The sequence below is a fragment of the Ananas comosus genome, linkage group 15, assembly GCF_001540865.1.
Source record: "Ananas comosus cultivar F153 linkage group 15, ASM154086v1, whole genome shotgun sequence".
Classification (NCBI taxonomy): domain Eukaryota; kingdom Viridiplantae; phylum Streptophyta; class Magnoliopsida; order Poales; family Bromeliaceae; genus Ananas; species Ananas comosus.
The window spans coordinates 3,446,744-3,516,432 of record NC_033635.1 but is presented as its reverse complement, the minus strand read 5'-3'; the positions used below and the strand labels follow the sequence as shown (position 1 = coordinate 3,516,432).

Below are 69,689 nucleotides of genomic sequence, written 5' to 3'. Positions count from 1 at the left end.
CAAAGTAATATATTTTTAAAAAAGATGGACTGATATATAGAATTGTTTTTTTTATTATTTCTACCTCATTATATTATTTTTTACTGAGTAAAAGTTATAAGATATTAAAAAAATAAAAGGGGCTAAACATTTGATTTTACCCCGGGTTAAATAAAATATCTTTGCATGATTGCATCCATCGATGTTGTTTTTTTTTTTTTTTTGAGAAATAGGTAGCAAGCTACCTGCTTCATTCATTAAGTCTAATGAACTGGGCATACAAGTTGTAGGCAGCTTAGGCCTTCGAGTAAGCGGCAAAAAGGTGAAAAAAGAAACTGCAAAAGAAAAAAAAGGGGAGGTATGTGAGGGCGTCAAAGCAATGTACTCCAAGTGCTTATCAGAGCTTTGAGGCGTTCAAGAGACCCAGAAACCGTGGGCGGCTTTCCATTGAAAATAGAGTTGTTTCTATCTGTCCAGATTACCCACCAAGTCGCAGCCAAGAGGATCAAGCTTTGGTTTCGCGACGTGGCGACAGGAATTTCAGTACCTTCAGTCCAGAGAGCTTTAGCATCTCGAGTGCTGCCTACGTTTGCATCCGTTAGTCCTCCCATACTGAGAAGAAGATATCGGACGTAAACACAGTCGTTGAAAAGGTGGTCGCAGCTTTCCGTAAGGACTGCGCAAAAAAGCACAGTTCTGGTCTACGTGCATGCCTCGGGTGAGCAGTCTGTCAGAGGTGGGTAGTCTATTTCTAAGGAGTAGCCAAATGAAAATTTTAATTTTAATCGAAATTTTGAGCTTCCAGATGTGCTGATTCGTCGGGACACAAAGTCCAACATCCGTGATGAACTGGTAGAGGGATTTAACTGTGAATAGTTGCTTGGAGGTCCATCGCCATTTCACCAAGTTCGGTCTGTCACTAGGGCGGAGGCCTTGGAGCATGTCTTTAAGCATCGATACTTGTCTTCGGCTTTCGATAGAAAGGGTTGCCGTGGAACCGCGACAGATAAAGCGCCATCTCCAGCCGCCCTGATTCCAGCGCTGAGAAATCCGGATTTTCTTATTCCTAATGTTTTGAAAGTTGATCGGGAATAGAGTACGAAGAGGGATTCCTCTAATCCAGATGTCGGACCCCATCCGGATATTTCTTTCGTCGCCAAGCTCATAGGTTCCTCTACAGGAAAACACATCTGGACAACAGTTTGGTATTTAGCTATGTTTTAGTTCACATGCAAAGAGCAAGGTNTCTCAACAGTAGAGCACGCTCTTCCACCACTGTGAATAGGGGGCAAAGGATCTGCCCTCAAGCAGCGGCTTACGTCTAACGTAGTAGAGGGATGAAATCAATTTACACCAAAGGAGGTCACGGTTGTTAAAATAGCGCCACCACCATTTGGTTATAAGTGCCAGATTCATAGATTTTAGATCTAAGATTCCAAGACCACCGTCTCTTTTACTTTCGCATACTGAATTCCAGTTGACAAGGCAAGCACCACCGGTAATTTTGGAGCCCCCTTTCCAGAAGAAAGCTCTTCTGAGTCCCTCTATCCGATTTAACACCCACTTTGGCGCCTTAAAGATGAAAAAGTAGAATAGTGGTAGGTTGGTGAGAACCGAGTTAACGAGCGTGAGTCTTCCCCTGAGCGAGAGAAGTTTGGCTTTCCAGCCTTCTATTCGTGCTTCAACTCGATTGATGACCACAGCCCAGTCTTCCTTGCGAAGTTGCTTGTTGTGTAGTGGTAGGCCCAGATAGCGGAATGGTAATCGTCCGACTTGACATCCTAAGATGTTCGCAAGTCTGGCTGCCTTACGAGGGTTGGGGCCCAAGTAGAACAGTTCCGATTTCTCTTTGTTGATGCTAAGGCCAGAGGCCCATTCGAACATGTTCCAGAGAAACAGCAAGTTGTGCATAAAACGTTTTCTCGGTTCACAGAAAAAGATTGTGCCGTCGGCGTATTGTAAAAGCACCGTTTGGCAATCGTCGGATGGACCAATGCCTTGTAACTGATTGTTTCTCCTCGCGGTTTCAGTGAGTCTGGCTAAGCAGTTAGCTAGTAGTAAGAAGAGGTACGGGGAAAGGGGGTCTCCCTGCCGAAGCCCCTTCCGAGTTTTCAACCACTGGGTCGGGATGTCGTTTACTATAACAACTACTTTGGCGTTACAGATGCATTGCTCGATCCACGCCCACCATTTATCGTTAAAACCTAGCCACTGCAGTATCTGTTTTAGAAAGGACCATCTCACGTTGTCGAACGCTTTCTCGAAGTCAGCCTTGATGCCAGTGCATTCCTTCCCGGATTTCGAACACCAGTATATAAGTCATCCATCGATGTTGTTACAATACAATTGTGAAGGCACACGCAATGTTTGAAAAAATATTGTAAAATTTAGAATTATTGCCGTATCTTTCTTTTAAGGCTAAAATACAAAAAAAAAAAAAAAAAAAAAAAAATCCACTGTAAATACCACCCCTTTTATTTTTTCCTGACTTTTTTAAACATCTATATTTTATTTTTCAAATTTTCAAGTTGATATATTCAATACCCCTCTATCAGAATTATATTACTATTTTGCCAATTTCTTATAACTTATATAAAAAGTGCTCTTGAAAATTAAAAAAAAAATACTAATCTTTTTCTTATAGAATAAGTGAGGGCAATTTGATCATTACATTCACTCCATTAATGCTGTAATTTGCTAAAAATAATTATAAAATTTTAAGATGACAAAACACAGATTTTTGAAAGTTACCAAAAAAAAAAAAAGATGAAAAATAAATATTTACAAAAGTACTTAATATATTTTTAGCCTACTTTAACCTCAAGTTACAGGTTAGGAGGAAAAGGATTTGATTAAGCCCTTCGGCTTTTTGGGAACAAATGTTTTACTTGGTGTTAGTTTAAAAACAATCCGATCCATCAAGCCATTAAACTCTATCCGATCCAATTGATCTAATCTATCAACATGTCGACCCGATTCAATCCTATTCATCAATCCGACCCATTTCATCTAAACTAATACAATCCAATCAAAGGCGTCTGTGTGTGTATATATATATATATATAGAGAGAGAGAGAGAGAGAGGGTCACGTCGATATATTATCGGTAACACGGAGCCTTCATGCTATCAAGTTGTTTTTGATAATGCAACTTTCAAATCGACGATCGGCTATGTTAAACTTAATCTACACTATTGAAAATATTAGAAAACTAAATTTCATAAATTTTTGACATCATTATCTATCAAACGAGCCTTCATGTTATCAAGTTGTTTTTGATAATGCAACTTTCAAATCGACGATCGGCTATGTTAAACTTAATCTACACTATTGAAAGTATTAGAAAACTAAATTTCATAAATTTTTGACATCATTATCTATCAAACGAATAGTGTAAAAATAAACTTCTGAAAATAAAAATTTCATAACAAATTATGATAAAAGATTTGAATTTAAGATAAGAGATACTGATCTTACTTTAAATAGTGAAGAGAATTTTCTATAAAAATTTTATCAGATTTTGATTGTTTACACCGTTAAATTCACAAACAAATCATATCGCCCATTAAAATTATCAATTTTGAGATATTTTGATCACTAGTCAAATAATATCGAAAAAAATATAAAATTTGATTTCTAAATACTTTTAATAGTATAGATCAAATTTAACGGAGCCGATAGTCGATTTAGAAACAGTATTATTAAAAACAACTTAGTAGTGCAAAGGCCATCGTGCTATCAATAATATAGTAGCCTGACTCTCTCTCTCTCTCTATATATACGAGGCCAGCTATTATACTCTTATGAGTATGATCGCTCTCGTACTCATAAGTCGTTTTTGATGATAGAACTTTCGAATCGACGATCCATACACTTAAATATTATCCAGAGTATTTAAAACTTCTAAAAATCAAATTTCATAATTTTTTGACATCATTTACCTTACGATTAAAAGCTCACAAAATTGACAATTTTTAACTGTCAGTATGAGATACTTGCTAGTTTAACAGTGTAAAAAATTTAAATATGTTGAATTTTTGCTAAAAAATTCTATTCACTACCTAGATAAAGATCAATAACTCCGATTTTAAATTAAAGAATCCGATCATCCATTTTTAGAACGTCGTTTAATTTTGACCATCATTTTACGCCCGTTTGATGGAATTTATTATGATTTCGAAAAATTACTAAATTTATTTTTTAGAAGTTTCAAATACTTAAAAATTAAAAAATTAATATAATAAAAAAATATTAGTAGATAAAAATAGAAATAATATATAAATATTTATCATAAAAGAAAAGATATTGACTTATAAAAAATTTAATAAAAAATAAATATTAATAGTTGGAGAAAAAAAAAAAGTTTCGTTATGTTATTTATTTTGCATACGAAAAAGGATAAATTCTGAAATAGGCCTGTCGATAGACTAAAATTTAAAATACGTGCTTTTATATATAGTATAGATATAGATATAGATATATATATTTTGAATTAAACAACTTTCAACCAAAAGCGGATTATTCAAAATCAACCAATACTGATCTAATTCGGTTCGAATCTGATTGACTCAATTGGTTTGGATCAAAATTTCTATCCCCAGCATTATTATTATTATTATTATTATTATCTAAAATCGTCGCAATGGATCAAATTCCAACATTACTAATTTGTAAACTCAACAACGAAAAAGATAAAAAGAGAACAAAAATATCCAAATACGAACCCTTTTCTACACAGAAAAAGAAGGGAAAAACAAATTTTGAAAAAGTCGAAATCAAAAATAAATTCCGCCCAAAAAAGTGACCAATCGAATCGAATCTCAAATTTTTTAGGTTAAAATCATAAAATGTATAAGACACCCGCCTAAACTTTAATACGTTTTGAAATTGACCCTCTAATTTTTTGTTTGTTTGATTTATATCTATTCTACTTATTAATTATTGGGTAAACTTCAAATATCACCTCTATGGTTTCGTACTTTCTCACTTTAATATTATGTGATTTAAAATGTATCAATTAAGTATCACGTGGTTTTATTTTTTTCTTTCTATCAGCTCCTCCGTTAACATTTCGTTAAATTATATATAAAAAATTTTAGATATTTCATCTAGATTTATTGAGTATTTACTTTAATATCTTTTAGTTTTAATTTTTTCACTGCTTTAACTAAAAAAATTAGTGGGGGATAATAAAAAGAGAAAAATAAAACCATGGGACACGAAATTGATATATTTTAAACCACATGTACTAAAATAAAAAAGTGAGAAATTACAGGGATGGTATTTGATGTTTTTCTTTAATTATTTGAGTATCTTAATTTTGATGATTCGGTTAGAAATCAGAATAAATTTTCATAAGAGATGCACATGATTAAAAATTATTTTAGTCAAATTGCTAATGAAATGAGCTAAATTAGATGGTAAGTAGAGAGATGTAAATCAAATAAAAAAAAATTAAGGGCTGAATTTCAAAATAATTAAAGGTTACGGGGTGTGTATACAATTTAACCAAAATTTTAGTTTCTTTTAAGCGCTCAAAACAAACAGCACTTTCGAATTTGTAAAAATGGCGCTTTCCCTCCTCCCCCACTCCCTCCTCCTCTCATTCTTTCCCCTCAAATCCAAATTCCAAAACCCTAACCCTCTCGTTTCTCCTCTCTCTCTAACCCTAACCCTAGTTTTTCCCCATTTCGAACCATCGCAGTGTCCATAGAAGAAGAGAACGAAGAAGCAGAGAAGGGGCGACCATGGCGAACAAGGAGAACAACTGCGCCCGCCTCACCCGCTCCGCTGCCTCGGCAGCGGCGGCGGCGGCGAAGACGCATGCCACCACCTCCACCTACGCCCCCGCCGCCGCTGCGGCGCCACCACCTCGTCGCCTCCACACCCCGGCCAAGAGAAAGCGCAAGGCGCTGGCCGAGCTCCCGAACCTATCCAATGTCGCCCCCGCTCCCAATCCCCCTCCTTTTTCCAAACCAAGAACGAGATCGAAGGCAAGGGAAGAGGCTGCAGCGGTGACAGCGGAGGCGATGGAGGCAGCGGCAGCGCAAAAGGAAGCTCCTTTACCTCTCACTTCCTCTAACTCTCCTTCCACTCAATCTAATGAGAAGGATCCCCAAATATGTTCTTATTACGCTGGTGATATATATCACTACCTTCGATCCTTGGAGGTGAGGTCTGGTTCTAAAAAATTGGACTTTTTAGGCTCAATTCCATGTGGGTTTTGTCTAATTCGAATTGGGTCCTCGTAATTTTGATGAATCTTTTAGGCAGAGCCGAAGAGAAGGCCCATTGCTAACTTTATTGAGACAATTCAGAAAGATATTACGGAAAATATGCGGGGGATGCTGGTGGATTGGTTGGTCGCCGTTGCGGAGGAGTATAAACTTCTCCCTGATACCCTTTTTCTCACAATCTCATATGTCGATAGGTTTCTTTCAATGCATGCTGTCGCTCGGAAGAAGCTGCAGCTTCTCGGAGTTTCTTGCATGCTCGTAGCTTCGTAGGTGTCAAAGCTCTCGTTTTTTTCTTGGTATTCATCTAGGGTTTTTTTTGAGCGGTCGATTAGTTATTGATAGCGCCTTCTTTTCTTTTTCGGTGCAGGAAGTATGAAGAGATTAGCCCTCCTCATGTCGAAGATTTTTGTTACATAACCGACAATAGCTACACGAAGCAGGAGGTATGATTTCTCTTAGCTATCTTCGCCGAATGTTATTTTTGGGTTTTTCCTATGCGAGTAAACAACATGTTCCATTTGTGATTTTAGGTTGTGAAGATGGAGGCAATGGTTCTAAAATTTCTCAACTTTGAAATGGGAGACCCCACCGTAAAGACTTTTTTGAGGTATAGAATTCGAATTCAATATCAATTATGCTGGAGAGAACTTTGCTTATTGTGGCAATTTATCTCAAATATCCTGTGTAGTGGCAAAAAGGCGAAACCTGTCGTTTACTCTAATAGGCCTGATTATGTTTTATTTGTTTGTCATGCTATGTGATTGTTTTTAGGACCATCAATTGCATAACATGAAACTTAATGAGGTTGTTATGTTTGCGTTCCTTTTATAGGAGATTCACAAAGGCTGGTCAAGGTTGCAAAGTAAGTTGGTCTACTTCTTTTATCTACATTGTTTGTTTTTTTGGGCAACTGTTCCTGGACTTGAAGTTTTATCCTGAATTTTGCTTTTGTAATGGATGATTCAATTATTTGCAGTACCCAAACCTGTTGTTGGAGTTCTTGGGCAATTACCTTGCTGAATTAAGTTTGGTGGATTATGGCTGTGTTCGGTTCTTACCATCGGTTATTGCGGCTTCTTCTGTGTTCCTGGCGAGATTCACCATTAATCCAAGGTCCCAACCTTGGGTAAGAGTGCTTCTGATGGTAAAATTCTCATCTAATTTGTATACTGCGGCATGTTTGGTAATAGTTGGTAATTTTGCTTGTGTAGAGTCTATCACTCCAAAGTAACACAGGGTATAGTGCCTCTGAGCTAAGGGATTGCATTGCCGCAATCCATGATTTGCAATTGAACAGGAAATGTTCTGCCTTGAAAGCCATCAAAGACAAATACAAGCAGCATAAGGTAAGACTAAGCACTTTTGTGTAGTATCTTGTCTATTTCAGTTTGGCCCTCAACCTGTAGTTTTGTTGGGTCTTGTTTGGTTTAATTTCATTTTCACTAATTTTGAACAGTTCAAATCTGTGTCAACCTTGGTTCCTCGCTCAGAGATTCCTCCATCCTTCTTCAAAGACTATAGAAGATAAAGGCATGGAGAGTTTTGCGACTTTTTGCAGACAATGTCTGGTTGATAGCTTTTTAGGAGTTATTATCACTTTATAGAAGTGATCTTTGAACAATCTCTGATGGCGAAAAGCTTTTTCTGGTTTCCACCACCAAAGCAGCTGTCAGGCAACTAATGCTAAGTGCGGAAAAGGAGAGGTATGTTGATGTAGATGATCTGGACTTGTGAGTAGATTCTGCAGAATTTTGGGCTTCAGAAAAATTTTGTAGTTCAACTTTTCAAATTGACAAGTGAAAGCTACTCTAATTTCTATTTGTATATATCTATCTATTTTGAAGGAAAGAAAATCCATATCTACTATATGGTTGCATACATTGTGGAAGTTGCATGTTATGTATCTCTGAATATGTGATGTATACAATGTGGCAATTGCATGCTTTGATGAAGTTATTAAGTTCTGATTCATTTCTTGAGGCTTGATGATCTGGGGAGGTGGAGTTTTACTTTCAAAAGAAAATTATTTGGCCAGTTGGAATTTGAATTACGGTCTAATTGATGCTATTAGAATAATGCAAGTATCTCACGAAGAAAAGTTATTATGGAAGATTGTAAGCCACAATATGGTTGAGGCACCTCTGCACTGGCAGTAATTCTCAGGTTGCAGTTGATCTTTATCAATCACCAAGCAATTGGTTTGGCCAGCAGTGTATAAGATTTTTTTTTTTTGCTCAGAAGAAAACGAATATAGAGATATCGGGTTGTCTTAAATATCAAGGTTAAGATCTGAACTATTTATGAGTTGCTTTGTAATTTCTATTGCTTTCAGATTCTGTACAACTTTATTTTGGCAATGATATTTTGGGAGGTTTTCCTCTTTTAACTCGGAGAAAAAAAAAAAAAACATGCATTAACATGCTATTTGAAGAAGTGGATAACCAGTTGCAGCAGAAGCTATTCCACTCCTTCATTATAGCCATATTGTAATATGCTTATAACTAAAGTAGATAGAGGTATCTATTGGATGTTTCTAGAATTGATGCAATTGTAACTAACGTAGTGGAATGTTTGTCAAGCCAATCATATGTTCATTTCGAGTGCAAAGGGAACAAAATTTTGTTTATGTGTAAAGGGCATGTTTGGCAGGGATGGACTCGCTTTCTGAAGTCTTGAGCACGTGAAAGTCTGAAGATCGATGATTTTGAGGTGCACCTGAAATGTATTTCAGCACAGATCGATTTCTTGCTGGGACCCTCATAAGAATTGTCTCAGAAACCGCCCCTTTCGTGCACGGCGCGTGCTCATGACTTCATGCATAGACTGCGTGATGTCGAGCTCAATGAACTTGCCAGTACGATGAGTTGGAGCCCGATACTACCAAAAACGCCCGAAATGTGTGGATAGTTCCTGTAGTTAACTGATATTCTGGCTTTTAGTCCATTGACAAATCACCTGCCAATCACTTAAGTTTACCTCATTTTTCATTGATTCATGGTTTCAGCATGTGGCCCGTCTATCAAATGACCATTTTGCCCCCTTTTTTTGTATAAATTTGCGGCAGGAAATGTCATTTTACAATTGAAGGGTAAAATTATCTTTTTGAAGGAAAAAAAAATAACATGTTGAGCTCGCGACTTAACAGAAGTTACATGAATTAAGGAAGGAGTTTCATGAGAAATCTCAAAACAAAGCTGCTTTCTGGTACAAGCTCCAAAACTGTCAGTTTACATATCTTTTATGTTGTTTAAAAATAGTAGATATCATTATAATGTTTTGATGGTGCGATATTTGAATTAAATAAGCTTCCTGAACTATATCTTACAGCGGTATCTTACAGCGGTAAACAGAGCCTTCGAAATTAAGCGAGATTGGGGACCAGGTGATCCTGCAATATCAAATTTGTTTATAAACCATTGATGCACATGGCTAGTATTGAATCACAACTACATGTTGTCATATTTGCTAGAAGCACCTGCAAACTTTCGATTTGCTATTCATTTGACATAATTGTGCACAATTAGCAACCAGCCTTCTAATGGTTGACTGAAGATCATATTCTGTTAGTCTCTAAAAACGTAAAATGCACGAGTAGTCTCTAAACTTTTGATGAATTGCAAGTATGCCCCAGATCTTTCAGACAGTACTGAACTACCCAATTGCTTGCAGTGCCATCCCCAGGTGAATTTTTCTCCAAAATCTCTAGCTAGGAGCTGAACAACATAAGATTTTTTTTTTTTTTTTATGACATCGCAAGAAATTCGGTAAGTTTAGACACTAACATGTAGAAGTAAAAGATCAGAAACCAAACTGCGATTCGCTGAAAAGGCCCTTTCATCTTGCCGTTTCTAAAGCCGGTCGGCGAGCAATTCTCACCTGTCAAAAGTATATGCTAAAGCCGAAGACTCAAATCAAGCTTTTGCTGCTCTGTTTGGTTCTTCAGCTGCTGAGAATCTGTTAAAAAGCTCCCTGGCCACATCAAACCTGTTTCTTCTTCAAAGGGGGCCCATCCGATCCTCGTGTCCGGCGCGATCGCGCCGAATCTCGCCACCATGACTGCACTGCTTTCTCTAGGCGCCTTCTGCACCATCGAATGAGAATGCACTCTTAGAGACTGAAGGATTGGAGTGCTGGCGGGCAAATTTGCAATCGTCCTATGCGACAGCTGGTGAGACTTCCTCGCGGCACCCCTCTCCTTCTTGTGCGCATTCTGGTGCCCTCCGAGGGCCTGCGAACTGAAGAACTTCCTCATGCAGAAGTTGCATGAGAATGTCTTGTGAGGAGCTGTTTTAGCTGGTGGAGGGTCAGAAGTGCTTTTCTGATTAAGCCCACCAAGGCTTAAATCCAACCATTCTCCATCGAAATTGTTGCCGAGTTCTCCACTACTGCTTCCTTCTGTCTCCCCCACTTCTTCATTTTCCATTTGGGGTAACACAAACTATGTTAAGTTGAGCTTTTAGAGGAAGCAGAATGGAAAGTCTACTTGAGCCTTTTGGTTGTGAAGTGTTTCACTTAAAAAGATGCAGTAGAGGAGGTTAAGAAGTGTTGGGAATAATTGAGAGGAGAGCAACTAGTCAAGGGAGAATGGAAGTGGCATGGATTTTTCTTTCCAGTTCAGTGCCTATCTTGTTCCTATTAGTGGCCCACATTGTTGGTGCTTGTTATTCCATAAACAATGCCTCTTTCATGTTTACTGTTGCCAATTCCAAATTGGAGATTCCTCACTTTCATTTCCTATTCATTCAGTCACACCCACTTATTTCTATGGATCAAAATTACAAGGTTCGCAATCTAAGGGCAATACTATCAAGTGTCATATCTTAGCTTTTCCTTCTTTCCTCACCTCAATTATGAGACTCATATTTTAACTATTCCCATGCTTATAATAACATACTTTACAATTTTGACGGTTTTCAGTAATTCTACAGACCTCCCAAAATGCTATCTTTAAATATTGTCGATGCGTCGACAAACATATAATGTAAAAGCTATTAATAGATTCATACATTCAAAAATAACATATAAGTTTGCCAACACATTAACGGTATAGAAGAAGCCCAATATAGAAGCCCAAAATACTTTTCCTTCTTGGTGTCCTTTTCATGAGTAGGTTGCTTTCAACAGTTGGAGAATAACATGAAGTTCACATTGGAGGAACTTCAGTCCTTGCCATGGTAAGAATTTTCCTTGATTCTTGTTTTTCCGGTCTATACTGTTCACACCAAACCTTGCACTTGTTGAGGATATCAGATTACTACTATGTAATCTGACGATTTCGCTTCTTAGGTAGATCACTGCTACAGGTTTTCTACCTCCAAACCTTTCCCAGGTCCTTAGACTTAAGTACACGAATCTGGCTAGCAAATTTGATCAGATTCAACATTCTCGTCAAGAAATAATAAGTATTGCTATGTCAATAACATCATCCTTATATAATTGCTTCCGGTATCATCTTTTCTCGCGACAATCAAGATGCTTTGAAAACTAAGCTCAACATGTACAATAACTAATTTGGAAAGATGGGGATTATTCTTTATTATAACACATTGGTTGGTTGCTCCTTTTTGGGAGCTCTCAACAAAGTCATCATACACCCTTTCCCCCTAAATTTATTAATAAAGGATTTACCATGTAATGGATGCCCAACATTAGGCCATTACACCATTCTGATTACATTGCAAGGTATAAATCAAAGCACAAAGGTGAGTGGATATGCCATTACCAAATTACACATGCATAATATATTAATAATGGGTGTAAAGCTTAGGAGAAGGTGGGTGTTGCACTTATACTTGCTTAATACATGCTAATATTCCAGTGGAATATCTGATTGGAGATGTGCTCTTTTATGGAGCTTTGAGCATCATGTTGTAGTGGAGGATGTTTCAGAAGCTGCTGCTTTTTGGAGAAGCACTTGTACTTAGCAAGTAGCTTATGGGGTGGAACTATGGAGAAGATATAGTTGGATAGCTCTTTAAGTCCCACCCCCCTGGCCCCTGCAAAAAGCCCAGCAATTTTTATTTTTTTTATTTTTTGGTTACTTTTTCTACTTGCTGGTGATGCCAAATTTGATGGTGATATTTTTGCTAGTGGATTGATGATCAGGAAAACAGATCTAGATAAAGAACATGGATTCTCATCCACATCTTCTTTTTCTCCACAACAAATGGAGACACCGCTGTCCCTAAAGCAAGTGGCAAAAGACTTGATGGTTGGTATCCGAGACCCAAGTTCGAATCCTAGTTGATTCATATTTCCAGCTAAGTTTATTTTTAAATGAAGTAAACGAAACGGGTAGCGTGCTATCTATCTCTCAAAAAAAAAAAAAAAAAAAACAAATGGAGAAGACGAGGAATAAATATATGTTAGGTATAATTTGTTTTCTTTGGATTAAATGTTTGGATAGTACTTGAGACTTGGTTTCAGTCCCTGGACTTTCTCATATAGTTGGTTTATGGGACAAGATCACTTGCTGACTTTTTTTTTAAAAAAATTGAGCAAAGGATGAATGCAACGTAAGAAAATATAAACACTAAGGGTGTGTTTGGTTTCACGTAAAATTGTGAAAAAAAATTTCGGTGTAAAAAATTTTCAGTGAAAAAAAAAAGTTTTAGGTTGTTTAGTGTTTGGTTCATAGAAAAAAAAAAAGATTTTCATAACGGTTGTCTGGTTGAAAAAAAAAATAAAAAATTATTTAATATATTTTTTATTATATATATTATTAATATATAATAATTATCATAATATATTTAATTATTATAATTTATATTAAAATATTACATATATATATATATATATAGAGAGAGAGAGAGAATCTGGCTACGGTGCTTGTAAAAGCATCAAGCTCTTGATACTTGTAAGTTTTTAACGTTAGATACGTCTTTTGATCATTTTCAATCATTAGATTACACTATTCAACTAACCACTCACTACCTTAAAGGACCCAATCATTCTAATCTACATTCTTTTAATTCAATGGCCAAAAATTACAAGCAATATAACATATATTTAAAAATATAAGCTCAATTTTTATATATATATATATATATATATATATTAATCAAAGAGGAGGAGAGAGAGCACTGTTCTCTCTCTCTCTTCAGGTTGGTCTGAGGACCGCTCATCTCTCTCTCTCTCTCTCTCTCTCTCTCTCTCTCTCTCAGGTGGTCCTGAGGACCGCATGCAAAAAGGCATGAGCCCTGCTATTTTTTTCCTGTAGCTTTCCGTTTTCTGCTCGAATAGAGGGGCAAGCGAAAACTCTAATTTTTCAGCGGATTCGTAAAAGAAAATTTTTGAGAAAATTTTTTTACAGAGAATCGAACATCAACAAAATATATTTCAACTGAAAATTATTTTTCAGAGTCTTTTTGCATATAACCAAACACCCGCTAAGGGCTTGTTTGGATATACAGTAAAAAATATCCACGGAATTTATAAACTTTGCTTTTGGTCTAGATGAAATAGGAAATCATGTAACTCTAAAAAATTCTACGGATTCAATTTTTAAACTATTTAAATGCGCGTCATGCAATTCCACGAAATTTCTCTAAATTTTAAAATGAAAATTTAAAATTTCAATTAAAATTTAAAATTTAAAATTTGAAATGTGAAATTTGAAATTTAAAAATTAAAATTTGAAAGTTTAAAATCTCAAATTTGAAATAGAAAAATCTAAATTTAAAATTTAAATTTTGAAATAAAAAATTTAAAATTTAAAATTTAAAATATAAATTTAAAATTTAAAATTTGAAATTTGAAATTTGAAACTTGAGATTTGAGATTTGAAATTTCAAATTTGAAACTTTGAGATTTGAAATTTGAAATTTGAAGTTTGAAATTTATAATTTAAAATTTAAAATTTCAAATTCAAAATTTAAAATTTGAAATTTGAAATTTAAAATTTAAAATTTAAAATTCAAAATTTAAAATTTAAAATTTGAAACATTAATTTTTGAAATTTGAAATTTGAAATTTAGATTTTAAAAATTTAAATTTAAAATAAAATTTGAAATTTGAAATTAAAATTTGAAATTTGAAACATGAAAATTAAAATATGAAATTCGAAACTTGAAAATTAAAATTTGAAAATTGGAATTTGAAAATTAAAATTTGAAATTATAATATTAGAAAATTTGAAATTTAAAATTTAAAATTTGAAATTTATTCTTTGAAAACTAAAATTTAAAATTTAATATTCAAAATTTTAAATTTGAAAATTTGAAATTTGACATTTAAATTTTGAAATTATAAAATTTAAATATTTTATATTTAAAATTTAAAATTCAAAATTAAAAATTTGAATATAAATTCAAACTATAAATTTAAAATTTAGAATTGAAATTAAAATTTAATTTTAAAATTTAAAATTTAAATCTAGGTTGAAATTTAAAATTTATGTTGGAATTTATAATTTAGAGCTTGATATATTTTTGGAATAAGGAAGCTTAAAAATGGTGGAATTCTTTTCTTTGGTTAGAATGGATTATAATTTTACTTCATTTTTTGAAGTTTAATTTAACTATACTTGAAAAATTACATTATTTTTTTTTCTTCCAAAAAATTACGTTATTTTTTTTTCCAAGGGATAATTTTTCTGCATAGCATAGTTTAACTATGCTTTATTTTTAGGAGTATCTAAACAGGCCTAAGTGAAAACTTTTGAGGGAATAAATTGCAACCACAAGACAGCAGTGAGAATATCCATAACTTTTTCATGTTTCTTTTCTTTTGCTAGATATTGTTTGATTCGCTGGTACAATCATCTCCAACCCCAATCATGATCTTCGTTGAACTTCACCACACAATGTTGGAGAGATATCTTCTTCTGCACCATGTGTGTGTCTTTCCCCAATCAACATTTTCATTTCATTTTATAGTTAAAATCCAATTATTAGCTTTTACAAAGTCAATAAGCTGCAACTTACAAGATTTGAAATATAAAATGAGATGAAAAGACCGATAAAAGTACGGTCCACAAATGTAAAACTGCACCAATCACAAGCATTAATATCTCAAATGTTTGAATTTTCTTTGTGCGGTTATGTGTGTGTGTGTGCGCGCGCGCGCGCGAGAGCGCGCGGGCGTTGTATTCCATCACATCATCAAAGGGCCAACCCTACAGGGTGTTGAAGGGTCGGCATAGAAGAATTTGAAATCTAAATCCTTTTTCTCTTTTGGGTGTGAAATAAAAAAAAAGAAACACTACAAGCATATGATCATGTTTGAGGAGATTCAGGTTTAAATCCAATAAGCTACAGGATCTATTTTGGAATTGAAAATAGACAGTAAATTAGGTTTGATTCTTACACTAATTAGACCACTAAAAAGCAACTTATTCTAGGTACCTCCACATTATTTGCTTCCTGGGAATGGTGGTCACAGTATCAGTATTCACCTAGAGGAGTCAGGAAGGTAGTTTATGAACATTCATATGGATTTTTCCTGCTCCCAACTAACCATTCATGTGAAGAGCAGGTGAAATAATTCTCTACTACTAGATTTGCAGCAAAAAAAAAAAAAAGAAGTTTATGTCACCTAGTTTTTTACTCAACCTGGTAAGATTAGACCTTTAAGCTCCTCCCCCCCCCCAAAATAAATAGTATAGAACAAGAAGGAAAACGAAAGCATAAATTAACATGAACTTCTCTTGAGTTTTATAAAAATATATTGAAAAAAAAGGGAAACAAAAGAAAAGTTCAAAGAGAAGGAGACAACAAGATCTTAAATCCAACACATATCCAACACTGATGCTTATTATTCATTCACTTACATGTCTAAACAAAATGCTACAAGACTACAATTCCGATAATCTAATCATAAAATAGGTTGGAGAAAAATATAGCCTTTGTGTTGGCGGGTAGCAACCTCTAGAGAAGTAACAACAGCAGCTCTAAAACTTCAAGAAAAGGAAATACAAAAGTTCGGAAGATGTATAGTGATAAATGAACAAAAATGAAAACCATAAGCTGTTCTATGAGATTTTGTTTGGGAGTCACTTCACTGTTACAGGATGATCTCCTCTTGCACGCTGACATTTAGGGTCTTGTTCGGGAGGACGATGCTATTAATCACCACCACTTCATCTTCAACCGTCACAGCTTCACCTGCAATTGAAGCAAAAGGATTAATTGTTTGAATAGACTAAAGTCCTTCATTTGCGTTCCACTTCATACACAACAGTTGAAGATAAGAGAAGAGAAATCAAGCATTACCAAGGATAGTAATCCCGAGTTTGGCATTGTAGTCTCCCTCTCCCTGCAATTTATAGCGGGATCTTTAAAAACAACAGAAAAATGATGAGAAGTATTGGTAACCTTATGCTACGTTTTTGTCTGGCAATTGACAAAGTGTTTACAAATTCAAATGCATGGCGCTAGTAAGCACAAATTAACATAAGCTGGCAAAAAAAATGGTAATTTTAATCAAAGCATCAACATCAGAAACCACTGCAATAGGGCAGTGAGAACTTTTGCGAATTTATTACACGCAGAATTACTTGTGTATGTAATCAATCAAACAGTTTCATGAGGGAGGAGTCAGAATCTAGAGGAGGGATCATCGTCACGCCTTTCTTGAATTGGAACCTCTTGACTAACTACATCCAGACTATAACAGGAAGTTAATCCCTTTCTGCAATATATCCAACTAAATGGATCCAAAACAAACAAAGGACTCTCTTTACCAAGAGGCAGTAGTAGAAAACTCATAAGTATTCGTATGCATCACAGAATCTATACTAATGTTTAACTATTTTTACTGAAGACATAATTCATAATTTAATATGTATATTATTGATAATAATGGCCTAAATACAAAAAGGTATTTCAAGTAAGAAATATGGAGAATGCAATCCCACATCAAGTCTAAAACAGATGCTGCAAGTAATTATGTTAATCAATGAAAGCTTCAACATGACTGATAACGAAAGCTTCAACATGACTGATAATACCAAATGTAATATTTACAAAGTAGCAAATTAAAGATTAAAAGACCAATGCAGCCATCTCATTAATTATAGACAGTATTGCGGGCCTTGAAGAGTTGGACTCATATGACTTTTTGGCATACTTGGATACGGAAAAACAAAGTAAGATTGAATGCTACTTGGATTTGGAACTGTTCAAAAGGTAAAATTCTTAATTAGAAGTTCATTGTTAAGAACATAAACAACCACTTGAGAAATATGATATCCCGAGAACATTATAATGAAGAATAACCATAAGAACAAACATTGACATAATCTTGCGGTTCTAAAATTCTCAACACAAGGTAGAAACCTAAAATGTAAGCTTGCCTGTACACGAGACCACTTCCCAATAGATGACTTCCACCCAACAATAGAATGAATAACAACTGCATTTTCCTGTAATGAAAGGAACCTTATTAACAAGCTTGACAAGAAATGATTACTCATTCATCAACCATGCCCAATCTAACACACCTTAATTTCAACATCATCTAGAATGATGCAACTGATAAGCCTAACACCAGCTCCAATACGAGCATTGGCTGATATTGATACATTAGGGCCAATCTGTTCAATGAAAGCTACACATCAGTATTCAAAAACAAGACAGTAAGATCTTGGACAAAAACAAAAGTGCTGACCTAAAATGATGTAGTACTTTAAAGATCTTCTAGGCATTGTTGCTAAGGTCAAAAAGGTTGATTACACAAAATAACATATCTGAAGCACTATCGTCTATGTATTGGGTAGCCTCATAATTCATGCTTCACACCAGCCTAATAAGAGTATTTCAGGAAGAGCAGCCATACTGCCTGTACATTGGATAGTTTCTATTGTATTTTTGTTAGTCGACATGCTTAATGTTCTAGATCATAGATCATGTTTACCAGTGTAATTCTTTAATATTAATCTGCTGCTACTTATTCTCACTATAATTGTATTAACATCCCATTGCTATCAACAGTAATGTAGTTCAAAATATGTAGGTTGACTAAATCTTCTTACATGCAATTAAGACATATATTACATGTACTTTCGTATATAAATAAAGTAAAAGCACAAGGAATATTTCATTATGATTTAGGTATAAAACTGAACAAAATCCATTAGCCGATTGCATGATCATGTTAGTTTAAAGGTCTTCTTACAGGGGGGGACTTTGGTAAGTTCACAGATATAAATGAAAGAAACAAAGTTTCTGAAGCATTTGTAAAATTTCAGATTGCAGGGGAAGATCTGTAAAAATATAATTTTTGTAGGGGTATGTAAATCTCTCAAAAGCAAACTACCTTTGCACTTGGATGCACTTTTGCTGATGGATGGATATACACATCACCAGTGATTGTGGCCCTTCTCGCCCCGTCTCCTGCTGCTAGAAGTTGGGGAGAGGTATGGCGGAATTGAGAAAGGTACAGGGCAGAGCATTTCAACGACATCCTGTGCATAAAAAAGCACCAGTTATTGCCAATACAATAGTTTAGGAAAATTGAAAATAAATCTGGAGAGTTTTTTTTTTACCCTGGAGTCTTAATCTGTTCCCAGAAGTCGAGTGTCTCATACGTGTAGAGTACTTTCTTCCCTGCAAGAGGGGATAAGATATCCTGATCCAGCCTAACATAGTCTGCAGGAAGAGCCCTGTTAAAGCCAAATACAGGGAAAGAAACCATAAGAAACCAACCCACCATTACAAGTCTCTAAAGTGAACTGTGAAAAATATTCAAATATGAGAAACTAGTATCAACTAGAAGATACTGTATATTCAATAGCATCTCTTGGGAAAGCAACGTATCAAAAAACATTTATTACCAACGACAAATTTTGAAAGAATAATTAGATCAGCAAAAAGAAAATAAGGTACCATCAACAAGATGATATATGGAAAAGAACTAACTCGGACATGAATAACATCTAGAGAGCTGCAACAGATCAATCGCAGTAACAATATGGAACTACTAAATTAAGAATTTTTTTGAAATAACCAAACAAGAAAAATAAGTAAGTATATGCTGAATTGAAACCTTAAACCACTAATATGGAGGCAAAGCACATTCTGAGTCGCTGCATATTGCCAGCTCAGACCATATCATACTATCACGTTGACACCTTGTTGTTAAGGTGCAACGTAGGATGACCAGGTGAATCCAACAAATGCAATAGTGGTTGAAAATAAAGTAATGGAAAAAAGGTCACCAACAGTCTAATTCATGTTGGTAAAATAACAGATCTGTGAAATTAATAACACATGTTACAAAGTTACATATCGTAAGTACTTTGTTGCTGATTGGAGTGCTTCAAAGCTGGTTACGCGTCGTATATTAGCTGAAATATCAGATTACGAAAAATCAGGTTTCTTTCAGAAAATGTAAAATTAAGAGTTAAACAATAAGCTATATTCGATAATTCATTCACATTTACCTCTGTCTTTCCGCTCTGTAAAGACATCTTCTATGGCATTAAAGATATCTGGTGTAAATATATAGACACCACAATTTATAAGGTCGCTCACCTACACATAGTGAAAACCATGATAGAGTGATGTCACTTAATAAACTTCCTAGAACAAAAGCTAACAAGAAGTAACATGATTCTGAAGATGTATACTCACAAAAGTTTCCGGTTTCTCTGTATAGTGTAGCAGTTCATTTGTGACAGGATCAGCCACCAACTCACCAAATTGGCTTGCTGACTCAGCTGATACCTGAACATGCACACAAGTGGAATTAGTCACACATGTTCGAAAATGAATGGCAGTAACAGATCAATCAGATAAGAATTGACAAGAGCAATCTTTGCATCATTCCCACACCTTTATTACTAATACAGTACCCATTCCACCATATCTTTTATGGGCATCTGCATTCACGGAGAGAAATGAAGCAATTAAATACCATAACAGAGCTTGAAATTGGTATAATTTTAGACAAAAATTGCAAAGTATAATCTTCTGCACAATAAAAAGTGTTCCAATTTTTCACAGTATAACTCAAGCAACTAAAAGAGAAGTTTTTTCTTATATGGAGTTTGTAAGGGTAAATGATGAGGAAGGGATTTCATACTATCATGCAAATATGCAATCGAGTATAATACATACCAAAAAGCGAATATTCTGCAATAAAGAAGGTATAAGAACATTGATAAACAAGAGACTGGAGCTACATCAGACACTCACCAAGCATTTCTGGGAGGGGAAAGCTACAACAAACATCGCAATTCAGCAAAACTATATGAGACTGCGAAACAAAAGAAAAACTTCACAAATTTACAATCACAACTTGGTTAAAACTTGTCATCGCAGTGTGGAAGTGTTGCTGCTTCGATTATATTCTAAATAAAAGTAACAAAACAGTTTAATTTGCATCACATTGCTTCTATTTTTATAACATTAACAAGAAGCAAATAAAAGAACACGAGGAGATCTCAAACCGGGTTGTCTTCCATTATGTAATCTCTGAAGCTGTACAGCCCTCCTGCCGAGCCATGTGGCTTATCTTCCCTCAAATATCTAAAACAAATAAACGAAAACAGATCGATCAAACACTTCAAAGGAGAGAGCTTTCATGTATCCATGTTAATACAAACACACACAAAAAAGGGATTTTTACCTAACAGGAACTCTAAGCTCATTGGATAACGCCGACACATAAAGCGCGAATTCCCTCTCCTCATAGAACCCAATCAGGTATATCTGTGCTAAATTGGGGATCTACAAGTTTCAAGTCAACGTATTAACATACTACAAGGAAGGAACTAAGATCCTAATATATTACCAGCAAAATTACACATGCATTGATCTAATGTTTCACATCACATACTCTTCTGCATGCGGAGATGGGGTGATGCACCATCGGCTGCCCCGCCAACGGGAAAAGCGGCTTCGGCACGTTCAGTGAAAGCGGCCGAAACCGCGTCCCTGCATCAAAGGCCCAACGATCACTTCAAAATCCACAAAACCCATCAACAAGATCTCAGTTTGGGAACGGAATTAGGGCGAGATCTCAAAAAAAAAGAAAAAGAAAGCCTGTTAGTGGGTCCACCGACCAGTATCACCGCACACTCTCTGTCCGGAGATCCCATGAATCGCCAATTCCAGTGAGTCGCAAAAAGCATACTTTTTCAGAGGGATTCGATGTAAACGGAGGGATAGGGAGAAAAGGGGAGGCGAGATTCGCTCAAACACATAATGCGTTGGCAATGCGTGTGGAGTGCGGGAAGCAGGGAAGGGGTTTAAAGGGAGAAAGAGAGAATGAGATGAGGAGTAGAGAGAGTGAGAGGGTCGGTGTTTGCGGAGAAGAAGGAACGTTGATTGCGTTTAGGGGGGGGCGGGGGGGGGGAGCGAAGAGATGAGAATTGAGGGGACTCCGGAGTTGAGTGTGAGAGAGCAGAGAGAGAGGAGAATCAGAGGCGGGGCTGACACGTTCGCTTCCGGCTCCTTCGTCCTGGGGGGATTTTTGTGCGATGGGTGAGAATGGGGCGAAGAAATGCTCTGACCGGTGTACTGAGAATCGGGAGAGGAAAGAACAATTATTGTGATATGTTCGCATGCATTTCGATCTTAATGCGAATCCTTAGGGCGGATGTTGTTATCATAAAGGGTCCTTTTTTTTACCCCTAGATTGCGTATGAATATTTATTAAATAAATGTTAAAATACTAATGAAAGATATAGTGTGAAAGAAAACCGATGTTAAAATAAATTTATTATAGCAGATGAAAAAATGTATCATCGAAGTAAATAGAACGTTAAACTCATAAGAGGTGTAGCTGGCGTTCGGTTCAGTGAAAAAAAAAAAAATTTGATTAACAAAAAAGGAACATTCAAAGGCTTGAGCAGTTCGGAGAGCCGACACTGATATGATTGGTCGATTCAAAAAAAAAAAATTAGTTCGATTTTAGTTCAAATTAGAATAAATATTATTATATACTATTATATATATAATATATTATATATATTATCTATATATATATATATGGAGGAGAATCAGCTCGGGATAGAATCGACACCTAACAGCGAAGAAAATATTACCATGTGCCAAATTTAAAAAGAATAATTATAAGTAGATAGGTATAGAGATATAGATTTGGATGAGCCTAGAGCTAGAAAAAATTATAGTTGAGAGTTTGTCTGCAACATCTTGTCAAGGAGTTCATCTCATATCTTTTGACTTTTTCCTAAAATTATATTTTTCTTAAAAAATAATTTTGTCAATTTAATAAATTATAAATTGAAGGGAAATTAATATATGGTTAGGCATCCAAAGCTCTCCAATAAGACTAGGGATGCAAATGGCGATACTGGGGAGGGAGTGTTCCATCACCGCCTGCTCTATTTTTTGTCGGAGCGAGACGGATTATTTTTTATTTTATTTTTGACTCTCACTTAAAGTCTCCTTTGGGACAGATCATGATAAGAGCAAATTTTTAACGGCTCGACACGGATTAAAGGAAGAAAAAAATCTTTCATCTTCCGCTTCATATATTTGATAGATAGAGACGGATTCAGAATGAATTATTTTTTCTATAGAAGGGATAGGAGCTCCCCTAATCCGGATTCATTTGCATCCGTGAATTTAGGATAAATATATCTGATAATACATCGTGGGGCCCACTCGGCTTAGTTGGCTCGGAATTCCCGTTGCCTAATTTTCCGGGAGTGTATTCTCGTTATCCCTCGGCACAAATTTAGAAAAAAAAAATTTTCAACCCAATTGCGGCTTGTTAAGGAACCGTAATTTGCTGTTATTATTAATTTTATTTTTACTTAAAAATTATAGTTTTTTTAAAATCTAAAAAAATAAATTTTAATATTAAAAACATTCAATGAATTTTTTTTGTATAGAAAAAATAAACACATATCAGCGAATCAAAATTTTCTAATAATATCTTATTAAAGAGCTCCGTACTAAAATTTTATCCTGTTTATGATAAATAAATTAGGATAAGAAATCTCTCTCATCAATGCGGTGAAGGCATAATAATTATATTATATTTTTTATAAATTATACAGTATATTATTTATTTATTATTTTTAAAAATAAATTTGGTTAGAAATATGGATTATGGATTGTATTGTCATTTGTTATTTGCTTCAGGTACTCGTAAAGAAGTGCTTTATTGGATCCGATGTGCACGTTAAACTTCCGCGACCTCCACGCTGGTATAGTATAAAAATTATAAAAAAAAATTTAATAAATAAATGAATACATGGATGCATACAAAATGGAAGTTTAGGTATGATTTATTTTGGGGCACTTGCTTATATTATTCTGAAAAGTTTTCGATTTTTCGATTTACTCCTCTTAGGAGGTTAATATTGAAAATACCATTTCTAAGTTCCAATCTATTTCTAATATACCCTATTAAAATCGGTTAATTAACTCTGTTATCGCTGTAAAATTACTATTTTGCCCTTTTAAATATACCTTTCCACCATCACTAACTTTCTTATTTGCCTTTAAAGTCAGGGGCAAAAAAAGTATTTTGACTTTTGATCTTTTCTAATATACCCCTCTACCGTCACTAACATTTCTTATTTGTCCTTAAGTTAAGGGCATTTCTTATTTGTCCTTAAGTTAAGGGCAAAATTGGTATTCTAAGTTTTTTTAACTGTGGTAGATATTTAACTTACGTTTAACGGAACTTAACTTAGGCTTCGTTTGGGATTGCGGGGAGATTGCATTACGTGCCGTGAGAAAGTACGTTGGAAAATACCCTAGTACGCATATTCGGTTATGATATATTTTCTACGGTCCACCGGAGAACGCAGAAGCATATCCTTTTTCCACAACTCCATTTTATCTAATAGCGTTAGATAGGCCTCAATACCAAACTAAGTCTTAGGCTTCGTTTGGGATTGCGGGGAGATTGCGTTACATGCGGTGAGAAAATACGTTGGAAAAATATCCTGTTTGTTTCCGTACGTAATATTGCGTTCCGCATATCGCGATGAGTTGGTTACGATACATTTTCTGCGGTCCCACCGGAGAACGCAAAAGCATATCCCTATATGTTTTTTCTTAACTTCATTTTATATAATAGCGTTAGATAGACCTCAATTCCAAACTAATTCTTAATAGGAGATAACTGCAGGGTATTTTGCAATAACGGTGGAATATACGAAGGGCATTTTAGAAAGAAAAAAAAAGGAATAAATTGAATATTTTCAAACGTATGAGAAATATATAGGCAATTATCCTATTTATTTTACACTCCGGATCTAGAGCAAAGGAAAGGGGGCAAAAAAAAGTTTGGAGAAAAAAAAAAAAATTTTCTCGTTGGGAATAACACATGAGGAGAAAAAAAAATGATCGCTTATAACGGTGAACAACTGTTTTCTATGAAAGTAGAGAAAGGGAAAAAGAAGATATTTCTTTTTCTTTCATTTATTCATTCAAACAAAAAAAAAGATTTACTTGAAAAAATACTTTGAATTTCGTGTAATATTGATTTTACATATTATTGATGTGTTGACAGATAAAAACTTGCAGTAGCAATTATTTTAAAAATTTTTTAGTACAAATTTCTAAGTTATTAGACTTTTTTTTTTTTTTTTGGTTCCATCCAAGAAACCAAGAAAAGGTTCCCCTGTTGCAGCCCCATTGTGTAAACCACCAAGCCCGGAACCATGGCCTTTTTTAGTCAGCACTAGCCTAGTGCACGTGCAATGCACATCGCATAAAATATTAAAATAAATTATTTTATAAAATATAGATTTGAATTGAACAGTTAGGATTTTAGTTATTATCCAAATAACAACAATAACAACAATAACAACAGTGACATTGCAACTGATATAAAAGAACGATCAAAACAAACATTTGTTTGATACAGATTGTAAATAGTTTTTCAAAATTTATATCATTAGACAACAAAAGTGAAGAACAAGTATAATAAATGAAAATAAAATGATATGTGAAAATAAAGAGATATTTTGAGAAGATTTTATTAACTAATAATTTTTAAAATATTGTTTGATTCTAAATTTTGCTTAGATCAATTTTATTATGTAAATTATTAAATACTTCATGTGTTATGCGACAATTTTTTATCATAAGAAATGGAGAAATGCTATTCATACACCTCAAAAGGAGTGTACGATGTACACTCCAACCATCATACGCGAAAGATTTGCATGAAATATAAAATAGTATGAATGACATGACCTAAATTATTTTTGATATGAAATGCTTACAATTTGTATTTCGAACTATGAGGTATATGACATCTTAGTGCTCAAGTTTTCTGAATTATTACAATCAAGTTATGTAATCTAATTATTTTGAATAAGTAGTGATGAATTACTAATATTGAAATAATATAGTATTTTAATTATTGATATATCATCAATTAAGATATTTATTACAATTCACAATTAAATGTCACATATCTTCTAGCTTGAGCCAAAAAGTACAGCTAATTAAAGTCTACAAGTTAATGTGTCATGGGCCTTATAATTTGAGTCAGAAATTATAACGAATTAAAATTTAAAGATTAAAGCACTATGTAAATCAAAATTTGAGGACCAGAAGTGTTTATTTTTTTTATCATGGAGAGTAAATATCAATAGGTAAAGAGTGCATTTCTCATTTTCTCTAGACCTAAACTAGGACAAGAATTACAAAAGAAGCATGAATTTTTTGCATCCAAAACCTGCTTGCCGAGTCTGCATAGTTCAAGATCACAAATATCTGGTAGTTTCAAACTTGATTCCTACTTAATGAGCAAACCAATTTTCCAATTGGTTTTAAAACTATAGGCACATTTTATTAGAATTAAATAATTAATTCAACTTTACTGTTTTAAAACTTTATCTTGGCCCATAGGCTTTCTGAGCAGCCCAACATTCTATGGATCTTGCCTTCAAGAAGTTTTTTTTTTTTTTTTTGAGAGAGAAAGATAGCATGGTATCCGCTTTATTTATTTTATTTAGAAATAAACTTAATTGAAAATTGTGAATTAATTAGGATTCGAATTTCGATCTCAAATATCAACCACCAAGCCTTTTTGTCACTTGCGCTAGGGACAATTGGTTGCCACCAGGAAGTTAGTGCTTAAATTTCTACATGTGAAAATTAGTCTCATATTAAAAATTAAAAACTAGTAGTACGTTTTAAGTGAATTCATTGTGTATTTTTAACTATTCGAGTTTTTAAAATTAATGATGTGATATCTTATAAATTAATTCTTATTGTATATATATGATTGATTGGTCCTAAAATTGTCGCATGTACTTCTCAACCTTTGTTAATTTGATTCGTTCACCCATATATGCACAATTACAATACGACACCTGTTATAGACCAAACAACTAATTATATATTCACCAATAATTATATAAGAAAGAAAAAAAAAAAAAAAAAAAAAACTAGCAGTTGTACTCGTCTTTTCCCATCCAATTATATTATATCAACCAATGATCTATCATCCGTGGGTAAGTTACATTATCCTCTTTAACAGTTTTCTCAATAAAGTCCTCCCATTTGTTTCTCTCTTACAATCCCATCCCTAACAGACTAAGCCACTAGACTTTTCGGTAATTGCCCATTGGTGGTCCCTGTTTCTGTAGCAATTGCTCCTCCTCTCCTTGACGCGGGTGTTCATTGAACAGCTCGCCGGTCTCTTCGAGCGTGCGCCCGCGGGTCTCCGGCAGGTAGGTGAAGAAGAACACCCACGCGGCTGCGGCGATCCCACCGTAGAGAAAGAAGCTGCCGCCGATGCCGATCGCATTGTAGAGCGATATGAAGGTCATCGTGACGACGCCGCAGGTGCTGCGGTTCACCGCCACGCCCACGGCGCACCCCAGCGCCCGCAGGCGCATCGGGAAGATCTCGGACGTGTAGACGCCCGTGACCGGCCCGAGCCCGATCGAGAAGAACGCGACGTAGGCGAGAGTCGACGCGATGCTGAGCGCCACGGCCCACGCCGCCGCGCCGTCAGTCCGATGACTAATTACGGTCAGACCGATCCCCAGCCCCGCCAGCGACGCCACCATTCCGGCCGCACTGCTCAGCAGGAGCGGCCGCCGGCCGACGCGGTCGAGCAGGAACGTGGCGACGAGGATGAAGAGCGTCTTCACGAGGCCGACCGCGACCGTCGTGCCCAGCAGCTCGGTCTTGTCGGCGATGCCGGCCTTCTCGAACACGCGGGGGCTGTACAGCACGACGGAGTCGATGCCGGAGGCCTGCTGGAAGAAGTGCATGCCGACGGCGGATACGAGGATTCGGCGCACGGGGGCCGTCGGCCGGACGAGCAGCTCCTGCCAGACGCCCTCGGCGGTGCGGTCGGCGGGAATGCCGGCCGCCTTCTTGATGTCGAGGAGGAGGAGCTCGGCCTCTTCGGCGGTGTCGGCGGTGCGGCGCAGGACCGACGCGGCCTCCGCGAGGCGGCCCTTCATGACCAGCCACCGCGGGGACTCGGGCATCGCCAGCACGCCCATGGCCAGGAGGACGGACGGGATCGCGCCGACTCCGAGCATGACGCGCCACCCGAGGTGCAGGGGCAGGCCGGCGAAGGCGTAGCTGGAGACGTACCCGAGGAGGATGCCGGAGTTGATGAACACCTGTTCGTTCGTTCGTTCGTTCGTTCGTTCGTTCGTTGCCGATCGAATACAAAATAATTTCTTTTTATTTCTAAAATAGCTTACTATTTCGGAATAGTCACGAATAAAAGAATAGAAACCTCGGGGAAAGAGGTGAGGAAGCCGCGGGAGGAGGCGGGGGAGAGCTCGGCGGTGTAGACGGGGGCGATAGTGAGGGCGTAGCCGACGCCGACGCCGGCGACGAAGCGGCCGAGCATGAGGAGGGCGTAGGTGGGGGCGAGGGCCATGAGGAGGGCGCCGGCGAAGAAGATGGCGGAGGCGAAGACGATGGTGTAGCGGCGGCCGATCCAGTCGCAGGTGCGGCCGGCCGCGAAGGAGCCGACCAGCGAGTAGAGGTTCAGGATGCCCACCAGGATCTCCACCTTCGTGTCGCTGATCTTCAGGTCCTCCTTGATGAACAGCACCGCCCCGCTCATCACTCCGATGTCTGAAAACCAACCATGCACTCGTACGTGTAAACATATTTTCTACATATTATACAAGAATTTGGATATGTATATTGACAACATCTCTTACTATAGCCTGAGAGGATGGAGGTCATGGAGGCAAGGGTGGCGCAGGCGAAGGCGAACCTCACATTCCGGCGATTCTTCGGCTCCGGAACTATTACTTCTTCCAGTAACGAGCTCCTCATCGTCGTCGGCGGCTGCGGTGGCAGCGCCGGCGGAGTAGAACCAGCTATAACTTTAGCTTCTGGGTTTGGACTAGCCATTGTTATGTGGTTTGAGAGAGAGAGAGAGAGAGAGAGAGAGAGTTGGGTATGTAATTGGGTTATATAGACAAAAGAGGTGCTAGACATGTACAAAGGAAAGGACAAATGCATACAATTATCGGAACTACGTACGAATAACTTTTGAAACAGCTACAAATATTTCAAAATTTCAATTTACTATCCCGTCTTTCAATTTATTTTATTTGAACCAGTAAACAATACTTTGATTCGAAAATTAAGTTAATTATTTATTTAACAAAATTGTAGGTGCGAGAATTACATGAAGTTTACTAAATATATCTATAAAGATAAATAATATATTTAAATTTTGAAATTAAATTATCGTTGATTGACTCAAATCATACGAATTGATAGATTAGAAAGTGAAATCAAATTTTGATTAATTGAATAATCAAATCAAACTAGTTTGTACGTAGTTCAGATAATTTTTATATATTTTTATCTAAAGAGAATTACTACTGTACATTTAAGGGTAAAATGTAAATTTGATAGCCTAGCTATTTATCTAAAATTTAAAGGAAAAACTTCAAAAACCCCCCTGTGATTTCATTGTTTCTCACTTTAGTACCCTGTGATTTAAAGTGTATCAATTTGCCTCCCTGTGGTTTCATTTTTATCTTTTGGGTACCTTTTTCGTTAATATTTTATTAAATTATATACAAAAAACTTCAGATACCCATCTAGATTTATCAAATAAGTACCCTTTAATTTTAACTTTATCACTGATTTAAGAAAAAAAATCATGAAATTGATAAAAAAAAGAGAAAAAATAAACCACATGCGGGCAAATTGCTATATTTTAAACTACAAAGAGGCAAAGTGAGAAACTACGAAACCACAGGAGGTTTTTTGAAGTTTTCTCAAATTTAAAAGTTCATTTTAAACTTTTCATTTTAAAAAATAATAATAATATTAGTAGAGAAATATTAGTTTCTAAATAAGTCTGGTATAGCATTTTATGCATTTTTCTAGGTATACAGACAGCATTAATTGCTCATGTATGAAAACCAAAAATTTACAAAAATGGATTTTATATCAATGCTGACTTTTCTAAAGCTAATTTGTCCATATGTGAATTATTTTCTGAAAAAATATATTAAGACCCCTCAACAATAGCCTATTTGGAAATTGGTTCCTCAATTTCATTACTTTAGGTAAAAACTCACAGAATTTTTCGGAATTATTGTCTATTTTGAATTGTTATACAACCTTTAAAAATTTTAATTTTGCTATTCAGCATTTCGATTTATTTAATTTCAATCGGTCAAAAAAATTTTGACTTTAAAATATAAACTAATTACTTATTTCAATAAATTTATATTAATTATCAAAATTATATAAAATATATCAATTAAATCTGTAAAAATAAACACACATTCAAATTTTATCGTCAAAATATCATTAACTAATTCAAATTAAATAAATTGAAATATTGAATAATAAAATTAAATTTTAAAAGATTGGGCAACTAAGCCAGAATACCTCATAGTTTAGGTAAATTTTAGAAAAAACTTCAAAAACCCCCCTATGGTTTCGCACTTTTTTATTTTAGTACCCTATGGTTTAAAGTGTATCAAGTTAGTACTCTGTGGTTTCGCATTTTCTCACTTTAGTACCCTGTGGTTTAAAGTGTATCAAATTAGTACTCTGTGATTTTATTTTTGTATCAAGTTAGTATCCTGTAGTTTTATTTTTTTATCAAGTTAGTACCCTGTGGTTTTATTTTTCTCTTAATGAAATATTAAACCACATGGTACTAAAGTAAGAAAGTGCAAAACCACAGGCTACTAACTTGATACACTTTAAACCACGGAGTACTAAAGTGAGAAAGTGCGAAACCATATGGTACTAACTTGATACACTTTAAACCACATGATATTAAATTGAGAAAGAGTGAAACCACAAGGGGGATATTTGAAGTTTTCCATAAATTTTATATATTTTTACCCTTTGTTTTTTCACTTGAGGCCTCCTCAACTATTAATTTTTCAAAATCAAGTTATTTTAATCAAATAAATGAAAGATTTTACTAAATTGATTAAATAATTTTATTAATTTAATATTTATAGTTCAAACTACTTTATAGCGAGTAAAGAGGAATTAATTAACTGCTAATATAGCTAATTAAGTTATGATATTTAATACAATTTTTGTCACACATCGAGTCCAGCCAATTGGGCCCACCAGAGCACGTGCAACGAACCCGCGAAATAGATAAAATTTTTTCTACTCACACAAAGCAATCATATACACTAACATGTACAATCATATATGATATGGATATATATAATATTAGAGTAATACTACTAAATTTAAACAACAACAACTAAATTAAAGTTCATTAGAGTTTTCATCATTGGATCCCAAAATAATACATATTTGTTTGTTCATACAATGGGCACCCACTAGATGCTCTTGCTAAGCACTAAGCGTCGAGAAAGATTGGGCTTTCTCAAGTACGACATTTCGAGTCGAGGGTGATCGAACTTTTCTTTTTATGATACTTTCGGAAGATTGTACATATTTTATTATTTTCTCGTAAGTTCATGACTCGTGAGTTGTCCACATTGCCAAACAAATATACATGTATTTTCTAATTCAAGTTTAGTTTAGAATTCACAAAATTACTAGATTTTTTTACCTTACGATTCCGATCTAAGTTAAATGCCACCATGACAATATTGTAATTAAAAAATAAACTTGAGTCAAAACGTGCCATAGTTCAGGGGTTTCTCCGTAAAATTCCACTGTTCTAGTGTGGGACCCACGTGGGAACAACTCCATTTCTTTCTTCGTCGCCTTTACGAGATGTGGAAATTTGTGTTGCTTCATGGGGTTTCCAGTAACTTCTCTGTAACCCCTTTAAAAGCGACATGCAATTTTAATAATTATGAACCAAAAAAAAAAGAAAAAGAAGGACATGTAGTTTTCATGTAGGGCCCAAAAAAGAATTATTTTATTATATATTAATTTTGATATTTGTGGCTTTGGCCTACTTCAAAATCTCAGAATATGTCACTTTATTTGAGTAGTCAAAGAAAGATACTTAGTTTTTTCTCGTCTTTTTAGTTTTTTTTTTTTCACTTATTTTATATTTATGAGTATGGGGACACCATGCACTTGACTAGCCCCATCACCATTATCATCATTCACTTGATGATGGGAATATGTTTCCCTAAAAATTTGCTCTTCATACATTTCTAAACTGTTTTTTTTAAGTAAGCTAATTTTTTATTAATATAATATCAGAGATAATTTTAAATCCTCTCAGTTTCAAAAGGTGCTAAATTTTATTTATATATATATATTCATCATTTAAAGACACAAAATTTTATTTATTCTTTTGATATCTCTTTTTTTTTTTTTTGAGAGAGAGATAGGTAGCATATTACCTACTTTGTTTATTTCATTTAGAAATAAACTTAGCTGAAAATGTGAATCAACTAGGATTTGAATTTGGATCTTGGATACCAACCATCATACCCTTTGGATTAAATGAATTACAGTAGATATTTATCATATTCCTAAACTTGTGTAGGCTTATATTATATGTAAACTCTTAACTTTTGATATCTCTTTAAACAAAACTACGTAGATTCACACACGAAATAGCCCCGCATGAAATATTTACTATATCTAATAAAAAATTGATATACCATGCAACATTAAACCTAGATTCTTTGGATTAAATGAATTGCAGTAGATATATATCATATTTCTAAACTTGTGTAGGCTTATATTGTATGTAAATTTTTAAATAGTTGCTTTATTCATCAAATTTCCATCTATTTGTCAATGAGGGTATAAGGATATGCTCAAACAATTTTCCATTCGATTGATCATGTCGTTACAATTCAATAAAACTGTTCAAAAGTTTGATGGTACTAGATTTTTTTATTTTTAAACTTATAGTCCTCTCAGTGGCTCTACAAAACTCCAAATTAGAGTGTTACATATTCAATGTTTAGATCACCATAATAAGCTTTAAACCTTATTTATTTATTTATTTCACAACCAAGCAAAAAAAAAAAAAAAAAACGAAAAGAGTCTATAATTTTTTCCCCTAAAATATTTTACGGATTTGGAGGCGAACAAATGTTGCGAAAAACGAAAAGTGGCAGTGAAAAACCGTGGTCCAGGGAGCATATTAGCGTGGTCTACGAGATTCAGCGAAAAATCTGTGGACCGCTATTGCTATTGCTTCCCACTTAAGAAAAAAAAAAAGAAAAAACTTCAAATACTACTACTGTAGTTCACACCTTTTCACTTTAGTATCCTATAGTTTAAAGTGTATCAATTTAGTGCCATATAATTTTATTTTTATCATTTTATTATCTATTTCACTAATTTTTTTCGCTAAATTATTGACAAAGTTAAACTAAAGGGTACTAAAGTGAATATTCGATAAACCTAGATGGAGTATTTGAAGTTTTTTGTATATAATTTAACCAAATATTAACGAAAAAGCTGACGAAAAGATAAAAATGAAACCATAGAATATTAACTTGATATACTTTAAACCACATGGTAGTGAGAAAGTGCGAAACCACATGGATGGTATTTAAAGTTTACCCAAAAAAAAATATAAAAAGTTAAGTTAGAATACTATCAATAGCAAATGAGCTTCATTTTTTTCGATTTACTTTTAATAATGATGGCTCCGAATTAACAATCGGCACAATTGAATATGATCTATACTACTTGAAGTATTAAAAAATAACTTTTATGTGGTTTTGATATTTTTCTTTTGTATATCAAGTGGACACAAAAATAAATGGCTAAAAATAATATCTTTTAAAAAATGATGATAGAACTCGTATAATTAAGATCAAGAGTATAGGCTTTATTTTCAATAATTTAAAAAATTTGCAAATTAAACTTTAATTAATTTAGATTTATTTACACCATTAAACGAGCAAACATTTCACATTGATCATTAAGTTTTTAATTTTTGCATCCCCTTGATCATTAGATTAATAATATCGAAATTTGAAATTTGATTTATAAAAACTTCAAGTGGTGTGGATCACGTTTAATAGTGTCGATCGTCGATTTGAAGGTTTTATCATCGAAAATAAATCGGCAGCATTGGAAACAACTGAGGTTTGAAAATAATTTTCAATTTTCTAAAAAAAACCAAACACAATGGAGCGTAAAATTAATTTCCAACGAAAATTTTTTCTTAGGACACATTTGGTTTAGGTTATCCTGTTAAGATTATTATGTTTGGTTTGTCCGGTCTACAATTTGGTTAGTAATATAACATGACAAATGATACAAGATTACTCTATATATTCGGTCTGTAATCTGGTTGGTATAATATTACAAATTGTGCAAGATTACTCCGAGGGTGCGTTTGGTTCAAGTTATCCTGGCAGGATTACAGGCAATCCTGCCAGGATAACTATGTTTGGTTAATCCACTATGTAATCTAGTCGTTAATGTAGGATTACAAATCGAGCAGGATTACATCGAAAATATTAACGGGAGGGGGGTCGTGTATCTTGCATTACTGAAACCCGTTAATACTACATATTATGTAAAATGACAATTTTACCCTCCAACAACCCCAAATCTAATTAACAGCATTATTTTCATCTCTATCTCGCCTTCCCTCCGGCCCTCTCTCTCGCACGCCGCTTTCTCTCGCTCTTTCTATCTGGACGTCTCTCTCTCTCTCTCTCTCTCTCTCTCTCTCTCTCGCACGAACACCTATCATCTTTTATTGCGTCGTCCTCCCAAATAATCATCACGATCTCCTTCCCTCCATTCGTCATTTCCGCAAAAAATAATATTCAAATGACCACAACAAGGGCAATTTTGAAAAAAACTATACTTTTATGTCAGGATTACTAAATTTTATAAACTGAACCAAACATATTAATGCTATAAACACTGTAATCTAGTATTACATTACTGTATTAAACCAAACGCTCTAATGCAGCATTAGTAGTAATCTCACGCCGAAATCCAAGATACCTGGATATGTCGAGATACTTTGTAATATTACATAACTCGAACCAAACGGGCCCCGAAAATATTATCAAGCGGTGGGTGGGTATTTTATACTACTGATAGCGAACAATTTTGCATGTTACGTAATATTATAATTTTACTCCTCTAACCCTTCCAAACCCTTTCAATATATCATTTTTATCGCTCCATGTTATGTAAAATTATAATTTTAACCCTCCAACCCTTCAAGCTTTTTTAATAGGTCATGTTTATCTCTCTCTCTCACTTTCTATCCCTCTCTTTCTCTGTTCCTGTTCGCATGAATCCTTATAAATGAGTTTTTAAATTAAAATTTATTATTCTTAAATTATTGTATGGTTATGTAATATGGTATTTTTTATTTATTTTTATTTTTATATGGATTGAAATTAATTTTTGGCTTTATAATTTTTTTTAATGTGTGGTCTTTTTATTTATATTGCTTATTAATAAAATTAATTTAAGTACAAATTATATTAAGTTGTAGTTTAGTAAAAAATAAATAAATATGACCACAAGAATAATTTTGGAATAGATTATACATTACTGTCAAGATTCCTAAATTTTATAAACTGAACCAAACATATTAATGCTATAAACACTGTAATCTAGTATTACATTACTGTATTAAACCAAACGCTCTAATGCAGCATTAGTAGTAATCTCACGCCGAAATCCAAGATACCTGGATATGTCGAGATACTTTGTAATATTACATAACTCGAACCAAACGGGCCCCGAAAATATTATCAAGCGGTGGGTGGGTATTTTATACTACTGATAGCGAACAATTTTGCATGTTACGTAATATTATAATTTTACTCCTCTAACCCTTCCAAACCCTTTCAATATATCATTTTTATCGCTCCATGTTATGTAAAATTATAATTTTAACCCTCCAACCCTTCAAGCTTTTTTAATAGGTCATGTTTATCTCTCTCTCTCACTTTCTATCCCTCTCTTTCTCTGTTCCTGTTCGCATGAATCCTTATAAATGAGTTTTTAAATTAAAATTTATTATTCTTAAATTATTGTATGGTTATGTAATATGGTATTTTTTATTTATTTTTATTTTTATATGGATTGAAATTAATTTTTGGCTTTATAATTTTTTTTAATGTGTGGTCTTTTTATTTATATTGCTTATTAATAAAATTAATTTAAGTACAAATTATATTAAGTTGTAGTTTAGTAAAAAATAAATAAATATGACCACAAGAATAATTTTGGAATAGATTATACATTACTGTCAAGATTCCTAAATTTTATAAACCGAACCAAACATAGTAATTCAATAATAATCTAATTCAAAAAATTTCAGATAATTAATTACATCGAAATAAACAATAATACTATATAACTCGAGCTAAACAGGCTCTCATCCATCAATTCCAATTCCTAAAGGGTTAATTTCATATAGCTCCCTGCAAATATAGTAAATGATAAATATCCCTATAAAGTTCAACTTTCATATTCTGTCATTGTAAAAATCACGATATTTTCAAATATATCCTTACGTTAGAATTCGTTAGAAAAATTTAGTTAATCATAAATTAAATATATAATTCTAGTTACTTTTTGACATTTTTATTTCTCTTATATTATACTGTTATGTCTTTTGGAATGATATATTTATGATGACAAAATTAAAAATATAAACAGTTCTCTAACGGTACCAAATCAGAGAGATATATTTGAAAACATCCGAACTTTTCTAGAAACACCGTATAAAAGTTAAATTTTATAAAAAAATATTTATTATTCACTATGGCCCCGTTTGGTTCGGGGGATAAGTGGGGATAACGAAAGTTATCCCTGCTATTCCGCTAAACGGGGTGAAATTTGGCTGGGATATTTTATCCCGGTCAAACCTTGCTATTCCCGGTTATCCCGGAATAGCAAGGAATTTGCTATTCCACCATTTTGGTGGAATAATGCTATTCCAATGCTTAATTTCAAACTTAATTAAAATTATAAATTAAGCAAACTAAATTATATAAATATAATTAATATGTTATATATTATAATACATTATTTTTATTATAAAATTATTAATTGTACTATATTAATACATATTATTTATATTTAAATATTATAATAAAATTTATAATAAATTATATTTAAATATTATAATAAATTCTTTTTATTAAATTTAAGTTTAAGTGGAATTTTAAAAAAATTTATAAATTTATTATAATAAATTATTTTTATTAATTGTTCCCGTTAAAATTTAAAAATTTAAATTTTTAAAATTTATAATTTATAATCTCAAAATTAAAGTTTATAATTTTAAATTTTAAATTTAAATTTTGATATTTTAAATTTTTGAAATTTAAAATTTTATATTTTATATTTTTCAAATTTAAATTTGATCTTAAATTTAAAGTTTGAAATTTAAAATTTAAAAATTTGAATTTAAAATTTGAGATTTTAAATTTCAAATTTCTCAAATTTTAAAATTTTAACTTTAAAAATATAAATTTAAAATTTTAAAAATTCAAATTCAAATATAATAAAAAGATAATATCATTACTTTTTATTTATAAAATCGACTATCCTTCTTATTCCATTTACCTAACCAAACACTTTTTTTTTTAATTCCCAAGAATAACCTAATTTTCATTCAAACGCAAAATTGATCTAATTCCTGTTTATATCTCAATTTATGCCTATTTCTAGAGCAACAATTTTTGCTTATCCCCAAACCAAACGATATCTATATTTATAAGTACCTGTATAAAATTAATCTACTTTTAAAATAAGGGAGTGTAGGTAAACTGTACTCACACAGATGAGATGGTAAACAGGGTTCACGTAATGTCGACGCTGTTACGTCCTTTCGTGTCACTACCTGTCTCGCGCGACGGAGAAGCGCACACAAACGGAAGCACCGGCACCGCGCAGTTATTACGGCCGTACTCGGTACTCCTGCGAAAAGGCCAAAAAAAAAAGAAAAAAAAACACTACGCACCCGTGATCACATTCTCCATGCCGAACCGCCCCCTCGCTTCAAGTGACCCACAGTCGCCATCACCCCCTCTCTCTCCTCCCGATCCAAAACCCTAGCCTCCTCCCAATGCTCGGCGACGGCGACGCGGCGGAGGAGTGGGTGCTCGTGCGGCGCCCCACCGACGCGGACGCGGCGGCGGCGGCGGCGGGGTGGGGAGGCGCCGCGGCGGCGGAGGAGCGGCCGCTGAGGATCGCGTTCGCGGAGCCCGCGAAGCACTGGACCGACGCCGCGCCCGTCGGGAATGGGCGACTCGGCGCCATGGTGTGGGGCGGCGTCGCCGCCGAGAAGCTCCAGCTCAATCGTAGTTCCCCCTCCCTCCCCCCCCGCTTTTTCTTTATCTTTCGATGCGTACATTAAACGATGTTCGTTTTTTAGGTTTTGCTGTTGTTGTTATTTATTTATATTAGAGTATGGTGGAGTGAGTGGTTCTAAATTTCTACCTTTTACCTCGATTTGTATGAAGTAGAGTTGTTTAATCGTGATTTCCTATTGCTCTTTTAAATATTTGTTAGACGAAGATTTGAGAGTCTCGCACTGTATAGTTCGGAGGTGAATGTTGTGAGCTCGAATCCCACGAGGTAAAAAAAAATAAAAAAAAAAGTGTGGAGATCCCAAAGGCCCCTTCAATTATATGGTATTTTGAAATGTGCGCCTCAACTCTTGTTCCTTTTCTTTTACCATTGAATCTCTTAACCTTACTTTGTTTTGTTTTGAGTTGTTTTAGTTAATCGCGATAGAAATTTTGTTAAAATTAATAACTTTGTTAGCTATTGATCATTAATATTAACAATTTGACGAAATTGCTGATTAATTTAATGAAATTTCTGATTCAAGTAATAATGAAATGATTCAGACAAAAGAAAATGAAAGTTCACAGGTGTCAAAAAAAGGGCCTATTTTAAACTGGTCTATAGTACTTGAGGGGCTTAAGGCTTTCCATACATTTTAACCTTTTACCTTCAATTTTGGACAAAAAAAGTGACCTTTTTGTTCGTGATTGAAGAAAGATTAATATTACTGGATATTAGTTTATTAGATAAACAAGCTGGCTCTGTATTTTATGCTTTAGGTAATTCTCAGCATGTTCCTTTTCTTTTTTTAAAAAAGATTATGCAATAATCCTTTCTATATTTTATATTAGTCATTAATCCTTTTTGCCCTGTGTTGATATTTTTTTTTCTCTCACCTGTAAAATGCTGCTGATTTTATAGTGTAATTGCTTATGCAGTTGATACTCTATGGACTGGTGTACCTGGTAATTATACAAATCCAAAAGCCCCTGCTGTTCTATCTAAAGTAAGAGAACTTGTGGACGACGGACAATATGCGGAAGCCACCTCGGCCGCTTTTGACTTGTCTGATAAGCCATCAGATGTACGTGCAATTTTAAGCTCTTGCATGAAAGAAATTTATTTACCTTTTTTTAAAAAAAATATATAATTTTGATGTCTACTGCTAGCTTGCTTGAATGCTGCTGAGTATTTTAGAGGCCATTTTCTAGTATTAAGATTGACTTGATGCATCCTTTTAAATTACGCCATACATGATAATTCGATTTGTTGGCTTCTATTAGAACTTCAATTATTTCTCCACTAAGTTATGCAATACTCTGTTAGGTACTTAGCTTCCTTGGTTATATTAAGGTCATGATAGTTCTTTCTGTCGAAGGGAGCTGAATTTTTTTTTTGTCTCCTAATTCTTCATAAATTTACATTTGGAGGTGCTATGTAGTAATGCACTTTATTTTTCAAATTTTCCTAGTCTAAAGAGAATATATCTCCATTTATTTCTGAATGTCTTTAGGATATGTACCGTTTATTTTGTTCAATTGTTAACACTGCATTTCTTGCACATGACATGTTGTCAACAGAAAAATTTAGCTGTTTTCTCTTCTACTTGTGCACACTTGTGCTTAACTTTTGGCAAGATAAGATTTAAATCTAACACTAATTGGGTTCAAATGAAGGTCTACCAACCTCTTGGTGATATTAATATAGAGTTTGGCAATGCGAATGACACATATACTGGTTATGAAAGAGAACTCGATCTGACTACTGCGACTGTGACTGTCCAATACGCTGTTGGGAATGTAGAATACACGAGGGAACACTTCTCCTCAAACCCGCATCAAGTGCTCGTGACCAAGATTTCTGCAAGTAAATCGGGCTGCCTCTCCTTCACAGTATCCTTAGACAGCCTATTGCATCATCATTCTGCTGCAAACACTTCAAATCAAATCATCATGGAAGGTAGCTGCCCAGGGAAGAGAATTCCACCGAAAGAAAATGCCTCTGAAAGTCCAAGCGGAATTAAGTTCTCAGCAATTCTCAATTTGCAGATAGGTGGTGATGATTACACAGCACAAATTGTTGACGATAGGAAAATAAAAGTTGATGGTGCCGACTGGGTTGTTATGCTTCTCACAGCTGCTTCTTCATTCCAAGGGCCATTCGTTAAGCCTTCTGATTCTAAAGTGGACCCTACTTCAGAAGCCGTGAAGTTATTAAATCCAATCAAGAATATGTCATTTTCTCAGCTAATTTCTTATCATTTGGATGATTATCAGAGTCTTTTTCAACATGTTACTTTGAAACTGTCAAAAGACTCCACAGAATCACAAAGTACTGATTCTTCGGTCCGAATAATGAGTGATGCCATCAAGTCAACTGCGGAAAGAGTGAAATCTTTTAAAAATGATGAGGATCCCACTTTGGTAGAGCTGTTATTCCATTATGGGCGGTACCTGCTAATATCTTGTTCTAGGCCTGGAACTCAGGTTGCCAACTTGCAAGGAATATGGAATAAGGACATTGAGCCAGCATGGGAGTAAGATTTTACCTCAACTATATTACCTTAGCCAGTTTTTATTTTATCGCTTGTCTTTTAACTTATGAGGAAATATCTTCGTTGTTTATATAAAAAGCTTGTATTATTTCACAACCAAGGAGTTGAATGCAAATATTTATTCCCAATATTTCTTATTCATACTTTTGCTGTGTTAATTTTATTTTCTCATTGCTATGAGGCTTATATCTTTTTGCAATAGATTTCCAGGTGCTTATTATATCCTCAATCGAAAGCATTAGAGGTTAATATTAATTCATCGAACTTCTCCATGAAGCATTTGACAACTTACGGACCTTTCAAAATTTTTATATTGCTATTTAGATATATATGAAGTTATGAACCAAAGGTACAACCTATAAAAGTTTACAATAAAACCCTGGAAAACTCAATTTGACTTTTAATACGTCAAACTGGTGGATCTTTTTCCTAATTGTTAGGTCATTTGTTAGGAACTTGTACTTTCGGAACAGTGATTGCATGTATGTGATTCGCTGCTTCCTATAAAATTAACCATGTATTGCTTAACACACCAGAACCTGTGCTAAAAATGTAGGTTATCTGCTTTTCCAGAAATAGTGGTTATGATTTTGACTATTGTAGCTGAGAATCTTTATTTAGTTAGTTTTGATTAATAAGAGAAGTATGATCAAGTGACACACACCGTAAGTAACTCAATTATAGCATATAATGCAAGTGGGCAATAAAAGAGACATCCATCAATGTACGAGCCATCATGATTTTGATCATTGGTGCTTAATTTTTGGATTTGTCCTGCATCCAAAATGAGTTCTATGGCTTGGAAAATGAGATGAAGATTTCATAGCTATGTACTGTTTGACATAGAAATTTTACTTTTGCTGTTTGTTTCCAGTGCAGCTCCTCACCTGAACATCAATCTGCAAATGAATTACTGGCCATCGCTTCCTTGCAATCTTCGTGAGTGCGAAGAACCACTGTTTGATTTTATTGAATCTCTTGCGATCAATGGTAGCAAGACAGCAAAAGTAAGATTGCTATCCTTGATTTAAAGCTATATGGCATAATAGAAAAATCAGCCATGCTTGACAGGAAAGGAAATATAGAAATATTAAATACTTGATAGTCGTTTTTACGTTTCTCAAACTTTGCATCCATTGAAGTTCTAAGTCCCAAAATGGATCCATGGAACTTCAGGGAACTTGAAGGGACTGCTATGGACAAAGCATTCCCAATCTAGTCCTTATCTACAATAGATGAGTTGAATAAAACAATGCTTCAGGAGCAACCCATATTTTGTGAGATGAGTAAGGATTGAATAGCAAACTATTCTTCATTTAGTGGTGTATACATTGCCTTGAGGTTTATTGCGTTGTCTAAGAATATTGAAGGCATGATACTTTGGCTGGTAATGTTGACTTGCGTTTTTAGTGTTACTTAGGTGGAATCGTGATAATGCTTCATTTGTCCAATTTCCTGTGTTATAAACAGTATGAATAGAAACTTCCTTGACAATTGGAAATATGCTGTATATGAGCATGCCATTTTTCGGATTTTTTTTTTAATTAGAGAAAATTTTAAGTGGAGTTTTGTGAATATTTCATGCAATTTCTTGGCTTCCTGTTACATATTGATAGGCATGTGGATGAGAACATTTCCTGCACCATTTTGGACTTGCTGTTGCATGTAATCATAACAGAAGATCCACATTATTTACACTATTCAAGTCTTACAAGGCATATGTTCCCCTATTTATCTCTCCAATAATCAGTTTCTCCCTTTTGCAGATAATTACTAGCTTTCATATTGCTTTATCAAAATTTAATTTTACGGTTCAGGTCAATTATGAAGCAAGTGGTTGGGTAGCTCATCAAGTAACGGACATATGGGCAAAATCATCGCCCGACCGTGGTGACCCTGTGTGGGCTTTATGGCCAATGGGCGGGGCTTGGCTCAGTACACATCTGTGGGAGCATTATACTTTCACAATGGACAAAGTAAGCCCTGTGTCTCATTACAGGCGCAAATTTGGCATGCATTATATATCATTTATCCTATTTGTTCATAATTTAGTATATTGATCATGTTTCATTTATTTATTTTCTAACATTTTTTCTTCAAGTAGGTATAATTTGACCCACAAAGCTTACGATTTTCTCACTTTTATTTAGGTTTTTCTGGAGAATACAGCATACCCACTTTTGGAAGGATGTGCAACTTTTCTGTTAGACTGGTTAATTGAAGGACATGGAGGGTACTTGGAAACTAATCCTTCTACTTCGCCCGAACATTCTTTTATCGCTCCTGATGGTAAGATGGCAAGTGTCAGCTATTCAACAACTATGGACATTGCAATCATACGGGAAGTTTTCTCTGCCGTTATTTCGTCTGCTGAGGTGACTACTTCCACATGAAAATTTTCATAAAGAGGTGCTATTGGTGTGAGAAATCATACCGACTAATCTGTTTCAGTGTCTTGTGATGCTAGTGCTATCTATTTTTTTAGTTTAATGAGCTTGGAGATTAAGGCTCTCTTCTCTAATTGTTGTTTTAGGTTCTTGGGAAAACCGATACTGAATTAATTGACCGTATCGAGAAGGCCTTGCCTAGGCTCCCTCCAACAAAAATTGCTAGAGATGGTTCAATCATGGAGTGGGTTAGTTGACTTCTAATTTTATTTTGTTTTATTTTCTGGTTGCTTTGACATGTTTTAAGTGTTCCTAGTGTCTAAATTTCATTCAATGCACACAGGCGCAGGATTTTGAGGACCCAGATATCCATCATAGGCATCTGTCGCACCTTTTTGGTCTTTTTCCAGGTCATACTATTACGGTTGAGAAAACTCCTGATCTCTGCAAAGCAGCTGCTAACAGCCTTTACAAAAGAGGTACTCCAGACCTTACAATTTTAGCAATGTGTGGACTAATTTTCTTTCCTTTTTTTACTTTTATATAATTGTCACTTTGTTAGGTGATGTCGGTCCGGGATGGTCAACTACATGGAAGATGGCTTTGTGGGCTCGCCTTCATAACAGCGAGCATGCTTACAAAATGATTTTCCAGCTGATCAACTTGGTAGATCCTGACAATGAAACTGCCTTTGAAGGAGGAGTGTATAGCAACTTGTTCACCGCACATCCTCCATTTCAAATAGATGCCAATTTCGGGTATGAATCAATGTCTCAATTTGGATAGGTTAACTGTAAAATCTGATTGTGTCTAAGATATATGTCAGTTTTGCTATCTTAGAAGAAAACTCTTAGGCCCCTATTTGGATGTCGGAATAACATATTCAATGATAGTTTATTTTGTATAAAGTTTTTCTTGTGCAATTGAAAGGCAGGAATTTGAATTTTATTTCTGGAAAGGTTTTGGCATATATAATTTGGTAAGATAGTATATTTTGCCTACAAGGTGATTTATCTTATTTCAGAAAAAAATAATTTGAAGGCTGAATATAATATCCATTATGGATGTGTGATCATACTCATCATCTACCAAATATTACATGCTTCTAAATCAATTAAAGGAATATATTGAAAAAGACGGTAATGGATCGAAACAGGACCGCGTGTCTATTTGGCTTGGTTTCTGCAGCAGCTTCTCTACTTTGAGAATTAGTAAGCACCATATTTGGCAAATGAAAAGTGTGAAGCTTTTGTTATAACGAGAAGTTGAAACGGGCTTCTAGCCCCAAAAGGCAGAATCTCCGATTTGTATTTTCTGCTTTAACTGCAGCATAGCTGTTGGCTGGTACTTTAGTGAAGAAGTTGTTAGTTGAATAATTTTACTTAAATAATTCTTCTGTAGAAGTCCCAGAGGGACACTTCTCGCGATTTCTCATTTTCTTTTCTCTCAGTTTCACTGCGGCAATTGCTGAAATACTAGTCCAAAGCACCCAGCGTGACCTCTACTTACTCCCGGCTCTCCCTCGTGATAAGTGGCCTTCCGGTTGTGTTGAAGGATTGAAGGCGAGAGGCGGAGTAACTGTGAACATCTGCTGGAAGAAAGGGGAGCTTCATGAAGTTCTTTTGTGGTCTAGCAATCACAATGCGCTCAGAAGATTGCATTATGGAGGAAAGGTTGCTACCTTTGCATTTTCCTGCGGCAACATTTATAGGTTAAGTAAAGATCTGAAGTGCTTGAATACATGGCCTTTAGGTGCAATTTGAGATATGATGCACCATTTAAGATCCCCCACCCCCCTCATTTAGAGAAATGTTTTCCCTAATTTAAGATTAGATTAGAAATTGCCATAGTAAGTGAAGTTTCAACTGTTGAATGAGCGACTCTTTGTTACAATGAGAACGTCGGATTTTCTCTGACAAAAGATAAAACATGGTTCAAACTGTGGTGCCTTCTTGATTATTGTGATCTGCATGTTTGTGGAAAGTGGTACTTGGAATTTAATTGTGTCCCAATATTTCTCTACATAGAATGATTTTAATTGAAATAAGGATAAATTGTATGTTTGGTCCTTATGCTGTGAGATAGGTAGCACTTTGGCTCTCAAATTTTAATTTATTGTAATTTTTTACTTGAATTTTTAGAATTATTGCAATCAAGTCCTATAGTCCAATTTAGTTTACTAAATATTGACGCACCATTGTTGTAAAGTGATATAGTATTTTAATTATTAGCATATCATCAATCACAGCATTAATACATTACTTTTGTATTAACAATATATTAATATTAAATCAATTAAATTGGATTATAGAATTTAATTGTAATAATTCTTAAAGTTTGAATCGAAAATTACAATAAATTAAACTTTTAAGGATTATAATTTGAAGACCAAACATGAAATTTACTCTTGAAATAATTAATTTATTATGGCCTTGTTTTGCATCATCACCGTTTTTAAATGCTGAGAGGAGAGAAGATTGTAGCCAAATGCTTGAATACATCCACAAAGTATTATTAAATACTTTTTAAAAAAGTTTTGTTCTAAATGCAATTGGATTCAAGGTTTTTTGACCAAGTTGAATGATATACTACTGTTCGAATAACGCCAGTAGAAGAAGCGGCAACAGCAGCTATTCTCTGCAGTAGAATCACGAGTACCAAATGAATTTGTTCTATTGTCAAAATTATCATGTAAAAAAGATTGTAATTGAAAGCGAAAGCAAAATGCTATGTCTCAGTAGTGCTGCTTCACATCTACTTAAGTCGAACTTGTATAGAAATTCCCATTGGGTCAAAACTAGCTAAATACCTCCCCAAGGAACAAAAAGTCAGCGTTTTAGTTATCTGGTCGCTGGAAATGATCAAGGATCCCGCGCCTTTAATTAACTATCTACTTCTTATCATTGAGTCTATTGAGCGGAGGTTTCAAGTTACAACAACCCGGTCAAGTCAAAGAATAAGCCTAAGTATGATTAAATAATCATCTAAAACTAAACAAATGGACGAAATTAGGGAGTAAATCTCTCACAACTCTTTCTCCTCCGTTGCGATCGACCAATTTAGGAAAGCCAAGATCAAGTCATGAGCCGCCACAGCCTTACGCTTCTCGGCGTCAGAGTCGTTGACGGAGATGATGGGAAGAAGCAAGCCACTTTGGCTCTAAAGCTGTACGATATAGTGATATAGTGTTATTCGATAAAATACAATTGAAGTTATACTGAGTCGTTATACGTCCTAATCCTTTTATTAGGAACAAGTGAAATCCCCCACCGTGGAATAGAATTGAACAGAAACTCCCGAATCTTAAAGCACCATTCCAAAGGATAGCTAGCAATCATAAGAGTAAGACCCTCGTGTGGCCGAAACCAAACCATTCCCCTCCCTAGGCGTCGGTGGGTTTGTTTTTTGTATAATAAGTTAGAGCTTTATCCTCCCGCGCGCTCCTTAACGCACACAAAAAAAAAAAAAAAAAAAAAAAAATCTGTCGAGAAATGGAGGAGGTGTGGTCGTGGATGCCTCGCTGCCCTCGTATCTCCCCTCGTGCCCGCGTCCCTCGTCTCGCCGCCTCCGACCACCACTCCATCCTCCTCTCGCCGACCGCACCGCCCATGCGACCCCTCCTCACCTTTCCTCCTCTCCGTCCTCACTCCGCCACCGACTCTATGGCTCTCCGCCCCTCCGCTCTCTCCTCTCATCTCCTCCTCCTCCTCCTCCACCAGCTCCTCGCCGAATCCATCTCCCTCTCCCCCTCGACCACCGCCCCCTCCGTCGGGCTCGCCGCCGAGCCCGTGTCGAAGGCGCTCGACGCTGCGCGGGAGCAGGGCGCGGCCTTTATGGAGCTGGCGCTCCTGCTGCGCCTCTTCTGGCTCTGCGCCGCGGACGCCCCCGCCGACGCGGGCTTCCTCTTCTTCCGCGCGCTCGGCCCCTCCCTGGAGCGCGCCCCGCGCCGCTGCGCCCGCGCCCTCGGCGCCTTCCTCCGCGCCGCGGGCCCCGACCTCGAGGAGCGCTGCGCCCGCTCCCTCGGCTACATGCTCGCCAAGTGGTGCCTCCTCCGCCGCCTCCAATTCGGATTGGGGGAGGAGGAGGGGGAGGGGGAGGGGGACTCACCCTCGCCCTCATCGCCCTCACCCTTACCCTTACCCCCCGCGCGACCCCGCCGCCGCCGCCGCCGCGGCTGCTGCTGCTTCGCCTACGCCGCGGAGGCCCACGGGCTCTGGCTCCTCAGGGGCTTCGCCCCCGTCCCCGCCATGGCCCGCGTCCGCGGCTGCTCCACCGCGGAGGAGGCGGCGCCGCCGCACGACGCGAAGGACGCGGCGCTGCGGTACGCGCTGGCGCACCAGCAGCTCGAGGCCGCGGTCCAGCTCGAGTACTCCGTCTCCATGCGCGACCCGCGCTTCATCCTCGTCGGGGTACGCGTCGTCAACATACGCGTCCACGTGGCGCGCCTCGGCTGCGGCACGCGAGGGGACCACGACCACCGCGAGGAGGACGAGGAGGAGGAAACCGACGACGACGACGACGACGAGGAGGAAACCGACGACGACGACGACGACGTGGACGGGGAGCGCCACTTCCCGTCGCGGATCCGGGTCTGGGTCGGGCCCGAGCCGGGCGCGGCCTACGCGACCGGGCCGAGCCTGGGCCGGTCGACCGGGAACCCGGAGCGCGAGGTGGAGACGACCCGCACCGTGAAGGGCAGCTTCGCGAGCGGCGGCGGCCCCACCAAGCGCGCGGCGGGGGTGAAGGCGAAGGCCCGCGCGGCGGCGCGCACGCGCGGGCGCAGCTGGCGGTGGGACCAGGACGCCGAGGGCGCCGCCGCGGTCTTCGAGGGCGTCCTCTGCGACTTCGCCACCGGGGCCGAGGTTGCCACGTGGACGCCGGGGGCTGGCCCCGGTGGGGACCCACGCGCCGGGATGCGACGGCGGTGCGGTGGGCCCGGGCGGGCGCTGACCAAGGCGGGAGCGGTGGTGGCGGCGGGTGACGAGGCGGGGGTCGGGGAGGGGGCGGTGACGTGGCGGGTNACTTTCCGAACGAAGTTAAGAGCGGGTACTACGAGAGCCGGTGGGTGGAGTGGAGGGAGGAGGTGGAGCTGCATCTCGTCGACGCAACAGCAACAGAAGCGGTGAGTTCATGATGATGATTGATTTTGTACCTTGAGATTGTGTAGCGGTTGGTGTTGTAAATATTTTTTTCCCCTTGTTTTGCACGGGTGGTTTGTTGAATGAACGAACGAACACAGTTATTGATATAATCGATTGTACTTTGTAGCAGAGGTTTGAAAGAGATTTGCAGAAATGCAGGTAAAAGTGTACACCGCTTATCTGAATTATGCACTATTTTTAACTTAATAATTTATTTAAATTAAATTTTTTAAGATATCTTAATCAACGAAAGCTACACAGCTACGGCACTAGTTTCAAAATAGTCTAAACTTAAGGGGTTTCCATACAGTTTCACCTTTCAACTGCAGTAGTTTATTGGTTATAAGCAAAATATAGTTTGCACTCTGCACCATGATTCCAAAGGCCTGACATCTAATCTTAATATAATATATTAATTACTGATTATTGAATTGAGTCTTTTATGTACTTCAAAGTTAGTTGAACGATCACGGAAAAAATTATTAATTATAAAAACTCTACCAGCCCGTCAATTTTGGCTCTATTCAAGAATTATAATTTTTTTTTTATAATTTAAATTTTTGTTGAAATTTTATTAGGAAAAAATATTCAATTAATTCATGCATGAAAATAAAATTGACACACGTCGTCGTACTAGATCGAGCCTTTCTAATCAGGCGTTGTTGCGGAGCTCCTCATTGAAGTTTTGTTCCATCTAAAAATTATTTTTTTCTTTAGCCTTATTAATTTTTTTAAAATACTAAAAATTTAAAAAATTATAAATTCTAGAATGAGAGACAATAAATGAACAACAAATAACATTTCTCTATACCAAATAATACACATATTTTTAATAATAAATAATTTTTTTCAGTAAAATATTGGGGCAAAAATTTGGAAGAGTTAAGTGAAGAGTTTGTTCGATAAACAAAATTTGAGCTAGAGTGCATGGAGTGGACGGTCGAGATTCACTCGACACTCGAGTTTGTGGTCTGTGATTCATCACGTTCTCCTCTTTCTACATTCAGTTACTACACTGTATAATTTGCTCACAAAAAAAAGGAAAAAAAAAAGAAAAAAAATCCATTTTAATGAAAATAAAATTAATATAATTTCCCACCCCTTCCCTTCTCTGATCTGTCACTGAGTCGGAGTCATCGGCACCACCGCTCCACGTGCGCCCCAACCCTAACATCCCTTCTCCGGTGACGGAGCGATCCCGTAAACCGCCGTTCTCCACCGTCCGATCCTCCGATCCGAACCCCCATCACTGTCGATCCAATCCGGTTCTTCTCTCTCTCTCTCTATTTCGATCTCTCGATCGCTCGATCTCTATCTCGATCCGAAGCTTCGATAAATAGGGTTTGATTACTGATGCAGTTGATCGTAGTTCCTCTTTTGACGTTCTTTTTAATGATTCATATGACCTGCTTGAAGGATCCGAGGGCTTCGTGATTTGGTGATTTGTTTTGGTATATTCGAGTTTTTGATTTGTTTAGATCGAATTCTTTTGGTTTTGAATGATGAGAAGATCATATTTAGGGAGAAAATTAATTAGCCTTGAGGTGTAGTATGTTAATTGATTCGATGATTCACTTCTCAAGTTTCTGATCCCAATAAAATCACTGCTCACATTACGTAATCAATTGAATTGTTGATCTACATGTTTCTTGGAGCATTCTTGATCTGAGAAACCCTTGTTAGTGTATATTTAAAATTGTTGAACCATATGAATGAGATATCACTTGATGTAGTGTGTGTTACATTTTTCAGTTGGTTACGTTTGAAGAACCTAGACATGTGTTTGAGATTATATAATTGGAGTGATTTCAGGGGATCCAAAATTTTTCCAGTAAGGGATTGGATATTCCAAGGTCTTGAGATGAGATAATTGGGGTGATTATCCAGATAATTGAATTCGTCTTTGAAATGTGAATTATGAGAACAGCATACATATTTTGATGTAACTAGATGTTGAGTACATTCTACTTAATTATCGATTCGAGATGTAGAAGGGGAGAGAAGAGAAGCAAGATTCAATAAACAAAAAAAGGGGAAAGAAACTTCTACATCGGCTAATTCGAGGTGGCAAAGCTAATGTTTAAGTTGGAGAAGTTATAACATTGAAATCGTTATCAATTTATCTTTGTTTGTGTTAAGCAGAAGTAAATGAAGGAAAAAGTATGAAGACCAAGAAATCGGCAGCAATAGATTCTTCCTGTCCACCAGATTACTGAGATTAGTAGTTTAATATTGCGTACATTCATCTCTATTAGAACCACCAAAATAAAAAAAAGTTAGAAACAGAGAGAAAGAAGTAATATAACACAAGAAGAGTTAAGAGTTGAAAATGCAAATCGAACTAGTTAGAGTTGAAAGATAAATATATACTTTATACAAGCCTGGGAATGGGGAAAAAGAACTAGAGACAAGTTGCAGTTACTGTAGGTTTTTTCACTAGAACAATGAGAACTAATTCATTTGTTAGAGTGGTGCACGAGTGGTTCTTGGTTGAGATGTTAGGTTGTTAAGACCATATCAGGACTGCATAAATTGTATCATCTTAAATTGGAAATTGCTTAAGAAGAGATAGTAGGAGTTGTTGGACTTATAAAAGTTCCTAAGTAGGAAAGTTTTATCTGTAGGTGCATTGCGATGCCTGCTGCTAAGATCTCCTTCAGTTTAAGGAGGCCTGCTACTAAGATCTCCTCTACTTACCAGCAAGTGCTTTTTATCTGTCGGTGCACTGAGTTGCCAAAATTTGTTCTACCAATGAGGGTAACTATCATCCTAAATAGTTGGTAGATGAAAAGTGAATATCAAATATGTGACTAAGCTGTAAGATATAATCCGTGATATTACTGCGTAAGTACTTTGTAAGTTCATGATAGTTCATTAATAATTTAGAACGGACTTTTTTCGAAAATAACCCTGTGAAAGTTCGTATTTGCCAAACTAACCCCGTGAAATTTTTATTTGTAAAACTAACCCTCCTTTCGCCACGTGGGCGCCACGTCAGAGATTCCTCAAAAAGACGGTGAATCATTTACCGTCTTTGTAATTTTTGTTTAAAAGCGGCGAATGGTTCACCGTCTTTAGAAGACGGTAAATCATTCACCGCCTTTAGTGCAAAATTCCCATTTCCGTCCTTTCCCTTTCCACCCTCTCCACCCTCTCAAGTCCGCCTTTTCTGTGCCCTCGAGAAGACGGGGAACGATTCACCGTCTTATCAAGGACACCATATTATGGATGGACTTGGAAAGATTTGCACAGTGTAGGGATTTGTACTAAAGACGGTGAATGGTTTACCGTCTTATGAAGACGGTGAACCATTCACCGCCTTCACAACAAATATCAAAGACGGTGAACGATTCACCGTCTTTTTGAGGAATCCCTGACGTGGCGCTCACGTGGCGAGAGGAGGGTTAGTTTCACAAATAAAAATTTCACAGGGTTAGTTTGGCAAATACGAAATTTTACAGGGTTATTTTCGAAAAAAGTCCATTTAGAACCTGCATTCTAATGTGTCTTGACAACTATTTACATATCTATCCATGAAGTTGCTTATACTTCTGATTTCAGAATTTAGAACTCTTCTGGATTTAAAATAAATAGACTTGACACAAACTTTTCTTTCTTGCAGGTTGTCTTGTTGCTCACTGGCTTCTTAGTTTGTCTCTAGCTTGGCACAATGGTTTCATTTGAGATGAATGATCGGAAAAGTATGAGTTCTATGTCTAATGCATGTTATGAAATATTTAATAGTATTTTCTGTTAATCATAATATTCAGGATGGATGCAGTATGCTCTTTTTAAACATTTGAACATTTTTTTCAACCTTTTCTAGTTTCTCTAGTTGAGATGGATAGAGTACTAAGGCTTTTCTTTTTGACTTTTTGAGCGACTACTCTTATTAATTTTATACCTTTCAATCCTACTTTAATCCTGTTGTCCATCTTGCTGATAAATTAATGTGCTCATGAACTGTTTAGCGCAAATATTTTATTGTTCTCCATTATTTTGTGACTTGGCTCACATAGGGTTCAAAACCATTAATGCAGCATTAGATACAGAAATTATATGATGATAATGTTAAAGTAATTATCTTGTTTTCGGTGATGACCCGGCCCAATAGCAACAATAACTCGTTGGGCCCAAACCACCGGTCCAAAATGCTTAAGCTCAGTTATTATTACTAGCGTCCATGATCTCTTATATACCTAATCATAAGTCCATTTTCATCCGATGTGGGACTATTGGGGTGTCACATTTTCATTAATGTTTCAATTTCATTGGCAACTATCACTAATATGTCAAAATTCGTCTGGACCAGAGATTGGGCTAGGTTTGACAGGATTTGGAATATTCTTCTCATTCTTGGGGATCATGTTCTTCTTTGATAAGGGTCTCCTAGCCATGGGAAATGTAAGCTATCCCTTAACAACTTGTTCTCTGGTGGCTTTACTGAGGAAATGAATATGATATGCATTGTTTTGTTTTGTTTGGACCACATCAGATCCTTTTCCTGTCAGGTGTGATGCTGACCATAGGGCTGAAATCCACCATGCAATTCTTCACCAAGCGTAAGAACTACAAGGTTTGCTTGTCTGCATAAGTCGATCTAATAGTTTCCTTTGTTCCCTGTGGGTACTTTTTTAAGGGTTTGCTGATTTTGAACAGGGTACTATCTCATTTGGAGTTGGCTTTTTTCTGGTCCTGATTGGATGGCCAGTATTTGGCATGATTTTGGAGTCATATGGTTTCATCGTGCTTTTCAGGTTAGTTTGATTTTTTTTTCTTCATTTAAATGTTTATGGACGGGAAACTTTATAAACACCCATTGCGTTATAGCCCAATTTTTGTTTAGCAACCTTCGGCCCGTCCTGGCTTTCTGTAACGAACTGTTGTCAAAATGCCGAACTTGGTGCAATTATGTGAGCATTAAAATGCTGTATATAAAGATTTAATTCCTTTAGTCTCATTGATTCTCGTGATTTTTAGTAGTCAAATAAGTCACGTAATGGTCACAAGCCTAGTTTTTATGGCAATTTCACAATCCCTGATGCTCCTAAAGGAAACTCAAATGCAACCATGGGGTGGCAAAGTGTTACACTTTGAACAACGTGGTCGTAAAGTGCTATTTAGCTACAACGCAACAAGAGTAGGGGCCAAAGGGGGTCTCCATTTTTTCCCTTTTCTAGATATCAACCAGCTTTAGACGTGATGACTCTACATGTTCTTTCCGTTCAACGAGTGTTACCACTGTTATAGAGTTGACTCCATAAATATTGCTGCAGTGTTACTACTGATATTTATATAGATGTTATCTGTTACTTGATTTGCCGTATATATATCATCACTAACACTCATGTTGACTTGGTTTACCTGGCAGTGGTTTCTGGCCCACACTCGCGGTCTTCTTGCAGAGGATTCCTGTTATTGGCTGGCTTTTCCAACAGCCATTTGTAACATCGGTATGACATACTTTAAACTATCTTACTCAGTGTGAGCTATAAAATATTTGAATTGTTTCCTGCTGAAACTGCATATACTTGTTAAAATATGTCTCAATAAATTTTCTGTAATGTTGCTTCAGTTCTTTGATCGCTATCGAGGCAAACGAGTACCAGTGTAGCTGCAGTTGTTGACAGCCAAAGCCGAAGCGCCGAAGATTTAAGGGACATACTACACAAGGATTTTGTGCAAATCAAAAGTACTTTTCACTTTTTAGACCAATTTTTTTGTTGGTGCCGCCTTAGAACATGTAGTGTTTCTTACTAGTTGTACACCTGTCACATTCGCCTCTAGACAAGATTGTTCTTTGTAAGATGACCTCAAAGTGGGTATTAATGAGATAGACTTCTAATTGTTGTTTGGTGGCGACTGCTTTCGCTGCCAAAGAAAATACCAGCTTGTAAGCTTTTCGACTTCTACTCTCTGTTTTGAGATAAGGAAATGTCGTTAGATCAGACGGACGTTTTATGTGCATGGACCGCTAATGTATATTTGTGCTCTTGTTGCATGATATAGTCTTTTTCTTTCAATTCTTTTCGGTGAAGATGCCCTTATGCTTTTGCATAAGATGCTTTGTACCTATGATCTATAATCTTTTAGCGGTCACCTTATGTTGCTGGATTTCTGAGTAGATGTTTTGCAGTGATTTAATTTTGTATTTGATTTCGTTATACTGAGCGGATTTTTTTTCTCAGTGATTTCACATAGTATTTGATTGCATTCGGCTTGTATTCCGAGTTGCCCTCCTTGCTTGGTGAAGTTACGCAAGAGAATCAGCCTAGGGGCAGTTCGATTGTCCAGAACGTATGGATTGTTTCTTTTCTTTCAAGAAACCTCCTTTTCAGTTTTCCACCTCTTTAGTTCAAAAAAAATTTTTTTTTTTTTAATTGTAAAAAAAATTATAAGAAACTAGTATTTTCGTTTTTAAATTTTTTAAAAAATAAAAACACCAATTTTTTTTGTAAACTGTGAAAAAATAATTTGAAACCAAGCAAACGAAAAATTAAGGAAAAATTATATATATATTTTAAAAAATATAAATTTTTTCTACAAACCAAACAGCCCAGCGTAAGACTTGATAAATATAGGATTTAAAAAAAAAAAAAAAAAACAAAAGCCTGACCTTGTTTTGTTTCTCAAACTAAAAAGAAAGTGCACTTAAGAGACTGACCGCTACCCTCCCTTGCTTGCTCTATGACTAGAGCAGCTCCTCCCGAAAATAGGAACATGCATTAAAAATGCCAGGGAAAATTGGCTTATCAGAATATGCCAACTAATAAAATTTATTAACAGATAAATAAGCCACGAAATGCAACCAAATATCAGGGACTAAAAATTTTTAAAATTACCAATTTTTTATCAGGCACAGACATAAATACACCCTATCTAAGAGCCATAGGGGGAAAAAAAAAAAGAAAAAGAGTTCGTATCAAATATATGATGGACTCACAGTCACTCTTTTCTTTTCTTTTCTTTTTTTCAAGAGAGAAAAGACTAATACAAAATTTCTCTAAGGAATTTGCTAGTTATATAAGCAGGAAAAATACTAGGCAGCTGCAGTTCTTTACTGAACTACTATCACCATGGTAAAAGAGATCAGGACTTCCTAACAGTGGAAACTTCATTCATAAGAGCGATTTGATGCAGAAGCTGGCCTATCATCTGCCAAAAAACAATGCAAAAATCAAATAAGAATAGCCTATTGGAAAAAACAAAACGGTGATTCGACATTAAGGATATGAAGAGGATGAATAGCAAATGCAACCTCCAACCACTTGACGAGAGTAAGCAAGGAGCAGACTGATGAACAAGAAGACCTTTTCCTTAAACTAACGCTAGCAGCGGACAAACTTTTATCCAAAAATGTTTCACATAGAAGGAAATGCCTTAACAAGCAAGTAAGCAACGGGCAAAAGGTTTTCCGAAAATGTTCACAAAGAATAGAATGCCATTAGTGCCATGCTTCTAATGTTTACAGTGTGAAAATGCAGTATTCACCATCTAATGCTTACAGTTACTCTGACAAGTACAATCAATGGGTGCAAGTAGACAAATGGCATATTGTAATGCGACATACGTTCCGTCCCCCCTGCCTGAAAGCTGTAAACCTACAGAAACATACCCTTAAGCGCCACATTATTCCTGTTTCTCTGTTTCGATATCTGCCTGTTTCTCTATTTCAATTTCTACCTTCTCCCCTAAAAGCCAAGCTGTGGGTAAAAAAAAAACATATTCCAGAGCCTAAAGTTCATGCTATATAAATGAGGTCTGCACCTCAATGATAGTACTTTGATCTTTTATGCTATCTTCTTCTTTGTTTGATGAGATTGGTTTGATGTTAGTCAAATTTGCTATCACCATCAAGCGTCTTCTACCTTTCACTATCATCCATCTATATTTCTCACTGCCTACTCAACTCGATCCAATCCTATCTGATGAAATGCGAACAAACGATAGCCTAATATCTTGTGCTAGGATAGGACACAGTATGCAGTCGGAGATCTAGTAGGAATTTAGGCAGTCTTCTTTTCTTCCGGTCAGGCCTTGATTTTTTCGATTTGTTCCTAAGCTGGTCCATTTTCTCAAGGTGCATCCCCTTATTTAGATATGACAATCAGGGGTAGAAAACGTTCATATTTTTAGAATATACAAACTGATGAACTAATTAACCATACTTACATAGTCAATAACAACCACTTTATGTACTAATATGCAAAATGAAAGCATGCAATAGGTTTAGTTTTATTTGATCCTTTGGTTCATTTGTATACGGAGATGACGAGGTATCAACTTTCAGCAACTAGACTTCATGTGTTCATGAGACGACCCTATTTAGCCCGATTTCACTTCAATTAAAAACTCAAAACTAATCATCGATGGCTGTTTTTACAGTGATACCCCATCATAAGTTCTACAATTTTGTTTTGACATTATCACTATAAGTTGTGTACTATCCAGCATCCTATTGTCAGGGCAAAGACCAGTATCATTGAAAACGTGAAGGGCATGATTGGATAAATGTGATGTTAAGATAGGTTGAGAGAAACTTGTTAGACAATTAGAGAAAGATCAATCTGCAGTGCAATAAAGAAAGACACAAATTGTTCTAAGTACTGGGATTTTCGGGATAGGAATCCCAGGTCAGAGGTGATATATGATGCCCCCCAGAAATTCAGGAGATCAGATTCCTCAACCAGATAGGCCTTCCTATTTACTTCTCTTCTTAAAAGTCTCTCGCCGAGCAAGTTTTTCACAAATATTCTGTTTTCTTTCCTTTTGCTTCTAGTTGTTTCCTATTTTGCTGTTCATGGCAGAGACTAGATAACTTCCTCTAATAATAGGGTTTCACTATAAACAAGAAGTGGCTCAAGACAAAATGTCATAATTGATTCCTAGTTCTTCTATACGGAAATATTAGGATTTGGCAAATTTTATTCTGCGACTTGCCTGTCAAGGGCACAGGTAGTTGAATTGAACACCAATCAGTCAAGGATTGTTTGGAGATATTCCTAGTTAACGAAGCAAAGTTTTTGAAGCTTCTAGGCATCTAAGCAAGCAAATTAAACTTTCGAAAGCAGAAGCTTGATTCTCTATCTTCTGCTATAGGAGGAAACTTTTGTGAAGATTCTAATGAAGAAAAACTCTCTGAGTTTCTTCAAAAAGCACTACTGAACAGCACTTCTGCAGCATTTGAAGAGGCTACCGAAGATACCATGAAACGAAGATAAGTGGAAATATCATCACTGCGACGGCAACGTTAAATCGAAATCACCATTCATCTCCTTAATCGATATATATTAGTATGCATACAAGATGCAGGTATATTGAAGCGGGGACTAAATCCTAATTGTACCACAAATTTAGATCAATTCAGAGATTGAAAGAGAACAGATTCAGAAGATAGCGAGCACAAGCATACCTGCTCCTTCTCTTTAATGAGGAGGAGGAGGAGATCCCTCTCCTGCCGATCCCTTCGCCTCATGTACATCAAAATCCCCATCAACCCTACCGCAGCGGCGATCGACCAAACCCCTCCGCCACCTCCACCACCACGTCTCCCACCTCTCGCGCCTCCTCCGCCCCCGCGGAGACCGATCCTGGAGTGGATCGCCTCGAATCTCGCGCCGCCCATCACGCGCCGGGCCACGTCCAAGAGCCCCGTCGCGACCGAGCTCGCTCGATCCACCGCATCCTCCTCCTCCTCCTCCTTGCCGCCGCGCGAGAGCGGAGAAGAGGACTTGGAGATGCGCGCTAGGGTTTTGTAGGGGTCGGGGTGGAGGAAGAGGCCCTCGTGCTCGCTTGGGGGAAAGATGGAGCAATCATCATCAAATCCTCCTCCTCCTCCTCTTCCTCCTCCAGCAACGACGGGGCGGTCCGTCTCCGGCGACTTCTCCGGCTCCGGCGCCGGGGTGGGATTAGCGTCTCCTTCCCCGGCGGAGGCCGCGGGCTCCGCCTCGTGCCCTCCCATGGCGTTCGCGACACGGTTATTTGCGATTACCACACGGTGCGCGTTCGCGACGGCGCGGTTATATGTTCCGGTTAGCAGGATGACATGTGGGCCCCGCCCCAACGTAAACGATGGAAGAGACGAACCAATTATTAACCCGTTAATATGATCCGAACCCGGTACTGTAGTAACTATCCGACACGTGATTCCCTCGTCCGCAGCAGCAAAACCCTGCTTTGTGTCATCTCTTATTACTACTTCTCCGCCAATCCTGCTACCATCCCAAAACCCTAGCAATCGATCCCCGGCGCAGCGACGGGCGAGGCGATCGGCGATGGACGAGATCCGCCTCCGCCAAGAGAAGGTCGAGAAGTTCGAGGGGTTCGTTGACCGCCGCCTCAAGCCCGATCTCGTCAACGCCATCGCCCAACGGTCGCTTCTACTCCCCACCCCTCTCTCTCTCTCTCTCTCTCTCTCTCTCTCTCTTCTCTCTCTCTCTCTCTCTCTCACACACACACACATTATGCAACCATCAAAAAACTTTTTTCTTTTTTTTTTAATCCCGATTATTATTTATTATTTTATTTGTGTTGAATATAAATATTAAAAATACTGTTTTATGATACCGTAAGGATCCTTTTGGTTTAACATAAAATCGTGAAAAATAATTTTTTGTAAAAAATAATATTTGTATGGTTTGGTTTGTAGAAAAAAAAATAGTTTTTCATCCACATTTGTTTGGTTGGAAGGAAAAAATCCACACTTGTTTTGTTTGGTAAAAAAAAATGAATGAAAAAAATTTTACGCAGCTTGAGTTTCGTTTTCTGCAGAAAAATAACGGAAAACGAAAGCTTCAATTTTTCCCAAATCTGTACACGTCGAATCAAACAAGCGAAAAAGTATTTTTTATATCGAAAATAATTTTTCAGTTCATTTTATGACGAACCAAACGCCCCCTAAGCTCTTTTCGAGGTTCAGAGGTTCTGAGTTTGAGTGCCGCCTGGCTCTTAGCATAATTAAGTTTCTTCAATTTAATTCAAATTCACATCATGGGCCTATCAAAAAGTAGTCTCCGGTCCATATGCGAAGAGGAATGTTATTTATAAATTTTGAGAAACATCATTATCTAGTAGGTTAAGCTTTTGAAGAAAAAAGTTATTTTATATAATTTAACAATTTGCAACAGGGATAAGGTGCTTCAGCAGCAAAAGGTCTTGTATCCTTTTTTCTTGCAAAGTTTGGAAATTACGGATTTATTTCTAGAAAGTTTTGCTTCTTGAATACTTCTATGCAAAGTTTTAAAAAATGTGCAAACTTTTAAAAGGATTTAGGATTTAGGGTTTACATAGGTGGCATGAGAGATAGAATATAGGCCTTAGAAATGGAGGGTGATGGTGAAAGTATTTAATAAAACGATATTTATTCAAGGATGGAATAGCCTTTTTATAGAGAAAAGTCGATTATTATTACTCTTCGACTTTAGAGGGATATATGTGGTAATTAAAACTTTTAAGGGTCAAATCCATGATTTCACTACTTTGGAGGGATAAATAAGCAATTTTGTTTAGGTAAAAACGTACTGAAGACCATTTTGAAATGGCTACCCAATCTTGAAAAATTTTGATTTTAGTATCCAATCTTTTAATTTGTTTGATTTGAGTCAGTCAGCGGCACTTTGACTTCAAAATTTGAATGCATCATTTATCTTTTCATGTTTAGTTAGTATACTCCATGCATTTTCGTAACTATAAATTCATTAAAATAAATAATTAACTTAACTTTTGAAGTCAAAAGTACCGTTGGCTAACTCATATTGAACAGATTGAAAGGTTGGGTAGTCAAATCAAAATTTAGCTAGTCGTTTCAACATGGTCCATAGTTTAGGTAAGTTCTGTACGTTTTTACCTTTTCTTTATCTTAATATTGCTCATCGGCTTGCCAATTCGATCTGCTTATTGTCTGTCTTAATGTGTTTACTTGACCTCCGAAACTGTATCGGTATTGAGATGATAGCTCCGATCTGAAGCGGAACATTGAGAACCTAGAGCAGAATGGGGTGACCTCCTTTCAGTCCATGGTCAATCTCGGATCTGAAGTTTACATGCAAGCAGACGTGTAAGGACTCTCAAATTCAATTCGATTTACTTTCCAGCTATTTTATTTGTTTCCCTATAGCATTCGGGCAGTCCAATTACTTTCTTGTCGTTTCTGGTAAAAACTTGGACACAAAACAATTATGTATATTGAATTTAGAGCATTTAAAAGGGGTCAAAATGATTCTAGTAGTTTAACTTGATTCAGTTTAGTGCACTGGGTTTGGATTTGATCACTTGATGGACTTGATATATGCAGTTTAATAGCAGTGGGCTCATCAACATAAGTAATTTAAACCAAGTAGACTTAGGATCATGATTTTAATAGGGATTTTAGATTAAATTGGTGGATATAGTACTCGACAGATCTCTACTTAGTTACTTCTACAAAGTTTCTTGGATAGTTATGCAAAAAATTTGTGAAAAGAAGGGTCGAAGGACCAAAGGTCGAAAGTTTGTGTTTATTTTATTTGGCGCCGATGTCATCCACTGGTAATAGTGTGTTATTCGTAAAGATTTAAGTTTTTTAGTTTATTACTTAGTTGTAGAAGTTGCATAAGCAAATCAGAAATTCACCTGTTATTCAGCACCAAAAATTTACACTGAAACCAGTTAATGTTCTCATGTTTCTTTATTTCTTGGGCACTCAACAAACCAGGAGGGTACTGGGTAATGACATAAACTTTTTCTACTCCCACATTGCAATTCTCAAGGTCAGTAGTCTTTTGAGAAACTTTATAAACTCACAATTGTTATGCGTACATGTGGGGCCAACAAGTCAGCCTCAAGAGATGTAATATATATCATGTCTTCATGTCCCGCATGCAATGTATCTCATGGAACCAGTCTCTGTAATTTATCAAACCATTGTTGTTTTACTTTTGCTTTGAAGTAAATTTCGGCTCCTTGCTTCATTTTACTTTGATTTCATGGACTCAATTTACACGAGAAATTATGTCTGGCTCTTCTAATTCACATAAACATGTTGGTACATTAAACTATTAATTGTTGGCGACTCATCTTCAGATAGGTAAGATGTTGTGTAACTCATGAAAACCTGTGCAGCAAATGTTTGATTTCTCTGACTCTGTTGTATTTTATCTTTTAACCGGATCATGTTTATTTTATTTGAGTGCGATATATTTCTTCTCTATGATCATTTGTGCAGGCCTGATACACGCCGCATATTTGTAGACATTGGTTTGGGTTTTCATGTAGAATTCACTTGGTCAGAAGCACTGGAGTTCATCTCAGTGAGGGAGGCAAGGTTGGCCAGGTAATGCAACCTTCTTAATTGGAAGTGATCAAATTCTTTGTAGTTTAGTTAACACTGCATACACAGGACAGGGAGACAGAGATGCATGTCATTGATAAAAGATGATTAAATAGGACAGTGTTGTTATTCATCGTACTTTGCATATGAGGAGGAACTAAGTATATGTTTTTAACTTTGCTTGGGAGTTTGTTGCTTTCTTATAACATTGACGGACAGTGGTGGGGCAAACTCGAGAAGCTGGTGAACTCATCTTAGATATTTTTTACATTTGCTTACCCCGTCTACCTTGAGAACATGAGGCAGCATCATCTTCCCTTGTTTACATCCTTTTTTATCTCCTTTTCTTAGTACTTCTATGTTCATTCTTGTTTAAGCTTTTTCTCTTTATGCATTTTCATGTAATGTCAGAGAAATAGAGGAATATACACACCTTATTGCAAACATCAAAGCGCAGATCAAGTTGGTATGCATTTTTCATTATTCCTCAGAATTCAATATGGAACATTTTAATTTCTTTCATTATGTCCTTTCGGTTTTGTAATCAGAATGTTGTCAGTGGTAATTAACATTAGTATTATTTGATTCCATGCATGACGATGATTCGATTTTTCACTTAACAGGTATGTGAAGGCATCCGAGAGTTACTTCAGATACCAGCTGAATGATGCTAATACCTTGTAATAACACCCTTCTTCGCTGCTTATTGTAATTATTCCTTACCTGCATCTATATATGGAGATGTTCTAAGGGAGATGTTGATAGAGTTTTTCCTTAAACTTAACCATTGCCTGGTTTCACCTTTTTCTTTTTTTTTATTCCTTTTTGAGAGTGAGGAAGCCCATGGGCATAACTATTAAACAATTTTGTGCAAGGTGCATTTTTGCAGTGGTATTGTTAGATACTAAGCAGCTACTGTTGGTTGTTGCATGCTATGTATCATTAGATTTGATCAAGCAAAACAAGCTCATATCAGATGTGGAATAAAATACAAGGCTCCTTTCTAAGGTAATGTATTTTTATTTGGTTAGAAAGCACAATAAAAATATAATATGATTGTTTTCGTAAGTTATAACATGCTGTGCTAATTGCACTAGTTTGATTAAAATATGATCTGTATGATTCCATTAAAAAAATATACGTTTGGTCTCAATAGCAGGAGGGCTTTAAATAATGCTGCTAACCAGCCTCTCTAATCAGCAAAATATTCCAACAAAATAATGTCACAAAAGCAAACTAAAAACATTTGTTTCAGTAATCACAGCTGTGACATGAAAAGAAAATAAGTATCACAACTATAAAGGACAACAAAAGATACTGCATCATAGCTGTCGAATTCTAAAAGAGTTCACAAAGAACTACCTCAGTAATCACATTGTTTAAAAGCTGGGAAAGAAGAAATACTGATTTGAGTCACAGATACGGCATAGATACAGCACTAAAGGAATAACAATTAATAGAAGTATGTTTCTGGCAATGCTATCTGGTTAACATTAACTGAGACAAGCAATAATACCAGATGCACCAGTACAACAAAAAGTACCCCCCCTTTTTTTTTCTTTTTCTTGTTAAACAGTATCCTCCTTCAGAACCATTATCCAGCTTCATACAGGATTTGTAGCGATTTCCATATAAACCACCATGACTTGCTATTGATTAGGCTTGAAACTAAAAATAGAAAAACACAAAAAGAAAGAAAAACTAAATACCACCTCCCTTTAGGGCACTCTAGCGTTACTTAAAAGCCCTCCAGAGGATGATCCCTTTTGGTCGCTCTTCATCTCACCACGACCGGAACTGAGCATGACATTAGCCCAATTGGCCGATCTGTGAACAATTCGTGAAGGGATCCGGTCACTATCTTCACCCCCTGAAGCTTCGTACCCATCACTAGTTGATCTCGAAAATTCAATCCCCTTCTGTGTAGCAGCATTACTTCCTGGAACCTGCATCGAAGATAGACCTTGTGCATCTTCAGCTCCTGAAGAAATGCGAAATGGGTGTAAATCAGGAGACTCCAAGCTACTTTCTGGAGAAGAAATGACAGTATTTCTAGCGGAAGCTGTTCTGCTCGGTCGAAAAGCACTTCTCGCTTCAAGCTGGAGTGGGGCTAAGTTGGTCGAAGTTTCTGGTCCAAGTTCACTGCCATTCGTATCAGTAGCACTGGCTGATATTTTTGCCAATGGTTCGAAAGACGGTTCAGTGGGGATCTTTCCTCTTTTGTTCACTCGCCTTTTGTTATCAGGTCTCGGAATTGTTCGGTTACTTGAACTTCTGTAGCTATTATCTGTTTCATGGCCAAGAGGAGTAACATCTCGTCTATTAATTGGTTGAAGAACTCTGGATTTCTTTCTTGCTTCTGCCGCCGCTTTCGAAACCTCATCTGCATTAAGACGGGCCAGAGTCCAAGGGCTAATTTTCACGGTTCCCGCAGCTTTTCTCCTGGGTTTTTCTTCTTCCCTTATCTTCTTTCCAGTGGAATTTACAGATGTGCCAATCTCAGGAGGAACAACATCAAACTGTGTGCAAAGGATGAAGTGCCTAGTCAAAAACTCATGAAATTTGAAGCATACAGTTGCTGTTTAAACTATAGTGCATTTTCAAATGGGTATAAAATTTTGAAGTTTTTTCCATTCAACAACTTATCATTAATACCTCAGTCAGAAGTAAACAGTATTAGCAATTTCTTTGATAAAAGTAATTTACCCTAATTGTCTATTCTGTTACATTGTGTAGTATTCTATTGAATTTTTTGGTGGGACCATTAAGTTTAGAGATGATTTGGAGAGGTTCTACAATAAAATTAAAGCTTACATACTAAAATTGCAGTTCAGGAACCCATTGAAAATGGATTTAGGTGAGGTAGTGTCTATATTAGAAAGTGTTATTGTTAAGAAAATTGATAGAAAGGTAAGAATTCACATGTACCTGATCTTCAAGGAATAATCTAGGAGGGGTGCACCATGAGCCACGGTGAAATGTGCCAAAAGAACTAGCACTGCTAAGCCCCGTGATAGAGCTCACCTGAGACATCTGCGGACTTTGGTGGCCAGCAACATCTTGTTGCTGCTCTTGCTCTCTTAAAGCTATGATGTAGTCGTATGTAGTAATGCCCTGGATGTGCACCCGTGTACGCATGATTAGCAAATTTAGTTATTGGCAGAAGAGAAATAACAGTAATATAGTTTCAAAATAATGAGTGTTAAAGTAGAGGTTATTCATTAAGCCAAGAGGAAGCTGGAGCCTAATGGAGCCAATTCCTACTATACTATCCATTACAGTGTTACAACTATTGGAGGTATACATAAGGAAGTTAAAATGTTACATGTGAAGATTTACAAGATACATGCTTTCATAATCTATATAGACTAAACTTAAATGCCAAAAGTTTCCGGCTGTAAAAAGTTTTCTTTTACAGAACAAACCATTCCGTAAGAATTCGCTAATGTACACTAGAATATCATAGATAGTTCCAACAAAGATGAAATACAATAAATACTTACCTTCTTAATAAGAAGAATGTGAAAGAAGAAAAGCTGAGCGAGTGGTAGTGTTGCAACCATTGCCAGTAAGGTGCAGGATGCCTGTGAACATAGCCTATTATCAATCAAGCGTTGAACCAACAATTCTGAAAGGGCCTAATTAAAAACTTTTTTGACTCTATAAATGGATAGATTTTAGTATCAAATTCAACTAAATTTTGAAAATTCTACATGAATGCAAATAATATAGTTGAGAAATAGAAAAACAGAAACACTGCAAACTCACCACTACAATAACAAAAGGCAGAAGAGAAAAGCTGCTTCCTAGCTTTGAAACGATCTCCGCAGAGTATTCCTTCCGCTTGAGGAAGCAGAGAATCAGCACAAGCACTCCCACTGACCATTCCAGTATAAGCTGGCCCAATGTGCATAAACCATGACCTGTCAATAATCAACCAGAATGAAAAGGACATGGAACAAAAATGCTATCTACATTTCTTGACTGCCAGGTCTGCAGGCATGACTCAAGAGGCTTCTTTGACCCCACAAGAACTTGTGAAGAAGTGTTATTTGAGAAAAACTTTCGAATAAGAATAGTTTTTTCATTTTTTTGTTGGGGCCGGGGGGGGGTTGTGATTTAGAAGCTTCAAAGAGTATTTTTCTGCTTTATAGTCTTGGAAGCTCATTAGGCTTTCTGCAATGGCAAAAAGCTTCACTTGGTTAGTTTGCCCAATACTTGATTTTTGACATATATATAGAGAAGTTTTTTCAGAAGTCATGCCAGCATGATATTTAATAGTGGCTCGACAAGAAAGTATTGCTGGTATCCAGTCTACCATGTCGTTTGTAGGCAATGCAAGTTAAAATACTACACATAACCCCGACGAGGGGATCTTTTATTTTTTTCAATTATTTTCTGGGACCAAAAACAGCTTCCTCAGCAATCAGTTATGCTGTTTTTTTTAATCAGGTCTATAGATATGGTCCAGACAATAATTTCTCCTTCCCAAGTTGGGACTAGACATAGAAAAAGGGCTTTAATGCAATGGAAGAAAAGGATTACATGGTTATGGCAACAGTTATGTTCCTGGTAACTACCCAATCCATCTGTCACAAGCTAAACAGTAGAAGACATTTTTATGCTTACCAAGAGAAGCGCAAAAATCATGAGGATGAAGAACCTTCTATAGTTCCTTCTTCCTATACAATTGTTGAGCCACTACAAAGAAAGAAGCATAAGATTATAATTCTATATACTCAAGAAAGGAGAACAGAGCATAATAACCAGAGGTCTTACTCTGCAGTGATGATCAAATCCATCAACACATTTGTCGCAAACCCTACAGTGCTTACTGTACTTCAAAACCTATATGAAATCCAAACAACATTTATTCGACATAGAGCAGTTAAATGGTTTATCTTCAAAGAAGTTATGCCACTTATTATCATGTGGAAGAGAGCATTTTACACAGTTAGAATCCAAATTTGGTGCATACTAGAGTCAATGAACCCACAAAACTTGTTTAATCAGATAGTATAATTTATCAACTAATAGCTATGAAAGGCAAAAGGGTTACACATTCTCTATTACTATACATTTGCCATAGTTAACACAAATTTGCTTATATTGAACCTTTTTAAAAGCAGCAAGATTTTAATAGCTTATCCCATTGTTGTGATGATTGTCGTTCAATAATGATTTGCTGCATCATCATCAGAAATTTTCTCATGCAACTTAACATGCTGAGGTTTTGCATTGACCAATATACTCAATCTTGGGAAAGGAGGCAAAGCGAAGCTTGAATGATCAAAAAATAACATCACTTAGAATCAACTATTCAATGCAGACTACATACCTCCACTTCACATAGGCTGCAGAAAAACATGCCGTCTTCACTCATTTGCTGTTCAGAGGACTGTTCATGTGAATGGCACAAATTGCCCAGAAAACAAAGAGGACGGCATAGGAAAAACAGGGCCAGAAAAGCTCTACTGCAGCTAGATGAACTCTCCCCCTCCTTTTGATCATATGATTTGTCAGTAGCAGCAACAGTGCTGAGGCCCTCAGGAACAGCCTTTTCTCCAGTTGTTGCCGTATGTAATTCACTGTTTGAAACTACTTGTCCTGATTCCTTATTATGAGTCTGTTTTCCATTGTCAACTTCTTTCACATACTTCTTCGATTTGAAAACACCAGGGTCCCCGGGATCCGTTGCGGCACACCAGATGTACAACAGGAAGACACATGTAATCTGATGGAGAACAAATATATCAGTACATATTGTGCGTAGAGGCTAGAATCGTAATTAGTACACAAAATAACTTTAGTTATCATCATTATAATGGTACAAATTGACTTCATCATACATTTCATCAGAAGATTTAATAAGTACTCAACAAATTCAGTTGGAAAAGGAAAAAAGACAGTTTAAAAAAACAGATCGCAGAACATTTGTTGACGCTTTCGCACTCATTATCATAAATGGAATGAGGATATTGATATTCTGATTAACTTAAAAAGGATCTGTTTTGGTTGCAACTCCATACCTAATTTGGCACTTACTTGTAACATAACCAAAATTGTCGTGTATTTTGTGCTAAATAAGATTTAGCTAGAAAAACTGCAAGGAAAGGTACCACTTTGAAGAGCGTGAGAAACCTTCTTTTCGAACCAAATGGAAGAACTAGCAAGCATGCGCCCATTAATTTTTGAGAAAATTAAAAAATGTCCAAGAATAATCTATCTGAGCTTTTCACACTTCTCAATAGGTGTAGAATTGAAATTGTCCTCATTATGTACAACCAATTCTCTCAAAATACAAATTAGAAGAGAGAAAAGCAGCTTAATGATGAAACTATGCACGAAAACTCTTCTTGCCTTTGATCATGGCTAGAGAATCAACAGGTCTGAGGCAAAAATTAATTGACATTTCTGGTCATTACTTCTGAAGTACAATCTTTATCATTGGCATGCCTAAATTACATATACGTCACTAATGTTTTGGCAATTATATAGTTGATTAAAAAAAACACTTGCACAAACATAGGAATGACGGTGAAAAACTCCCTAACTTGATACCTTTTTTCTCATTCACAATTTTATGATATTTATATGTTCTTAGCATTTCATGATTCAAGCCACAGGTTTCACTACACTGCCATGTGATGAGGTGGTATAAGCTTCTATGAATACCGCAATATGATTTGCTAGATGTAAATATAAAAAACACCGTTCTATGATAGGTTAAGCTTTCGGAGATAAATGATTGTTTCATATAATTTAACATGGCATCAGGGCATGATGCTCATGCCCTGAGTTTGAGTCTTGTCAGGCTCCTAGCTTCATTTAATTTCCTCCCGTATAATTCGTCTACGTTTTGAGACTACCAAAAAATCACGAGGCTAGACGTTGACTGTAATATTAAAAACACCATTCTCTGGTAGCTTACGCTTTTGAAGATAAATGGTTGTTTATAGAATTTAACAGGATTTTCGACAACTAATTTTGCAGAGATGCATTTAATGCCCCCATGCCCCCATTCTCCACAAACAAAAATTGGAAAGGAAAAGAAAACTATAAAAGTTATCAAAAATCGGGACAAACCCACTTCACTGCAATGTCTACTGGATCTGGTGAAACCCTAAAAGCAGCAACTAAAAACCCATCAAACAACACCGGGTGGTAGATCCAAACTATAAAAATTAGCAAGTAAAAAAGGGAAAAAAGGGGCATTGGGTCATTAGAGTGAGTGAAATGGCTCACCAAAGGAGTGTAGAGCCCCATCACCACATACTGGAAGAGCTTCTTCCCCACAAAGGGGACAAAGAACACATAGAAAGCAAACCCTAGAGCCAGAAACACCGCTATTGCCACCACCTGCACACATTAAAAAAAAAATCAAAAACAAGGATTAAAAAAAAAAATCAACCTAAACAGAGCTACAAAATGAAAGAAAAAATGCGTTTTTAAAAAAAAAAAAATCGGAAAAATCAAACCTGGAGAGGATGGTAAGGAAGTTCCCACCCATGCTTCCTCATTTCCAGCAAAAATCTCTCTCACAAACAGGATATGGCGAAAACCAAGAAGTAGCAAATGCTCACCATGAGAGAGAAAGAGAAAAATTGGTTGTGCTCACTCTCTCTCTCTCTCTCTCTCTCTCTCTCTCTCTCTCTCTCTCTCGAAATGTGGGTTGCACAGTAGCTAATCATACAAAGCTTCAGAGCTTTTGTAGCATCAGCGACCACAACAATGGCGAGGAGAAGAGATGGGAGATGAAGGGTTTGATAGAGAGAGAGAGAGAGAGACATAAATTCAGTGAGACTTAGATTTATGGGGAAAAGTGGCGAGGAGTTGGAGAAATTATTTCCTGCACCGGGTGTATAAGGAAATTCCATGCACTTTAATTATCTTATATTTGACTTCTTTCAAAAAAAAATTAGTACTCAAGTTCTATTTTATAAACGCCGAATTAATGATTAATTTCTGAATTTTTAATCAAAATTCTATATAAAAATTTTAACTTTAAGATTATAATATTTTATCGATATAGTATGTAAGATGTACTAATACACATAATGCAGATAATAACTCGGAGAGTTGGGTTTTTTTTTATTCCAATATATCTATTATATTTTTGTTTTCAAAAATAGCTACTCGAGTCTCATTTTATCAGCATCCAAATGAGAGATCAAAAAACTTTGATCTTATTAGAGTTTTAAGGATATAGTACATAGGACAGAGCTCAAATTCTAAATTTTAATTTTTAAGATCTTTGTCGCAAAATTTTAAAAATACAGTATATAAGATGTATTAATACACCTGGTGCAGGCAATAATTTTTGGGATGAGTTGGGGTGTCTTTTTATTTATTTATTTTTTATTTTTTATTTTTTGGGTGGTCATGTGAAACCTTTTTCTCGCAAGGGACCGTAGATCTGGTTGGTGAGTCTCTTGAGGCAAATGAGATCAATTGATAAGCGGCTGTAAATTTCCCTTTTTACCCCTGCATGTTTCTATAAC

General features: G+C 36.4%; 8 protein-coding genes, 1 long non-coding RNA gene and 1 pseudogene across 12 annotated transcripts; 6 read left to right on the top strand and 4 right to left on the bottom strand.

The window, feature by feature from the left end:
* Positions 5,569-8,472, top strand: LOC109721634 (cyclin-A3-1-like). 2 transcript variants are annotated; one of them, XM_020249340.1, is made up of 8 exons: positions 5,569-6,148; positions 6,248-6,357; positions 6,582-6,657; positions 6,745-6,821; positions 7,046-7,076; positions 7,191-7,340; positions 7,426-7,560; positions 7,671-8,472. In XM_020249340.1, the coding sequence occupies exons 1-8, from the start codon at positions 5,726-5,728 to the stop codon at positions 7,740-7,742; spliced, it is 1,074 nt and encodes a 357-aa protein (XP_020104929.1). In that variant the 5' UTR covers positions 5,569-5,725; the 3' UTR covers positions 7,743-8,472. The 2 variants fall into 2 exon arrangements, with proteins under 2 accessions (XP_020104929.1, XP_020104928.1); XM_020249339.1 differs by having other exon boundaries at positions 6,248-6,480.
* Positions 9,296-10,870, bottom strand: LOC109721106 (zinc finger protein 7-like). The gene has a single exon (XM_020248524.1). It carries the CDS (start codon positions 10,635-10,637, stop codon positions 10,107-10,109), a length of 531 nt encoding a protein of 176 aa, XP_020104113.1. The 5' UTR covers positions 10,638-10,870; the 3' UTR covers positions 9,296-10,106.
* LOC109721719 (mannose-1-phosphate guanyltransferase alpha-like) lies at positions 15,935-21,254 on the bottom strand. Of its 2 annotated transcripts, XM_020249470.1 has the most exons (15): positions 21,202-21,254; positions 20,993-21,092; positions 20,783-20,883; positions 20,604-20,682; positions 20,350-20,410; positions 19,987-20,033; positions 19,786-19,878; positions 19,596-19,686; positions 19,451-19,499; positions 18,699-18,815; positions 18,470-18,617; positions 17,655-17,747; positions 17,508-17,576; positions 16,426-16,468; positions 15,935-16,317 (listed from the first exon to the last, which is right to left on the bottom strand). In XM_020249470.1, exons 1-15 carry the CDS (start codon positions 21,252-21,254, stop codon positions 16,217-16,219), a joined length of 1,245 nt encoding a protein of 414 aa, XP_020105059.1. In that variant the 3' UTR covers positions 15,935-16,216. The 2 variants fall into 2 exon arrangements, with proteins under 2 accessions (XP_020105059.1, XP_020105060.1); XM_020249471.1 differs by lacking the exon at positions 15,935-16,317 and having other exon boundaries at positions 16,461-16,487.
* On the bottom strand, positions 26,551-28,507 carry LOC109721718 (polyol transporter 5-like). Its single transcript, XM_020249469.1, has 3 exons — positions 28,290-28,507; positions 27,854-28,200; positions 26,551-27,734 (listed from the first exon to the last, which is right to left on the bottom strand). Exons 1-3 carry the CDS (start codon positions 28,483-28,485, stop codon positions 26,697-26,699), a joined length of 1,581 nt encoding a protein of 526 aa, XP_020105058.1. The 5' UTR covers positions 28,486-28,507; the 3' UTR covers positions 26,551-26,696.
* LOC109721721 lies at positions 28,083-28,658 on the top strand. The gene is made up of 2 exons (XR_002219274.1): positions 28,083-28,221; positions 28,295-28,658. It is a non-coding gene; the product is annotated as an uncharacterized LOC109721721 (long non-coding RNA).
* On the top strand, positions 37,393-44,742 carry LOC109721717 (alpha-L-fucosidase 2). The gene is made up of 10 exons (XM_020249468.1): positions 37,393-37,811; positions 38,739-38,884; positions 39,477-40,336; positions 41,229-41,361; positions 42,172-42,330; positions 42,505-42,729; positions 42,888-42,989; positions 43,085-43,220; positions 43,304-43,499; positions 44,192-44,742. Exons 1-10 carry the CDS (start codon positions 37,577-37,579, stop codon positions 44,502-44,504), a joined length of 2,505 nt encoding a protein of 834 aa, XP_020105057.1. The 5' UTR covers positions 37,393-37,576; the 3' UTR covers positions 44,505-44,742.
* LOC109721516 lies at positions 46,233-48,067 on the top strand (annotated as a pseudogene).
* On the top strand, positions 48,935-53,905 carry LOC109721732 (vesicle transport protein GOT1-like). Of its 2 annotated transcripts, XM_020249495.1 has the most exons (8): positions 48,935-49,147; positions 50,507-50,639; positions 51,505-51,583; positions 52,195-52,286; positions 52,378-52,458; positions 52,542-52,639; positions 53,254-53,335; positions 53,458-53,905. In XM_020249495.1, exons 3-8 carry the CDS (start codon positions 51,553-51,555, stop codon positions 53,494-53,496), a joined length of 423 nt encoding a protein of 140 aa, XP_020105084.1. In that variant the 5' UTR covers positions 48,935-49,147; positions 50,507-50,639; positions 51,505-51,552; the 3' UTR covers positions 53,497-53,905. The 2 variants fall into 2 exon arrangements, with proteins under 2 accessions (XP_020105084.1, XP_020105082.1); XM_020249493.1 differs by lacking the exon at positions 50,507-50,639 and having other exon boundaries at positions 48,937-49,147.
* Positions 58,062-62,118, top strand: LOC109721289 (protein UXT homolog). Its single transcript, XM_020248809.1, has 6 exons — positions 58,062-58,254; positions 59,009-59,038; positions 59,836-59,937; positions 61,084-61,191; positions 61,600-61,654; positions 61,812-62,118. The coding sequence occupies exons 1-6, from the start codon at positions 58,157-58,159 to the stop codon at positions 61,854-61,856; spliced, it is 438 nt and encodes a 145-aa protein (XP_020104398.1). The 5' UTR covers positions 58,062-58,156; the 3' UTR covers positions 61,857-62,118.
* On the bottom strand, positions 62,536-68,982 carry LOC109721688 (probable protein S-acyltransferase 22). The gene is made up of 9 exons (XM_020249424.1): positions 68,667-68,982; positions 68,434-68,547; positions 66,527-66,922; positions 65,968-66,036; positions 65,818-65,889; positions 64,957-65,085; positions 64,692-64,772; positions 64,117-64,302; positions 62,536-63,707 (listed from the first exon to the last, which is right to left on the bottom strand). Exons 1-9 carry the CDS (start codon positions 68,706-68,708, stop codon positions 62,907-62,909), a joined length of 1,890 nt encoding a protein of 629 aa, XP_020105013.1. The 5' UTR covers positions 68,709-68,982; the 3' UTR covers positions 62,536-62,906.

Bases quoted from the DNA above. Each gene is read 5' to 3' on its own strand.
- LOC109721634 (XM_020249339.1), top strand. From the start codon at position 5,726: ATGGCGAACAAGGAGAACAACTGCGCCCGCCTCACCCGCTCCGCTGCC. The intron at 6,481-6,581 runs GTAGGTGTCAAA...TTTTCGGTGCAG, and splicing joins TCTTGCATGCTCGTAGCTTC to GAAGTATGAAGAGATTAGCC. The intron at 6,658-6,744 runs GTATGATTTCTC...TTGTGATTTTAG, and splicing joins ATAGCTACACGAAGCAGGAG to GTTGTGAAGATGGAGGCAAT.
- LOC109721106 (XM_020248524.1), bottom strand. From the start codon at position 10,637: ATGGAAAATGAAGAAGTGGGGGAGACAGAAGGAAGCAGTAGTGGAGAA.
- LOC109721719 (XM_020249470.1), bottom strand. From the start codon at position 21,254: ATGGGATCTCCGGACAGAGAGTGTGCGGTGATACTGGTCGGTGGACCC. The intron at 20,683-20,782 runs GTAAAAATCCCT...TATTTGTTTTAG, and splicing joins GAGCTTAGAGTTCCTGTTAG to ATATTTGAGGGAAGATAAGC. The intron at 16,469-17,507 runs GCAAGCTTACAT...TATAAATTGCAG, and splicing joins GGAAGTGGTCTCGTGTACAG to GGAGAGGGAGACTACAATGC.
- LOC109721718 (XM_020249469.1), bottom strand. From the start codon at position 28,485: ATGGCTAGTCCAAACCCAGAAGCTAAAGTTATAGCTGGTTCTACTCCG. The intron at 28,201-28,289 runs GTAAGAGATGTT...GTTGGTTTTCAG, and splicing joins CTCCATCCTCTCAGGCTATA to ACATCGGAGTGATGAGCGGG. The intron at 27,735-27,853 runs GTTTCTATTCTT...ACGAACGAACAG, and splicing joins TCCTCACCTCTTTCCCCGAG to GTGTTCATCAACTCCGGCAT.
- LOC109721717 (XM_020249468.1), top strand. From the start codon at position 37,577: ATGCTCGGCGACGGCGACGCGGCGGAGGAGTGGGTGCTCGTGCGGCGC. The intron at 41,362-42,171 runs GTAAGATTGCTA...TTTACGGTTCAG, and splicing joins ATGGTAGCAAGACAGCAAAA to GTCAATTATGAAGCAAGTGG. The intron at 42,331-42,504 runs GTAAGCCCTGTG...ACTTTTATTTAG, and splicing joins ATACTTTCACAATGGACAAA to GTTTTTCTGGAGAATACAGC.
- LOC109721732 (XM_020249495.1), top strand. From the start codon at position 51,553: ATGGTTTCATTTGAGATGAATGATCGGAAAA. The intron at 52,640-53,253 runs GTTAGTTTGATT...TTTACCTGGCAG, and splicing joins GGTTTCATCGTGCTTTTCAG to TGGTTTCTGGCCCACACTCG. The intron at 53,336-53,457 runs GTATGACATACT...ATGTTGCTTCAG, and splicing joins AACAGCCATTTGTAACATCG to TTCTTTGATCGCTATCGAGG.
- LOC109721289 (XM_020248809.1), top strand. From the start codon at position 58,157: ATGGACGAGATCCGCCTCCGCCAAGAGAAGGTCGAGAAGTTCGAGGGG. The intron at 59,938-61,083 runs GTAAGGACTCTC...TCATTTGTGCAG, and splicing joins GTTTACATGCAAGCAGACGT to GCCTGATACACGCCGCATAT. The intron at 61,655-61,811 runs GTATGCATTTTT...TTCACTTAACAG, and splicing joins TCAAAGCGCAGATCAAGTTG to GTATGTGAAGGCATCCGAGA.
- LOC109721688 (XM_020249424.1), bottom strand. From the start codon at position 68,708: ATGAGGAAGCATGGGTGGGAACTTCCTTACCATCCTCTCCAG. The intron at 66,037-66,526 runs GTATGTAGTCTG...GATTTCATATAG, and splicing joins GCAGCCTATGTGAAGTGGAG to GTTTTGAAGTACAGTAAGCA. The intron at 65,086-65,817 runs GTAAGCATAAAA...ACATTGGGCCAG, and splicing joins TGATTTTTGCGCTTCTCTTG to CTTATACTGGAATGGTCAGT.